The following is a 72,089-nucleotide window of genomic DNA, read 5'->3' as shown; positions in this document are numbered from 1 at the left end:
TCTCTTTGTTGGACGACTGTACCCCTTCTTAACCATATCCTAAAGATCATGAGATCTGAATATGGTCTTTATCTTTATTCGCTAGAAATCAAAGTTTTCTCCATTGAAAACCGGTGCTCGAAGACCAGCACCACTCGATCTAGCCTTATTAGACTTGTTATCGAGTAGCCTAGAAACTTTTAGAATTTTCTTCAGTCGCAACAAGACTCGATTTTCTTCCGCGTTTTTTTTGTTGCCAAACACATCACAGATTCATGCCCAGATCGAGATCGAACCTGGCTCTAAGGCCATGATAGTGTTTGAATTCTGGATTGAGTTGATTCTATGGAATAGTGTATATGAAATCAAAAATGTGCAGAGAGAAAATCAGAAAGTCATGGAAGCATTAAGGTGTGAGAAATCTTCATTGGATTCTACTCGCTTAAGTAAGGAGCTCGGAGAGAATACATGACCGTTAGAGAAGAGTAACAAACTCACTCTCTCTCATCATTACAAAAACAATCACAACCATCCATTCTTAAGTCATCATGTAAGATGTTGACACTTGTCATGAGCTATGACTTAATACAATCTAATCTAAGATGCCATATGGAATATAATCCAATGACTCACATTAAATCCTACAATTTCCATATGAAATAATAAACACAAGAAATACATTTACACATCAACAAGTTTATCTATCAAGCATTATTGTCATTAGGGTTAGTACATGTATATTTATTACTTATGCACATATTAGGGTTTCAACTTCCAGTTTAATGCGTAAGGTTTGATGGTTACGATCTTATAAATCCTACTGATCTTCTACCCACTTTTCTTTAGGTTTAAAAGTTAACGGATTCTTATTTGATTTGTGGCGCTGCTGCGGCCTGTGGATGCAAATTTCTTCCTCCTTGATCTTGGACAAAATTGCACCTACAAAACAATTAACACCTTAGGTCAAGGCCAAGAGCCTCATGCGCCCACGATGAATGTGGGGCGGGGGGGAGGCTTTGGCCGAAGAACCTCTGATGCCAAAGTTAGAATTTAGAGAGAAAAAGTGTTTGAGAATTCTAGAGAATTTTAACCAGAGTTGGAAGTCTATTTTGGAGAAGAAAATGGGGTTTTTATAGGAGAGGGTGGCCGGCCCTTGGATGTTTTTTAGGGTGTAACTTATGGTTTAATGTGTGATTTAATGGATTAATAAGGCAATTAATCCATTAATTGGTTAATCAACACATTTTTGGAATAAGTATTTTGGGGGTTATGTGATTTATGTGGAAAATATAGGATGAGGATGGATGGGAATATCTTTGAATTGGTTACCTATTTTGGGCACTTTTGACTTGGTTGATGGATGATTACCTGCTGCTCGCTCGTAGGAGTTCCGATATTTCTCAAGGGTATTTTTGTCCTCTTTCATCCAAAATCCACGTGTCGCCTTTTGATTATTTTTGGCTCCACAAATGCCCCTACACTTTGTTGGGCTGCTCGTAGGAAATGGCAGCAGGTGTAGAGATATCTTGCTTTATGAAACATAAGACTGCTTCCTTGTTTGATGTAAATTCCCTCTTTAATAGGAGATTAGATCTTTCTAGAAAAAGGAAATAAATTTCTCTCAAATTCTATTTAAGTTCACTTTTAGAGGGGCTTGCTATTATGAAGAACGTTAAGGTGGACTCTGGTGCTAAAGTGGCGCTAAGGCCCACTCCGTCTGCTGCAGAGACTGACTCGCCAGTTGAGAAAGAAGAGACCGCTCGCGTGGGCAACTGTGAGAAATCCGCTAAGCCTACTTCTAGGGAGACTGCTAAGATCCATGTGCTTTTGAAACTTAATCTGCTTGAAGACATGGACGCTTGTGCCAAGTTTGTTGATGGCGGTAGAAAGGTTGTTTGCCCAAGTTCCTTTGCGAAGCATACGACTTAATATAGAAGGATTGCTCTGCTTGCTATGATGCATATATAGCAAGTCTGCCAAGGAGGTGGCGAAGACTATGGCAGCTGAAGCTTATTCCTCAGTCGAAGAGATCAAGAGGTTAGATTATGAGCTTGTTACTTTGAAGAGGTCTAATATTTATTCCTCGCCACAAAATTGTTGACTTGAAGACTAGGTTTGACGCGATCCAAGTTAAGTATGAAAGTGCATAGAAGGAGATTGGATGTTATATACCTCAAATTCAAGATCTTGAGTTTGCAGTTTCTAAGCTTCGTTTCGGTTCTTATGCAAAGGATGAAGAGTTGATTGTTGCTTATAATTTAATGATCCACTTCAATAGAATCGTCGATAGGCTTGAACCCCAAATGTTGGAACTTTAAGGTGTAACGAAGATCAACGAAAGTTTGAAGAAGGAAGTGGATGAGCTTCAACGTTTGCGTGTTGGTCGACTTGAGAAGAATGAGCAGCTGAAGGGTAAGAATGATGGGCTTGAGGTTTCGAGACCTTTTCTATTTCTCTAGAAGACTTGCTTGCTTTTACTTTTGAAGCTTCCATTGGTGAAGTAGTTGGAGAAGTTAGTGCCCAAGCTGGGTCAACCGGGGGAAAAGCGTTGGATGATGCCATTGCTAAGAGCGTCGCGGTTGCTGAAGGTGTGGCGACCGAGTAGTTGTGAGATGTCCAAGCTGTTGTAGTCTTCTAGGTAGCCTTTAGGATTTTATTTGTTTTTTTCTTATAGCTCTTGTTTTACTTGAACTCTTTCGGCTTTTGCGAATTGTTGATAAACATGCTTCCTTCGCTGTTCTTCATCTTCGTTTCTTTTATTCATGCTCTAACCTTTAGACTTGATAGACTAGTGACAGGCATGCTACTTTTTCATAAGCAGACAAACTCGCATAGCTTATGCAGCCATAAGTGTTGGTGTAGAACTTTGCAAAGTTGTTAGCCATAGGGTTGGCAGCCGAATGCCTTACTTATAGAAGTAGACAAGTCCGCATAACCACTAGGTTGTTAACCTTGGCTTTCTCCAATTCTGTAGGTTACGTAGCAAGTATCACAACACTTTAGGACTTGGTGTAGGTTGTTCTGCACTTGGCAGAGGTGAATCATGTTGGCAGTGGATAAAGCTTTGTATATGCGCGCTAGCTTGTTTAACCTTTCACAAGAATGTGCAGTTGTATAAGTCTAGCGCGGTTTTACTGCTCGAAGGGCAAACCGTAGCCAGTCTTTCGGAAACCGTAAGCTACCTTAGTGTACTCGGTAACAGCTTTAGGGTTCCAGGGAAGCCGTCTGTAGGGCGTACTGCGTAATGTGCCCCCTCTGTTTCTAGGGCTTGGTTCCCCACAGATTAAGCCAAGATACCTAAAATCCTTCAGTTAGCTAAGCCTTAGAAAAGACCATTGTGGCTAATTCTAGGAATCCCGGCGCAAGCCATCGTGCATCTAGTTATACTAGGGCAGCCAGGTCATCCACATCTAGATATTTAGAGTGTAAAGTTTATCCTACCGTCTTGGAGAGCTGACTTATGTGGGTGTTGGGGAATTGGTTTGCCCTCTCGCACTGAAGTGCAATTAGTTTACCTTCTCGCACTGGAGAACATGGTTAGTCCCTTGGGGGGCGCAATTCCTGCGATAAGTCCCCAAGTAGGGCGCAGTCTTATTTTGAAGTGCAGGAGTTATCAGTTGTTATAAGCATGCAGTTTAGCCAAGTTGTGATTACTTATGAATTCCTTATTGAAAAAACGAGTGAAACGAACGAGAACTTAGCTGTAAGGTAGGAACTGCATAACAACTGGATAGTCCTCGGCTTGTGAGGTGGCGCCCATCGAGCTTCTTGAGTCTTCGGGCTTTAATGTAGCAGGATGTCACACATGGTCCTTCTTCAGATTGTAGGTGCTCCACTACTTTTTTATCTTTTTATCATTTCATGGTGGCGAGGGTGTAATTACTCTTGCCGCCTATTCTGCTGATCTTGTACGGACCTTCCCAGATGGGATCCATCTTTTTGGAGCCTTCTCTACGGGCATTGATAAAGGCTTTTCTTAGGACTAGATCTCCGGGCTAGAATTGTCGGATCTTAGCCCTTTTCTTGTAACTGGAGAGGAGCTGCTGCTGGTAGGCTGCAATGTGGGTGCTGGTCTGCTTGCGCTTCTCCTCTGCCAGATCTAAGCTTGTGACCATCTCATTACTGTTCTGCTTAATGCTTGGTAGTAGAGTGGTGATAATTAGCTTGATGATAATGGGATTACTTCCGAACCAAATGCTAAAGAGAAAGGCGTCTCATCGATTGCTCGTCTTTAGTGGTGCGATATGCCCATAGCCATCTGGGGAGTTCATCTGGCCATTTTCCCTTCTTGTTGGTGAGGGATTTCTTGAGACAGTCGAGGATCATCTGGTTGGATGCTTCGGCCCACCACTGCCTTGAGGATATCTTGGCATGGACATGTGCTGCTTGATGCTATACTTTTGGAAGAACTACGCCACATCTTAGCCCACGAATTGCCTGCCGTTGTCGATGACGATGGACTAAGGGATACCAAATTGGCAAATGATGTTCCTCCATATGAAGTGCTTTATGTCAGTCTGAGTCATGGTCGTCTTGGGCTCTGCTTCTACCCATTTGGTGAAGTAGTCGGTTGCCATAATCATCATGCCTCTGCCCCCAGTAGTAGGCGGCATAGGTTCTACTAGGTTGACTGTTCATTACATGAACGACTAAGGACTCCTATGTGGGTGTAGCTCGCTGGCAGGAGCTTTTTGTGCTAACTCCTTAGCATCTTGGTGCATGATAGGCCAATAGTAGCCTGTGGCAAGAGTTTTTTGTGCTAAAGATCGACCTTCGGAGTGGTTTCCACAAACGTGTTTGTGGATTAAACTTAGAACTTTCAAGTCGGCGGGATGTGCTAGGCAACGGAGATGTGGTCCAGTGTTGGATCTTTGGATGAGAATACTATGACACTTAGGCTGCTGGCTTCGTCTCTATGCTTAGCTTGTCAAGATATTCCACCAAAATAGAGCGTCTTGAGTTGGTGATCGAGGGCAGAGCCTAGGCCGGCTAGTACGTTTGCATAGGCGTTGTATGCCTGGAGAACTTGAGTGAGAGTGTAAGTCTGAAATGCCTCAAGCTGCTTACGTACTTTCTCTAGGTATTGTGCCATCCTTGAATGTTTTGTCGTGTACTCCCCAGTAGTCTGGCTGGTGATTAGCTGGGAATCAGAATAAATTGCGAGCTTCTTCACCACAAGTCTTTTGCCATTTGGAGGCCTACTAGCAGGGCCTCGTACTTTGCTTCGTTGTTAGATGTTTTAAAACTTAGAGTGATCGCCTGCTCGAACATTGAGCCGTCTGGGGTAACAAGAACCACGGCTACTCACGAGCCTTTGTAGTTGGATATGCCGTCGACATGCAAATGCTAAAAATCTCTATTGAGGGAGCAGGTGCGGCTAAAGTGTGCTCAGCTGCCTTCAGGAAGTCGTTAGGCCACTCTGTTGCATTGTCAAGGCTAAATGTGAAGGCGCGGTAGGGAGTCGTGGAGTTAGGGCCATGTTACATGTAGCAGAAGATGCTCAACTGCCGGTATTGGGCCACTCTAGAGCTGAATAATGGAGCAAGGGACGGCTAGGGCCGTGTAACGCGCAGCAGGAGGTAGTTTTCAACTGCCGGTACATGTTGCTCCTATGTAAAATCATTTAGGGTGACAAAGATAAAACTTGCTTCTGAGTATGTCCTTCTAGTGTTCATCTACCCTTATCGTGTCTTTCGGGCCAAGTTGTTGCGTTTGTAAAAAAACTTTGCATCCGCCAGGGTCTACGCCTTTATCCTCGCGTGTCTGGATTGGCGAAATAGTATGTCATGAGGATGACTGCATGCGTTTGAAAGTAAAACTTGAGCTTCCGGATTGCAACAACTATTGCCAAAGTTAATTTTTGAATTTCTAATAACATCAATGAGAGCTTTTAAACTGTGGAATACAACTGATAGCATCGATGAGAGCTTTTAAACTGTGGAATACAGGTAGTCGGGCCCCCAACTATTCTTGTATGATGGTAGAGCTTATTGCTGCTTCAAATGCGACTGCTCACCCAGTCAGACTTTGAATCTCTTTCAGAGTAGTGGGGGACTTCATATTCAAGATCGCTCGGATTTGCCTTGAATTGGCATCGGCGAATTTCGTCCCAAAGTGCATGCTTTTCTGCCAGAGCTAAAGAGTCTGCCAAAGTTAGATCTTATTTCATTATCAGTTTTCTGAACAATGGGTGATCTGCTGGAAGTCCTTTTTGGAAGGTTGCTCTAGCTACCGAGTTGTTGCATCCGACTATCTTTGCCTTCTCTACTTTGAACCTCCTAACATAGTCGCAAATCGACTCCTTTGGGTTCTTCTTGACGTCGAACAAATGGTCGGACTTCTTTTTGATCGAGTGATAGGATGAATAGTCTTTGGTGAAAACCAAATAAAGTTCGTCAAAATTCCAGATGGATTGTGGCGACAGGGTGTAGAACAAATCTTACACCTCACCTTGTAAAGTAGTGGCGAATATCTTGCACATAAGATCATTGTTGTTTCGATAAAGGATAATTATGCTTAGGTAGTGCTTTAAGTGTCTCTCCAGGTCTTCATCCCCTTTGAAAGATGTGAAATATGGCATGTTGAACTCGCATGGAGGCTCTGCCTACTCGATCTCATCCTGAAGGGTGACCTGCTTATGTTGGTCATGTTCCGTCGTAGTGCCTCGTTGATGACCTCATTGCATTGGAAATTACACAATCGTTTGGTCAATAGTCTCTCTCATTCTTCCTGAATTTGCCTTTGTTGAGGTAGTGGAGCTCTCGGCTGCCCCCAACCATGACTTGCTGGTCTAGGCTGCTTTTCCATGTATTTGGCTCGTCTATACCGCGATTGCGGTACATGTAGCGTGTTCCTAGCAGGTGAGCGAGTTCTTTGCAGGCTGCCAGTTGAACTTAAGTCGTATTGAGTGACTGTTTCTCTCCGTCCATCGTGTTGCCTACTCCGATGTGAGATGGATGATGCTCCTTAAGGGCTTAGCCGTAAATGAACACTTCACTTGGAAAGTTACTCCTGTTGACTATCAAGGTGTGACCCCAACCGTGAATGTATGCTCCTCTGAGCTCTAAGACGGGAGTATACGTTATCTCGGGGGCCCAATCAGGAGTGTACACTGCCTGAATGCTCGGTTCGTGGCTGGTCGAGTGGCTGCTTACCGGGAAGCTGCTGGAGAGGTTCTTTCTCTACCATTGTCCTACTTTGGACACCTCGTCTGGGGCACGTTGCATCTCGGTGCATTGCAAGAGTTGGTTCACCAAGGTCGTCTACTGTGCGAGGGCACTCGTCAACTTTATGACTTGTCGAGACAAGTGTTGTTCTCCATTTGGGTTAGAATAGCTTGGAATGAATGCTTCTTCTTGAGTAGTGGAAGTGTGGTAAACTCCAAGCATGAGATTTGAGTTGGGAGATGTCAAATCTGAAGAAAAATGTGGTGAAAATGCACTCGGTTCGATCGTCGGTCTGAAAATTTGAAACTGGGATGGTTGAACTAATCTTAGATCGATTTGGGCTACTTGGAAGCCACGGGAGCATACTGAGCCGCGGAAGCTGGTTGGGCCATGAGAGTGGGCTGCTCGGCTGGAGCAAGCTGAGCCACAGGAATGGGCTACTCGGCTGGAGCAGGCTGGGCCACGGGAGCAGGCTGTGTCACGAGAGTGGTCTGCTCGGAGGGAGCAGGCTGGGCCACGAGAGTGGGCTGCTCGACGGAAGCAGGATGCTCGGAGTGTGATACACATGGGTGTGAGGCTTAGGCTCGGCTTGGCAACGCGTTGAGTTCGCATTGGGCTTGGAGTGACATGGCTTAGGCCGTGGCCTTGGTACTGTGAGCCTTGAATGGCATGGCTCGGGCCGTGGTAGTGGTGGAATGGACCTCGCCGCGGGTAGTGATGACCGTGATGGCCACCGCGGTGGTTGCCATAGTGGAGCCTTGTAGCAATGGTGCCGCTCCTATGACCACATTTAGCCTCGTGGATCGCTGTGGTCCCATTTCTTGAATATTGGAATTTTCACTAGTAGAATTTTCTAAATTTCTAGCCATTGTATTTCTCTTTTACGTTTTATCAAAGAATCTTTGCAAATAAAAAATTCTAATAATAAGAACGTACCAAAAATCTACAAATGGACAAGAAAATAGAAAAACCTTTTGATGCGGGAGTCTCCTACGAGTGTGTGACTCTTCTCTCAATGAAAGCACAAATTTGTGGATGCAAATTTCTTCCTCCTTGATCTTAGACAAAATTGCACCTACAAACCAATTAACACCTTAGGTCAAGGCCATAAGTGTCACGCGCCCACGATGAATGGGGGGGCTTTGGCTAAAGAACCTCCGATCCCAAAGTTAGAATTTAGAGAGAAAAAGTATTTGAGAATTCTAGAGAATTTTAGCAAGAGTTGGAAGTCCATTTTGGAGAAGAAAATGGGGTTTTTATAGGAGAGGGTAGCCGGCCCTTAGATGTTTTTTAGGGTGTAACTTATGGTTTAATGTGTGATTTAATGGATTAATAAGGCAATTAATCCATTAATTGTTTAATCAACACATTTTTGGAATAAATATTTTGGGGGTTATGTGATTTATGTGGAATATTTTGTAAGTTATGGAATGATTACCTTGTGAAAAATATAGGATGAGGATGGATGAGAATATCTTTGAATTGGTTACTTATTTTGGGCACTTTTTGTGGCGATTTGTATAGATTATAGGGATTATATTTGATTAGCCGTATTTAGGGTTTTATTTGTTTCCCTGTATAGTTTACTTACTTGTATAGCACTCTTTGTAAACCCTATTTATACTCTACTCTCAGAGAGAATAAAATATCATTATTTTACCCATATATTGTTTGACTTGGCATCAGAGAAGTAAAGTTCTAGTGACCGTGCATGCCCACCAAAACCAAACAAACCTCCTACCCGTGCGAACCCTAATCTGAGAAACTCTAAATCTTACCGTTGCTGTGGAAATTTTTTTGTGAAAATTTTCTGCGTTCGTGTCTTGCGGTGTTGATTGTTTCCGCTATTATTTGGTGTGTGTGTTCTACAACCATGGCTGGTGATGATGATGTTAAACCCAACTTCGGTTCGTCTGGTACCAAGGATAAACGACCCTACCGTGATTATGCTGCTCCTATTACACAAGAGAAATTAGATGGCTCCTACTATGTCTCCTGGTCTCGTAACGCCCTTCTTACAATAACTGGACGACGTATGTCGGTGTTTATCAATGGCAAAATACCTGCTCCTAAGGATGGTGATTCTGTGGAATACTCCGAATGGGAAGAGGATAATTGTTTGGTACAAATATGGCTTCTCAACCCTATGACTCGGAGTGTGAGAAGTCTCTTTGAGCGTTGTACTTCAGCATATGATATGGCTCTCCGACAGTCACCCAAAATAGCTCCCGGTTGTTTCAACTTCCGAAGACAGTCCGTGACTACAACCCAAAACGGTGAATCTGTTGCTATGTTTTATGAGAAGCTTCATGTTATCTGGGAGGAGGTTAACAATCTTCGTCCTAATCCACATACCAACCCTAAGGATGTGGCTCTCCGACAGAAGGAAATTGAATCTGAGAAGGTGTATGATTTTCTTGGAGGGCTTGATCCACAGTTTGATGGTGTTCGTAGCCATATCTTGGCTATGACTCCGGTGTTTTCTGTCTTGGAGGCGTATGTATTGGTCGTGGAAGAAAGCACCCGTCAAGTCACTATGCTTGGGGGTGCTGCTGCTTTGAAGATTGGTACAAGCCAGCATCGGACCAATGGTGCTTCCTCAACTGGCGGTGGTGGTCATCAGTCGTCCCTTGTGAGTGCATATTCCGGAGGCTCTTCGAACTCCAAGTTTGCCGTCTCCCACCCTCCTGCAGCAAAGGCTCAACCTGGTTCTCGTGAATGTGCCCATTGTTGAGGTGATCATCTTTTAGAAAAATGTTTCCAGCTTCATGGTGTTCCATATTGGTTTCCTGAGTACAAGGCCTTTAAGTTTGGACCCAAAGCTGCTCATGTCGTGAGTGCAGGCGAGATTGAGTCACTTCGTCCTTCCATGAATTTGAGTGTGACAAATTTCGTACCAGGTAACGGTTCCAATACATGGATAATTGACACTGGTTCTACTGATCATGTGACTTATAATTCTAAGATTTTTGATGAGTTGTCTAGCCAAACTCGTGACCCTTTTATCACATCTGCCAATGGTATGTCGTCTCCAATTACTGGAGAAGGCACAATCACACTTACCCTTACCTTTTCCCTGGCACATGCGTTATTGGTACCCAATATTAATTGTAATTTATTATATGTGGGACGATTACTAGACTCACTAAATGCCTATGCTACTTTCTATTCTACATGGTGTATGTTTCAGGATCTCAAAACTCACGAGACGATTGGACGTGGTAAAAGGATAGGGGGGTTATACTACTTGACTCTATCAATAGACGTGGTTTGTGGTAGTATTGCTAATAAAGTTCAGAGTGGCAGTGACAAGGACAAGCATGAGTTGTGGTTATGGCATTGTCGCTTAGGACACCCTTTTTTGGATATCTTAAACATTTATTTCCTTCATTATGTCATTCATATGATGAGACTTGTTTTAAGTGTGAAACATGTGTATGGGCTAAAAGCCATCGTACTGTTTTTCCCTTAAGTAATAATAAAGCTCTTCAGCCATTTACGTTGGTACATTCCGATGTATGGGGTCCTGCTAAGATTACTTCAAATGGATTTCGTTGGTTTATCACTTTTATTGATGATTGCACACGTTTAACTTGGGTTTTCTTGATGAAGAATAAAAATGATGTGACATTTATTGTACAAGAATTTACTGCCATGGTATCTACTCAGTTCCAGACTACAGTCAAAGTGCTTTGGTGCGATAACGGAGGAGAATATGTGAACACTGCCTTGAGTTGTTTCTTTCGTGAACAGGTATTATTCATCAGACGACTACTCCGTTTACACCCCAACAAAATGGTGTGTCTGAGCGGAAGAATCGCCATTTACTTGAAGTTGCTCGTGCTTTACTCTTGGGAATGTCAGTCCCTAATTATCTTTGGGGACATGCAGTTTTAGCCGCATGTTATTTGATCAATCGGACTCCTAGCCGAGTTCATGATTTCCGCACACCTTTTGCAGTTTTACAAGAATATATCTCACCTATTGCTATCTCCAAGCTTTTTGCCAAGGTGTTTGGATGTGTTGTGTATGTGCATATTTATTCTCATCAACGAAGTAAGCTAGATCCTTATGCTCTTCGATGTGTGTTCATTGGGTATTCAAATACTCAAAAAGGTTACAAGTGTTATCATCCTCCTACTCAAAAGACTTGTGTCTCCATGGATGTCACCTTCCATGAAGAGGTCCCGTATTTTGCCTCATTGTCTCCTATCCCTCCACTTCCCGAGGAAAGGGTTTACGAAGTGTTTAGTGAAGGAGCAACAGAGAGTGCAGGAAATAATGATATTGTGAGGTTGCTCGATCCACTTTGTCACCCTTCATCCACTGAGCAGTTGCCGTGTACTCACCCTTCTTCCACTGAGAAGTTGTCGTGTACTAGTGAAGGAGCAACATGCTTGGACAGTGACATTGTGCATGGAAATGTTGATGAAGATGTGCCGAGTAGTAGTATTCGAACCCCCTCTACCCTACCATTGTCTCAATCGACTTGTGAAGATGAAAGTGATACCACAGAGGTATTGTCTACTAATGTGCCTATATTTACTTATGAGTTGCCCCCACGAGTTAATCGTGGTAAACCTAAAATCCAATATTCTCCTGATATACACACAAAGTCCAAATATCCCATTAGTAATCATTTGTCAACTCATCGCCTTTGTAAGCCACATGAGTCGTATATATGTCAATTATCTACTGTATGTGTACCAACTATGTTGCAGGATGCATTATCTGATCCTAAATGGGGGGAAACTATGGACATTGAGATGCAGGCTTTGAATAAGAATTCCACATGGGATTTGGTGCCTTTACCAAGTGGAAAGAAGATGGTTGGTTGTCGATGGGTGTTTACTTTGAAGCATAAAGCAGATGGTTCAATTGATCGCTACAAAGCCCGATTAGTAGCGAAGGGTTATACACAAACATATGGAGTGGACTACCAAAAGACTTTTGCTCCCGTTGCTAAGCTTAATACGGTTCGTGTCCTTATATCTCTTGGTGCTAATTTAGATTGGCCCTTGTTGCAATTTGATGTTAAAAATGCCTTTTTGCATGGTGATCTCAAAGAAGAAGTGTATATGGATTTACCACCTGGTACTTCCATTGCTTCTCATAAGGGTGTTGTGTGCAAGTTACGCAAAGCTTTATATGGCTTGAAACAATCTCCTAGAGCATGGTTTGGGAGGTTTACTGCATCCATGAGAAAGTTTGGTTACATACAAAGTCACTCGGATCATACCTTATTTTTGAAACGGCAGAAGGGTAAAGTGACGACATTGATCATATATGTTGATGATATGATAGTGACAGGTGATGATCATAAAGAGATTAGCTCTTTACAGCAATATCTTGCTTCTGAATTTGAAATGAAAGAGTTGGGTGAATTGAAGTATTTTCTTAGGATTGAAGTTGCTCGATCCAAGCATGGTATATATCTTTCCCAAAGAAAGTATGTTTGGGACTTGTTGGCTGAAACTGGTACGGTAGACTGTAAGCCTATTAGCACTCCTATGGAACAAAATCATCGATTGGGGTCATATCCTGATCAGGGTCCTACTAATAAGGAGCGTTATCAGCGACTGGTGGGAAGATTAATTTATTTGTCTCATACGCGTCCAGATATAGCCTATCATGTAAGCGTTGTGAGTCAGTTTATGCATCTGCCTAGTGAGGCTCATATGGATGTTGTTGTACGTATTCTCAGGTATCTTAAATCCGCTCCTGGTAAGGGTTTACTATTTTCCAAGAATGGTAATTTGAATATTAAAGGCTACACAGATGCGGTTTGGGATGGTTCAGTTACAGATCGACGCTCTACGTCTGGCTACTTTATTTTTGTTGGTGGCAATCTCGTCACCTGGAAAAGTAAGAAACAGAAGGTTGTTGCTCGATCTAGTGCGGAGGCTGAATTTCGTGGAATGGCGCATGGGGCATGTGAGTTACTTTGGTTGCAAAAGTGATTGAATGGCCTTGGTTTCAAGTCCGAGAAAGCCATGGTGTTACACTGTGACAATAAATCTGCGACTGAAATTGCTCACAATCCTGTGCAACATGACTGTACAAAACATGTGGAGATTGATCGGCATTTTATTAAGGAAAAGTTGGATGCTAGAGTTATTGCTTTTCCTTTTGTATCATCTGAGAAACAGTTAGCTGACGTCCTCACTAAGGCTGTCTCTGTTAGTGTTTTCTCCAATTCGCTCGACAAGTTAGGCATGCGAGATATCTTCGCGCCCACTTGAGGGGGAGTGTAGCGATTTGTATAGATTATAGGGATTATATTTGATTAGCCGTATTTAGGGTTTTATTTGTTTCCCTGTATAGTATACTTACTTGTATAGCACTCTTTGTAAACCCTATTTATACTCTACTCTCAGAGAGAATAAAATATCATTATTTTACCCATATACTGTTTGACTCTTTTGACTTGGTTGAGGGATGATTGCCCGCTGCTCGCGTGTAGGAATCCTGATATGCCTCAAGGGTATTTTTGTCCTCTTTTATCCAAATCCACTTATCGCCTTGTGATTATTTTTGGCTCCACACGGCCGGTGAAATCTAAGAACCTAAACAAACAAAATATACATACCTTAGAAGACCCAGTGAAAAGGAAATTAATGGTGTCAAAACGTAAAAGATACGAACTTGCAAAGGTTAAGACGAAGGCAAAGCTACCTTGAAATCAAATAGGTGGGAAGCCAAAGCTCAGGAAAAGCAGGGCAACCTACAAGTTTGAGAGGCGGGAAAGGCAGTGTAGCAAAAAAGGGAAAAAAGCGCCTTCCGGTCTTGTACCTCACCATCGCTTGAATAAAATAAAATTAGAAATTAGAAATATATAAATAAATAAAACCCTACGGTCGATTGAATTTGATAAAATTAAGTTGCCAAAAAAAGAAAAGAATATGGGGGTTACGGGCTGGATTCTTATCCGGCCCGCGTGATTGTCTTTGATGGCTGATATAATCATATAAAGCAGAAGCTTGAGTAAGGACTGAGAGTTGGGAGCATAAAAAATGGGTGGTGGTGGTGGTGGGAGCAAGAAAACGACAGTATAGTTTGGGCGGTGATATGTTTCTAGGAATCGACGTCTACTTGCGGCTTTGGACCATCTGTAGACATTGAAATTTCGTTAAAATAAATGTTAGCCATCGCATTAAAATTACATTTGTAAACATTGAAATTTTAGTGAAATAAATGTTGACCATTGCATTAAAACTACAACAATCCATCCAAATTCACCTACAACATCCACCAAAATAAATGGATGGTGGTGGTTCATTCCCAAAGCCTATAAATAGGCTCCTCCATCAAAGAATCAAGGAGGGGATTTTTACATACACTTTCTCTACTCCCAAATTGGAAGAGAAGTCACACCACACCAAAGCCTTGAAGCCTCGAAACTTAGAAGCTCTCAAGCAAATCCCGAAGGATCAAGAAAGCCCTCTTCGTTCTTCGTGAAATCCTCCTTCAAGATCAAGCCCCAACGCCCCTTGAAGAACTTCCACCCATTCAAGATCAAGCCCCGACGGCCCTTGAAGAAGGTGTTCATCATTCATCAACTGTTCGTCCAAGATCAAGCCTCGACGGCCCCTGGATCAACAACACTACATCTACACGTTTCAAAGATAGAATCAGAGGCCAAATTCGTAGAAGAGATTGTAACCCCTAAATCATTAATACAAATATTATTTTGTACACGTGTTCTTGTCTCATTCATCGCAGGAATTCCCGTGTTTACAAATTGGCACGCCCGGTGGGATCGTCTCTACCTCTCATCTCTATCTTTGAATCCACAACAAGCACAAATGGCGTCAAGGAAGGCCCAAGTTGTTCTCGCTGCCAATGCAAGAAACAAGAGCGCCATCACGACAGGGGGCGTCACTTCAGGCATCATAACTCGGAGCAAGGCAAAAGCTCTTTCTGCCGCCTCTTCCGCCCCTGCATCAACTCCGCCAAAGGCACAAGAGCACCCGAGGCACAAACCGGTGATCACCCTGGCCTCGCTCAGGGCGCCAAGAGAGGAAAGCCAGAGGAAGTACTCTGAATCCTTACTTTCTGATGCCGACTCAAGCAGCGGCATAGCTATGCAAGTCATGGTGGCTGGAGCGACTTCAATTGAGGAGCAGCTGGCTCAGATGAGTGAAACAATCGCAAAACTCACAAGGACTGTGGAGGACAAAGACCTGCAAATCGCAGCGCTCGTTAACCAACTAGATGCAAAGCCCGATGAGAAAGTCAGGCAAGGGGATAATCTAGTAAAGAGGGAAAACGACGAGGATGAGGAACCTCCAGTGGAGAACGTCGAAGAGACACTGAAGCCGGACCAAGCGGCGACACTCATGGGGTCTCTCTCTATCCAGCAGCTGCAGGAAATGATCGCCAACACCATCAAGGCGCAGTATGAAGGAAGCTCACATGACTCCGTACTATACTCAAAGCCCTACTCCAAGAAGATTGACGCTTTGAAGATGCCAAAGGGTTATCAACCACCAAAGTTTATGCAGTTCGATGGAAAGGGGAACCCGAAGCAACATGTCGCCCACTTCATTGAAACCTGCAACAATGCTGGAACAGAAGGAGACTACCTCGTTAAGCAGTTCGTGCGCTCGCTGAAAAGCAACGCCTTTGACTGGTACACCGACCTCGAGCCCGAGTCTATCAACAGTTGGGATCAGCTAGAAAAGGAATTCCTCAACCGCTTCTACAGCACGCGCCGCACCGTAAGCATGCTGGAGCTGACCAGTACGAAACAGTGGAAGGAGGAACCCGTCGTCGACTACATCAATAGATGGCGTTCATTAAGTCTGGATTGCAAAGATCGGCTTTCTGAAACCTCTGCCATTGAGATGTGTGTTCAAGGCATGCACTGGGGGTTACATTACATTCTCCAAGGCATAAAACCAAGAACGTTTGAGGAGCTGGCAACGCGTTCCCACGACATGGAGCTGAGTATCGCCAATCACGGAAAGAATGAGCCGATCACCCACTTCAAGAAGGATAAGGTGTTCGCCCCGAGTGTGGACAAGACTGGAAAAAAGCCTGCCAAGGAAACTTTTACTGTCAACACTACCCCCATCAAAACTCCATCTGCGCCTATCAAGACCACCTCTGCGCCTATCAAGATTTCCTCCAAGACCAAGGCAAATGAGACAAAGAGAAGTGAGCCTCCTCGCACCCAAGACAAGTATAAAAACACCTTGAGAGAGTTGGAGCAAAAGACGTACCTTTTTCCTGACTCAGACGTGGATGCGATGTTAGATGACTTGCTGGAAAAGAAGGTAATTGAGTTACCAGAGTGCAAGCGCCCTGAAGAAATGAATCGAACGAACGATCCTAGGTACTGCAAGTACCATCGTATCGTAAGCCATCATGTGGGCAAGTGCTTCGTCCTCAAAGAACTCATTATGAAGCTAGCGCAACAAGGGAGAATCGAGCTAGACCTTGAGGACACAGCCGCAACACATACTACTACGGTGGCGTTCGGATCCTTCGATCCCGTGCCTCTCCAAACGACACCCGACCATTCCTATCAATGTGCAAGCTACACGGCGCCATCTACTCAACCATCGCCGGGGGCAAACGAACAAGATGCGTATACTGATGATGATGAAGGATGGACATTGGTGACCTACAAAAAAACAAGGAAACCAAAACCACAAGCCACAAGACCAAAGGTGGAACAAGTGAGAAAAAACCGTCGCCGCAACAGTAGGAAGCCTAAAAGAAACGTAAAAGTCAATAAGCCAACGTATGCTGGGGAACCCATGGAGCAAGAGCCACGCATTCCTGTCTCCTTGCGCGAGTACTTCCCGAATGACTTCTTCCAACAGTGCACTATCGCTGCATGCCATATGGTCGAAGTAGAAACGGAAGAACCTCCAAAAGGCAAAGATATCACCACTGAGGGAGAAAAAACTCTCACGCTCGAAGAAGGTCTGCCAACACATTTTAGCATTGAGGAAGCGCTACGATTACCAAAGAAGATGCGAATAGCATTAGCAGCGGTCTTGGAAAGTCCCAATGAACATGAAGTGCAAGAAAGCAAGAACGAAGGCTTGAAGCTTCGGCCACATGAATGTGCCACATGTTGTGCTATCGAGGATGCAATCCATTTCACCGACGAAGACTTGCTGCTAGGATCCAAGCCTCACAACCGTCCTCTCTTCGTCTCTGGGTATGTAAAGGGGCACAAAGTCAACCGCATGCTCGTGGATGGTGGATCAGCCATAAACATCATGCCAAAGTCAACAATGACTACAATCGGCATCAAGGCAGATGAGCTGTCCCTAAGTCGTCTACTAATCCAAGGTTTTAATCAAGGAGGACAAAGAGCAATGGGCATGATCCGAGTGGAGATGACTATTGGTGAACTCAAGTCGAGCACGATATTCCACGTGATTGATGCAAGAACTTCCTACGGCTTACTCTTAGGAAGGCCTTGGATCCATGCGAATGGAGTAGTACCGTCCACCCTTCACCAATGCTTAAAATTCTACCAAGAAGGAGTGAAGGTGATCTATGGCGACACCAAACCATTCACTAAAGCCGAATCACATTTCGCAGACGCCAAGTTCTACATGGATGAAGACATGGTACCCGAAGCTCTTCCAAAAGAAATCAAATCCACGGGCAAAGCAACGCCTAAAAAGCAGGAGCGACAAGCCATGCCCAAGAAGCAAGAAGAAGAAGTTACGCCGTCTTCAAGCAAGAACGATAATGAGCTGGCTAAACGAGCAACAACAAAGGGGAGTAGGATGCCCTCAAATGGACCAAACATACCCGTCTTCCGATACATCCCGATGTCGAGAAGAAAGAATGGTCAATCTCCGTTCGAAACTGGAGCAAACAAAGCCGATGCACAGAGGCATATGGATAATGTAAAGTTGCTCAAGACGAATGCAGTTTTACCTCTGACACAGCTAGGCGGCACTAAGGTCGCAAGACTACCACAAGGCTTCATAAAAGCTCTACCGAAGGGGGTGGAACCGAGCTTTCTCCCAACCCAGAGGACCGAAGAAGGTTTTGATCCAAACGCCTATAAACTCATGTCGAAAGCTGGCTACGACTTCGCTTCTTCTTCGAATCATGAAAAGAAGGTTTCAAACACCATTAACAATAAAGAACGTGACCTCACCGAGACTCAAAAGAAGTTGAAGAAGCACGGTTACGGAGTTGATAACAACAAAGCTGGACTAGGCTTCACACCAAATGCACCCGTGAAGATTTCAAGCAAAGCGGAAAATGCTAGCACCCAACACATCAGCGTGAGTATTGAACAAGATCATAATGAGCCTAAATCCACCCCTTAGACGTCAGTCTTCGATAGGATGAATCGTTCAAGATCCAGAATGTCAGCACTTAACCGCATTGGTGGTCAAAACCGAACCTCCGTCTTCAAGAGACTTAACATGCCAGCATCCCAAAGCTCTGTTTTTGAAAGGTTGTCAAAACCTAAGAGGCAAAGCAACACGACTAGCTCTCTTCCTCGTCAGTCAGCTTTGGAAAGACTTGAAGACAGCAAGAAGTTTTCCAGAAATAGGAAGACAATGTCAAAGGAAGGAAAACTCGACATGATAGCAGAAAAATGTGATATTCGAAGCTCAATTCCTTCAAGGATGAAGCGCCAAGCAATCTTGGAGGTGGACACAAATGGACCACTGAAAGTAAAAAGGCGCACCATCATCCACACTGGACAATCTTCATGCCGACCAGCCCAAGAGGACGACACCGAAGAGGAATTCCAAGATGTCTTCCACATCACGATCCAAGAAAGCGGAGAAGATGAGATCCCCGAAGAAGATGTCGCTGCTGCGCCACCGCAACTTGAGGATGGGGGGCAATCCACGGTTGATGATCTCAAGGAGCTCAACTTAGGCACAAAAGATGAGCAGAAACCTATCTTCGTGAGTGCGCTGCTAAGTGCAGACGAGGTAGATGAGTATTACCAACTGTTATCAGAGTACAAAGACGTCTTTGCTTGGACTTACAAGGAAATGCCCGGCCTTGACCCTGTCATCGCTGTACATCATCTTGCAGTTGAGCCTGGAACGCGACCGATAAAGCAAACTCAAAGGCGCTATCGATCCGAGCTAATTCCACAAATCGAGGTAGAGATTGATAAGCTAATCGAAGCAGGCTTCATTCGAGAGGTGCAATACCCCAAGTGGATCTCCAACATCGTCATCGTCCTTAAGAAATCTGGACAAATACGTGTTTGTGTAGACTTCCGGGACCTCAATGACGCTTGCCCGAAAGATGACTTTCCCTTGCCGATCATCGAAATCATGGTGGACGCAACCACTGGCCACGAGGCACTGTCATTTATGGACGGCTCTTCTGGATACAATCAAATTCGTATGGCTCTCGAAGATGAGGAACTAACAGCATTCCGCACTCCAAAAGGTATCTACTGCTACAAGGTCATGCCGTTTGGTCTAAAGAACGCTGGAGCCACATATCAGCGAGCAATGCAGAAAATCTTCAATGACATGCTACACAAAAACGTAGAATGTTATGTAGACGACGTGGTGGTCAAAACAAAGAAAAGATCAGATCACTTGAAGGATTTGCGAGTAGTGTTCAAAAGGCTGCGAAAGTACAACCTCAAGATGAACCCGTTGAAGTGTGCGTTTGGCGTCACCTCTGGAAAGTTCCTCGGCTTCATTCTCAAGCACCGTGGCATTGAAGTGGACCAATCAAAAATCAAGGCCATCCAAAACATGCCCGAGCCAAGAAACCTGCACGAGCTGAAAAGTCTACAAGGACGACTAGCCTTCATCAGACGCTTCATCTCCAACCTTGCAGGGCGTTGTCAACCGTTTAGTCGACTCATGAAAAAGGATGTTCCATTCATATGGGACGAAGCGTGCCACAATGCTTTTGAAAGCATAAAAAAATATTTATCAAGTCCACCTGTCCTGGGGGCGCCTGTGCCCGGGAAACCACTCATATTATACATCGCCGCTCAGGAAAGTTCAGTGGGAGCACTCTTGGCCCAGGAAAACGAATTCCAGAAAGAAGGAGCGCTTTACTACCTGAGTCGAACGCTCACCGGCGCCGAGTTGAACTACTCCCCAATAGAGAAAATGTGCCTTGCCTTAGTGTTTGCCATCCAGAAGCTCAGACATTACATGCATGCTTACACCATCCACTTGGTTGCTAAAGCTGACCCGGTTAAATATGTCATGTCCAAGCCAGTCTTGACAGGGCGACTAGCTAAATGGGCGTTGATTCTCAATCAATACGAGATCATTTGCGTCCCAGCTAAAGCCGTCAAGGGACAAACATTAGCAGACTTCCTTGCCGATCATCCAATCCCAGCCGATTGGAAAATCTCAGACGACTTGCCTGACGAGGAGGTATTCTACATTGACATATTTCCGAGATGGACGATGTTTTTCGACGGATCCGCACGAGCAGACGGAGCGGGGGCAGGAGTAGTATTCATGTCACCGCAAAGGCAAATACTACCTTACTCATTCCAACTAAGCGAATTGTGCTCCAACAACGTCGCTGAGTACCAGGCACTAATCATCGGGCTTCAAATGGCGATCAACATGGAAATCACAACCCTTGAGGTATATGGCGACTCTAAGCTCATAATTAGTCAACTCTTGACTGAATATGAGGTGAGGAAAGATGATCTCGTTCCGTACTTCCGATTGGCAACTCAGCTGCTACAAAAGTTCGAGGCCGTAACACTAGAACACGTGCCGAGAAAAGAAAATCAAATGGCAGACGCTCTCGCCAACCTAGCCTCGAGTATGACACTAGGGGAAGACGAAGCTGCAGATGTGCCAATTTGCCAAAGATGGGTCATCCCCCTCGCCACCGAAATGATACTAGATGATACAAATGTCATCTCGGTACTTCCAGTCGATGTTGAAGAATGGAGACAACCATTGATTGACTACTTGGAGTATGGAAAACTTCCAAATGATCCGAGACACCGCTCTGAAATACGTCGACGAGCACCTCGCTTCCTCTACTACAAAGAAACACTCTACCGGCGCTCTTTCGAAGGAGTACTTCTGAGATGCCTAGGTGAGGAAGAAGCCAATCAAGCCATGGAAGAAGCACACTCAGGCGTGTGCGGGGCGCATCAATCTGGACCAAAGCTACATTTCCAGCTCAAGAGAATGGGTTACTACTGGCCAAGTATGGTGAAGGATTGCCTGGAACATGCCAAAAGGTGCCAAGCCTGCCAATTCCACGCCAACTTCATACATCAACCACCTGAACCATTACACCCTACAGCTGCTTCATGGCCATTCGATGCATGGGGATTGGACGTCGTGGGACCAATTACTCCAAAGTCGTCTGCAGGAGAAGCTTACATCCTAGCTGCAACAGATTATTTCTCCAAGTGGGCTGAAGCCATACCCCTAAGGGAAGTAAAAAAGGAAACTGTTGTCCGCTTCATCAAAGAGCATATCATCCACAGGTATGGTGTGCCTCGGTACATTATCACTGACAATGGAAAACAGTTCTCCAACCGACTTGTAGACGAACTCTGTGAGAAATACAAGTTCAAGCAGCACAAGTCTTCCATGTATCATGCTCCGGCCAACGGTCTCGCAGAAGCATTCAACAAAACATTGTGCAACCTCTTAAAGAAGGTGATCGGCCGAACAAAGAGAGACTGGCACGAAAGAATAAGCGAAGCACTTTGGGCATATAGGACAACGCATAGGACTCCTACCCAAGCTACCCCTTATTCTCTCGTATATGGCGTAGAAGCTGTTTTACCGCTAGAAAGTCAAATCCCCTCACTTAGGATGGCTATACAAGAAGGCTTGACTGATGAAGAGAATGCAAAGTTGCGCCTTCAAGAGTTGGAATCACTCGACGAAAGAAGGCTCGAAGCTCAACAACACTTGGAATGCTACCAAGCACGGCTATCCAAGGCATTCAACAAGAAGGTCCGCCCAAGGTCTTTCCAAACCGGAGATCTCGTCCTTGCATTACGAAGGCCTATCATCACGACTCACAAGACAAAAAGCAAGTTCACATCAAAGTGGGATGGACCGTACGTAATACAAGAGGTCTACACAAACGGCGCCTACTTGATCATGGCAGAAGACGGCTTGAAGATCGGTCCCATCAATGGCAGATTCTTGAAGCGTTACTACCCCTAAAAGGCTACGGCACAAGGCTCCTGGCCCGCAAGAGTATAAACTGTGTACGGCAAAATCATCATCAAAATCACCATAAAAAAAAATTAAAAAAAAAAAAAAAAAAAAAAATTCATCGCTCATTTGAACTACGTTATGACTTGATCTCTTCTTTAGAAGAGTACGTAGGCAACTTGAGACTTCAAAATTTCAAGTACAGTCACATCATCATAAAAAACACAAACACTTTGAAGAATAAAAAGCGAATTCAAAATATGAATACTTTATTTCTTTAAATGAATGATTTGGTTACAAAGCCGTATCACAAAGGTGAGCATTACGCCAACGTCACCACAGAGGAAAGTTGTGACCAAAAGGCACTACACAACATAAACTCGTTGCAGTCTTTTGCACAACCCTACAAGGTAAAGGTGACGCACTGGAACAAGCTCCAAGCAGCAGCGACAACGAGCCCATGGCAAGCAGCAAGGTCAATGTGCACGGCAACATCCCCCACCGAGGAAAGTTGTAACCAAAAAGGCACTACACAGCATAAACTCGCTGCAACCTTTTGCACAACCCCACATGGTAAGGGCGACACACTGGAACAGGCTCCAAGCAGCATCGGCAAATAAGGCAGCTATAAGACGGTCCTTCAAAACACGCTGCAGTGGCAGAGGAAACCAAAATGCTACGCAAACTCGCGGCAGAGGCCCGCTGCAGTCCCTTGCACAGCTCCACACGGCAGCGCACCACCGAGGGAAAACTGTGATCAAAAGGCACTACACAGCGAAACCTCGTTGCAGTATCTGGCACATCCACGACCTGCTACCACGACCCTACAAGTTTCGTGAAGATCCTGGCGTCAAGCTCCGCCTTCTCAATATTAGAGATTCCTGACATTATAAGCAAAGAAATCCATCAGTGGAGGCATACACGCATTGTGCATAAAAAAAAAATATATATATATATATATATAATGAAAAAATCAGCTTATATATATATGCATGGGCGCAACCATCAGGTATATATATATAAATCAACTTATATATATGCATGCAGAGTGATGGGACGCAACCATCAGCCAACTTTCATATATATATATATAAAGGTATATATATGTGTACATGTGTGCGTGCGGTGATGGAACAAAGAAAGCCCGTGTGTGTATGTGTGCACGGGGTGATGTGACAAATCAGCAAACCAACTTCCATATATATATATAAAGGTATATATATGTGTACATATATGCAAACTGTGATGGGCTGTGAGAGGACAACCACCTGCAACATACATATATATATGCAAACCGTGATGGGCTGTGTGAGAGGACAACCACCTGCAACATACATATATATATATGCAAACCGTGATGGGCTGTGTGAGAGGACAACCACCTGCAACATATATATATATATATATGCAAACCGTGATGGACAACCAGGTTCCGTATATATATATATATATATATATATATATATATATGAATGCATGCATGCACAACCCAGGAGATCAAAGTCATATCTATGTATATATGTATATATATACATGAATGCATGCACGACCCCAGAACATCAGAGTCGTCCTCAACTTGAAGAAAATAAGCCTTACCGTGTAAAGGCTCCGCAAAGGAAGGCTAGCGACTGCCTTCGTTTCTTCCTTCACCACGGCCTTCAAACCTACACTTGCAGCTACTTTTTTGTCCAGTGCCAAGTTCAACAGACAGCAGAAGTGAAGAACGCAGTGCAGCGAGGAAGCAGTGCACGCAGTTGTGATTGCAGTCAGCAGCAGCGCATGATTGCCGGACAATGGTGCAGTGGCGATGCAAGGCAGTAAGCAATGCAGTGGCTGAGGTTGTGCAATGGTTGTGCAGTGACGGTGCGATCCCATGTATAAGTATACATATGTATATATATATGCAGAAGAGACTCAGAGGAGCAAAAGAAGTGCGGTGATTGTGCAAATAATGGTGACTGTCGCAAACAATGATCCGCGTGAAGAGAGGAGTGCAGAGAAGAATGCAGTACAGTAGCTGTGCAAAACAGTGATCCGCGTGAAGAAAAGAGTGCAGAGACGAATGCAGTACAGTGACTGTGCGAGCAGTGATCCGCATGCGATGCAGTGACTGTGTAAAAAGCAATCCGCATGCAGTGAAGAATGTAATAAGATGACTGTGCAAGTGAAAAGATGGTCCGCATGCGAGAAGAAACGCAGTGCAGTGAGGAAGGCCACCAAAAAAAAAAAAAAAAAAAAAAAAAAAAAAAACCAACCGTGCTATCGTCAAGCCACTCACGAGTGTGTATTACTATTAGCAAGTCAATAATGGAAAAGGAAATGGGTGGTGATGACAAAATGATGCTTCCAGTCACCATCTAAAAGGAAATGGGTGCGCTACTCACCATCTAAAAGGAAGTGGGTGCATAGGGAAGTAATACATCTTAGCCAGATATGCGTTTTATTTGCGTTTCAACACAACATACTGAATAAAATAAGGCTATTCCATTAATATCTCCGAGAAATTACAAAAAAAAAAAAAAAAAAAAAAAAAAAAAAAAAGAGCCTTCACGAATGTCACTTGTGTGAAGCCTCAGTACTTGGAGCCTTGATACTCGATGGAACCCTAAAGGAGGGAGGCACTGAAGATAGCTTATTCAAAGCCTCAATACTTGGTCGAACTCCAGATGACGAAGGCAAAAAGTGCCTCTGGAATACATCCACAAACTTCCGATGGTCACTTTGAATTCGACCTTCGGAGTCCGTCAGCTGATCAAGCTTCCTCTTCATGCTCGTCGAATAATTATTTGCAAGCACATGCAACTCTCTATTCTCACGCTTGAGCTGCCTAATCTCTTGACTAAGAGCTGCCACCTCAGTTGTCAATGATTCAACCTGGCGAGTTCGAGCAAGTAAGCGTTGGCCCATGTTGGAAACAGAGTTCGCACACTGGACACTGAGAGCCTGGGACTCTTGAACAGCTAACTCATCGGACCGTCGTGAAAGTATCCTATTATCTTTAGGAGTGAGGAGGTTTCTAGCTACAACCGTAGCCGTTGTTGCATCCCTCATCACAGAGTCTTCAACTGTAAGAGGGCCATTAGAAGAAAAAAAAGAAGGGCGCCATACATCACCCTGACGCGGTGCACCTGTGTCGCTGCTAAGACTCAAATCTAAGCAAATGTTAAAAGGGGAAGTCATTTTCAAAAAAATACTAAAAGAAAAAGGTTGGATGCAGTAAAGAGTAGCAGAGGTAATTTTTCACGGACAGGCAATCTTCAAATTGTGCGTGTTGAATACAATTGACACCTCTTTAAAATGAGAGGCAGCACAACCATTCGTTCGTAAATCGAAGAAACACCACTCCCCGAATTTCAAAACCCGGATTTTTCTGCGTAAAGTCCGTCGACACTTCTCAGACACAATCTCAGCTTTCGGCTATCACGTGCAACTTTGTCAGATATCACTGATAAAGTTGAAAACGTGTGAGGTCCATTACGCCAACTACCGCACTTCTGCCGACAAGCGTGGGTGACAAGGCCACGCTCACCCTACCACTTGATATTGAGAGCTCACCATATAATTCGACCTCCATCCTATAGCAAGACACACATCTAGCTTGACTCGTCTTCCTTGCCGAAGGCATCTGCAACCAAAACTCAGTTTTCTTCCTCCCTGAAAACACATCCAACCTGACCTTTCTTCCTTGCCGAAGACATTTGCAACCCAAAACTCAGTTTTCTTCCTCCCTGAAAACACATCCAACCTGACCTTTCTTCCTTGCCGAAGACATTTGCAACCCAAAACTCAGTTTTCTTCCTCCCTGAAAACGCATCCAGCCTGACCTTTCTTCCTCGCCAAGGGCATCTGCAACCAAAATTCAGTTTTCTTCCTCCCTGGAAGCGCCTCTTCAACCAAGCCACACCAGAGTAAAGGTATCTCATATCACTGGGGTTGAGAGCAAGAGTATCTCATAGCATGCTTTCTCCCTATCCTTTTCTTTGTCCTCCCTCTTCACTACGAAGACAAGGATAAAGAAAGCAATATGTCGGAACCCCTACTCAAGCTCCTGGTAAGGAACCGATTGCTTGGAACCTTTCCTGATTGCTCACCTAGCCGTGCTCTCGAATACGCATCGTCAACATCTTCTGCTTCCTCTTCGTCTACCACGTCTGCCTGGAAAACAGATGATGCAGGTGAAGATGATGCAGATGAAGATGATGCATCGAAGCATATGGAGACAGGCGCGACGAATGCATATGCTGATCGTCCGCTACTTCTTCAAAAGCAAAAGTATCTCATATCACTGGGGTCGAAAGCAAAGGTATCTCATATCATGCTCTTCCCCCGTCTTCTCATCTGCCCTTGCTCTTGCCTGCGGAACAAGGGGAAAGGAAGCAATCAGTCGGAACCTGAAATTAAATGTCCGACCAGGAACTGATTGCCCGGAACCTTTGCCTGGTTACTTACCTAGCGTTGCTCTCGAGTGCTCATCTTCAACTGCTAATATGTCTCGAATTCCCTCAGCAAATGCTTCAAGAGTGTGGATCTGTTGACATCGGCTCTTTGCACTGAAGCTGCCAAGCATGAGTGAGTCGCTGAGAGGTGGTGCTCCGAGGAACCATTTAAAGGCAAAAGGTTGCACATCGCTTCAGCCATGCAAAAGAAATAAGCAGAGAAGAATGCAACACAACAAGCTGGAACAAATCATGAAGCACGAAGCCCTTCCCTGCATGACCACATAATCCAGACGGAGGAGTTCAAGTAAAGATCCAAGCTAGACACCGTTGCTCCAACCCAAAAGGCTCGAGAAGCTTTAACGACCTTTCGCTGGCACTGTCACCAAAGAGCAAAGTCTCGGTAATCCTTAAAGATCAAGTCACCAACTGGAAGAAGAGCCCATCGATCTTGAAGATCATACTGTTGACCAAACTGCTCAGGGTTCATATGAAAATGCTGCGAACTTCCTTGATCTTTCAAAGCATGCATGTCCTGAAACTGCTCATGGTCATGTTTAAGTTCGAAATCAAGCCTCAACGACCCTGACTCAAGATCAAGTGTCCACCACCCTTGAGTCAAATCCAGTTCAAGATTAAGTCTGAGGAAAGTCCTTTGGAGGAAACCAGAAAACTCCTCCAGCCTAGTTCAAGATCAAAGCTGTGGAAAGTCAACAAGCATAACAAAATACGTGCTGATTCATCCATTATCAAAGCCAAGGATCGTCTACTACGTGAAGCTCCTTGTGGTCCAATTTCATCCAAGATCAAGCCTCAACGGCCCTTGAAGAAATTTCAAACAAAATTCAAGAACAAGCCTTAACGGCACTTGAAGAAACTCCCAGACCAGTTCAAGATCAAGCCTCAACGGCCCTTGGATCGACATCTACATTAAGGGACTTCAAAACGCATCTTCTACGCGTGACAAGCACATGTATACTATGCGCCTTGAAGTGGGGGCATTTGTAGACATTGAAATTTCGTTAAAATAAATGTTAGCCATCGCATTAAAATTACATTTGTAAACATTGAAATTTTAGTGAAATAAATGTTGACCATTGCATTAAAACTACAACAATCCATCCAAATTCACCTACAACATCCACCAAAATAAATGGATGGTGGTGGTTCATTCCCAAAGCCTATAAATAGGCTCCTCCATCAAAGAATCAAGGAGGGGATTTTTACATACACTTTCTCTACTCCCAAATTGGAAGAGAAGTCACACCACACCAAAGCCTTGAAGCCTCGAAACTTAGAAGCTCTCAAGCAAATCCCGAAGGATCAAGAAAGCCCTCTTCGTTCTTCGTGAAATCCTCCTTCAAGATCAAGCCCCAACGCCCCTTGAAGAACTTCCACCCATTCAAGATCAAGCCCCGACGGCCCTTGAAGAAGGTGTTCATCATTCATCAACTGTTCGTCCAAGATCAAGCCTCGACGGCCCCTGGATCAACAACACTACATCTACACGTTTCAAAGATAGAATCAGAGGCCAAATTCGTAGAAGAGATTGTAACCCCTAAATCATTAATACAAATATTATTTTGTACACGTGTTCTTGTCTCATTCATCGCAGGAATTCCCGTGTTTACACCATCAACTACTGCATTTCTTCCGACGAAGCGGATCAACCTTTGGGGTTTGGCTCATATGGTTACCTTTAATTAACTCGCTTTCTTATAAGGAGGTTACTTGCGGTTTAAGAAACTTTGCATTTCTAAGAGCCATCTGCTCGATAAAGAGCCTTCCAAGGTAGGACTGAATTTGCCCCCACAAATAATTCCTTGAATTCACTTGTAATGTTTGATAAAAGAAAATTGATGATTTACATTTTTGCAGCCTAGATAACGAATTGTAATAGTGGTTGTGAATTATAATTAATTAATTGTACTGCAAGTGTGAGGACGGTGTCTGTGACATGCATATAGATGAGAGAAGAAGTAAGGTTGTGTACTACAGGAGGGATCTGACGGATGAGAAAGCCCAATTCGATCAACGTGATCATACAAAGTACATGATCAACGGCAAAGAACTGAAAGACAATGATGCTTCGTGTACTGTTCTGACTAATTTTTCCGGTGTAGAGATTTGGAGAAGTAAACCCTTGGTCCATCCTGATTCTATTACATTATTACGCCCTTGGTCGCCTTTTTGGTAACTATAAATTGTGGAAAATGTGTCAGTGCGAACTAATTAAGCTAAACCAAGTTGACGATCTTGAGCAAATAAATTTATCAAAATATTCACTTTCCATCATTTGATTCCAGTTGGAATGAGTTGTACTTTGGGGGTTTGAAATTGTGTTTAATTTTACCACTACACCTAGATCGAGTCCTCGATCGTCGATATACTCTTTTCTAGGGATCAAGCAACTCATTGTTTCTGGAATAATTTCATTTGGAACTTTTCAGTGAGTGAATGTGAATGGTCTGAAACTGAAGGATTTTGCGTTTGATTTATTAGTCCAATTTGTGGATGCAAATTTCTGCCTTTTTCTCCTTTGACAAAAATGCACCTGCAAAACAATCAACACCTAAAATCAAGGTCAAGAGCCTCACGCGCCCACGATGAATGGGGGGGGGTGGAGGGCTTCGGCCGAATAATCTCAAATGCCAAAGTTAGAATTCGAAAGAAAATGTTTAGAGAATTTTTGGAAGAGAATTGGATTTAGGTTTTGGAGAAAATGAGTGGTTATATAGGAGAATTGGGACCGGCCACATTTGGTTGATTTGTGAGAATGATTGCAAGATATTATGTAAAATAATATCTTTACATAATATCTTGCAATTAGTTTGGCAATTAATTAGGAAATTAATCAATTGATTTTGGAAATTAATCCTAATTTGAAAAGGATGATTGGGAGTTACCTTGTTAAAAGAATACCATTTTGATCATCCTTAACCTCGATTGAGTTGTTATTATCCATTGCATGCGCATGGGAATCCTGGTGTGCCTCAAGGGTAATTTTATCTTCTTAACCCAAAAGTCAATGTGTCACCTCCGTGATTTTCTTGAGTATTTTTGGCTCCACAAATGCCCCTACACCTGTTGGGCTACTCATAGGAAAGGGCAACAAATGTAGAGATCTCCAACTTTGATGCAGATTACCACTTGGACTTGGAACTAGATTCTTCTAGGAAAGGAAAATAAATCGTCTCCAAAGCCTATTTAAGCCTACCTCAAGCGGGAGATTAAATCAACTTCAGAGGGCAATTATTTATCCCTACAAGAAAGAGAGAAAGCTAGAGGATATTTATTCCCCCTCCCCTAGCACTCTTCTTTACTTGCTTGTGCAAAGAAGCATCTTCCATTGATTTCTTTGTCTTCTCCGCGCCACACCAATGTAAGAAAACCTTAATTTTCTTTGTCTTCTTCTTGGGTGGTGTTGCCAGAGGGCAACCGTTGGGATGGTGAGACACGTCGGCTGGCAGGGGCTAGGAGTCGGCTTGGCATAGGCCGAGGAGATGGTGTGGTAGAAGCCAGAGCTTGTGCTGCTCGGTTTGAATAAAGCCAAGGGTTGGCTCGGCATGGGCTGAGGAAGTGGGGTGGTATGGGCCACGGTTTGTGCTGCCACGTTTGGGTTGTTTGCCAAAAATGAGGAAACTGCTTGACTTTGATTGCTCAGCTGCCATAGATGGAGCAATCAAGGATGGAGCTACCAAGATCGGAGTTGTTGAAGATGAAGAAAGGGTGAAGTGGCTGCTGCCCCTTGACCATTTGTTGCTTAACTGGCTTCAAGTATTCGATCTTTTGAGTTGTGTGGCCTTCTCGCACTGGATAGCTTACCCAGATGGGTGTCGGGAAATTAGTTTACCTTCTCGCACTGGAGAGCAGACCCATATGGGTGTCAGAGAATTGGTTTACCCTCTTGCACTGAAAAGCAATTAGTTTAACCTCTCGCATTGGAGAGCAGACCCATATGGGTGTCGGGGAATTGGTTTACCCTATCTCACTGGAAAGCAATTAGTTTATCCTCTCGCACTAAAGAGCAGACCCAAATGGGTGTCGGGAATTGGTTTACCCTCTCGCATTGGAGAGCAGACCCATATGGGTGTCGGGGAATTAGTTTACCCTATCTCACTGGAAAGCAATTAGTTTATCCTCTCGCACTAAAGAGCAGACCCAAATGGGTATCGAGAATTGGTTTACCCTCTCACATTGGAGAGCAATTAGTTTACCCTCTCACATTGGAAAGCTTACCCAGATGGGTGTTGGGGGATTGGTTTACCCTCTCAAACTAGAAAGTATGGAAGTCGTTGTCATGAGTGCAGCTGAGGAAAGCTGGACTATTATATAACTGAAATAATCCTCAGCCTGCGAGGTCTTGTTTGGCGATCTTCTTAAGACTTCGAACTGCTTATGCAACCCGCGTAAAAGTGTAAGTGGGAAGCGCATCGAGCTGCTCCCAGACTTTCTTCAAGTATTGCGCCATTTTAGATGTTTCGTCGTGTGCACTTTTAAGGTTTGGTTGGTGATTAGCTGAGAATCTGAATAGATTGCAAGCTTCTTCACAGCTAAGTATTTCGCTAGCAAAGGTTGCTAATAAAGCCTTATCCTCTGCTCCGCCATTGGATGCTTTGAAGTTTGAAGTGTCATGGGTTTGGTTGACGCGAGCCACAGGGTAAAATCAGCACGGCTGTGAGCCGTGGTGTAAGATCGGCACAGTTCAGAGCCATGGTGATAGATCAAGGGTTGCCGAGATCCGTGGACCAAGTAAACACATCTGTGAGTGTAGAGCTAGGGCTAGCTTGGGCCAAGTTGTACGCAGCCAGAGAAATTGGACCACTAGGTCTGTAATGATCAGCTACTGGTGATGTGCTACTTTAGTATTTGATCGTCTGAAGTGTTGACAACAAAGCCTACCCTCGATTCATGGTAGTTGGGCTAGTGTGTCTTTTTGGTATTCGTTTGCCCCCGGCGCACTGTTAGCTAAGCTGTTGCATTTGTCGGAACAAAAGTAATCTTTGTATTCGACAACCTATGTAAGATAGTTCTATATGCTCGATCTTGTCAATGAAAGGTGACCCGCTTATGTTGGTCATGTCTCGTTGGAGCACCTCGTTAGTAGCTTTGTTGCATTAGAAAACACATAATCGTTCAGTCATGAGCCTCTCTACTTCTTCCTGAATATGCATTTGTTGGGGTAGTGGAGCTTTTGGTTGCCCCCAGTCGTGACCTATTGGTCTAGGCTGCTATTCCCTGTGCTCGGCTCATCTATGTCACGGCTGCGGTGCATGTGGTATGTTCTTGGAATGCGAGCGAATTGCTCGCAGGCTGCCAGTTGAACTTGAGCCAGATTGAGTGACTGCTTCTCTCCGCCCTTCGTGTTTCCTACTCCGATGTAAGGTATAGCATGCTCCTTGTGGACCTAGCCATGAATGAACATTTCGCCTCGAAGGTTTGCTCATTGTTAATTATCAGAGTATAGCCTCAACTACGAATGTATGCTCATCCGTGGGCCTAACCGATAGTGCACACTCCTCCGCGCACTAGGACGATAGTATATGCTACCTTGAAGGCCCAGTCAGGAGTGTACACTGCCAAAACTTTCGATTCATGACTGGTATAATGGATGCTTACCGGGACGGTATTGGAAATGTTCACCGTCTGCCCTTGTCCTACTTCGGGACACCTCGTCTAGGGCATGCTGCAAGAACTAATTCATCAAGGTAGTCTGCTTCACGAGGGCGCTTGTCAACTTTATGACTTGTTGAAACAAGTATTGTTTGCCATTTTGGGGTGGAAGAGCTTGGACGGTATACATCTCCTTGAGTATTGGAAGAATAATGGACTCCAAGCGTAAGATTTGAATTGGGATATCATATTTGCAGATAAATGGGGTGAAAATGCACCTGGTTTAATCGTCCGTATAGAAATATGAATTTGGGACGGTTGAACCAATCTTAGACCAGTTTGGGCTTACTTAGTAAGGGACGATAGTAGGTTGGGCCTCAGATTAGACTGTGGGAGTGGGTCGGGGAGCTGACGTGGATTGCCCAGCATGCAGTGCACGTGGGCGCTGGGCTTAGGCTCTGCTCGGTAGTGCACTGGGCTTTCGCTAGGTTGTTTTTCCTGCCACAATTTCTTGGGATTACACTATTGAGGCAGTGGTTCAGGCAGGCTTTTGCTGGGCCTGGCTCAGCTGCCTTGCAGCATGGGCTACAGATTGGGTTGTGCGCCAAGTGGACGAAGCTTGGGCTTGCGCTGATGGGGTAGTGGCTCGGGCCGGCTCACATTGGGCCTGGCTCGACTGCCTTGCAGCGTAGGTTGCAGACGAGGTTTGGGCCTAAGCTGCTGGAAAGTGGCGTGGGCTTGGGCTGATGGCTGCCTCGCTACCCCTACTCACCGTGTGCTTATTGTCATGGAGCTAGCCCACTCCCTATTGCCACGGTAGTCCCCATGGTTGCCATGGTGTTGGTGCTCCTTGATGGTAAAGTTGCTCATCTTGCCATCGTATTGAGCATTGTGGATTGTCGTGGTGGGGCTACGTCTCGTCCTCCATCATTTGATTCGTATCTTTGAATGTAGGAAGTTTCATTTGTCGTGGTTTTTGAATTTCTAGTCATTGCACTTTTCTTTTACTTTTATTCAAAGAATTTTATAAAAAATTCTAAGAATAAGAACATACGACAAATCTACAAATGAACAAGAAATGAGAAACTTTGAATGCGGGAATCTTCTTCGAGCGTGTGAATCAAACTTTCAATGACAGCACCAATTTGTGGATGCAAATTTCCCTCTTTTTCTCCTTTGACGAAAATTCACCTGCAAAACAATCAACACCTAAGATCAAGGTCAAGAGCCTCACGTGCCCATGATGAAATGGGGGGGGAGGGCTTTGGCAGAAGAATCTTCGATGCCAAAGTTAGAATTTGAGAGAGTGTTTAGAGATTTTTTTTGGAGAGAATTGGACTTAGGTTTTGGAGAAAATGAGTGGGTATATATAGGGGTGTGGCCGGTCCTATTAGGAGAATTGGAACCGGCCGGCCACATTTGGTTGATTTGTGGGATTGATTGCAAGATATTATGTAAAATAATATCTTGCAATTAGTTTGGCAACTAATCAATTAATTAGGAAATTAATCAATTGATTTTGGCAATTAATCCTAATTTGAAAATGATGATTGGAAGTTACCTTGTGGGTGAGGATTTGATGAGGAGTGATGAGAGGGTTTAAAAGAATACCATTTTAATCACCTTTGATCTCGATTGAGTCGTTATTGTCCATTGAATGCATGTGGGAATCCCGGTGTGCCTCGAAGGTAATTTTATCTTCTTAATCCAAAAGTCCATGCGTCGCCTCTGTGATTTTCTTGATTATTTTTTGCTCCACACAATTCTTAATCATTTTTAATAAGGTTCGATGACTGATTCCTTGTCAACATTGTCATTCCCATTTTTAGGCATCCTTTTTAAATTCCAAAATTACCCTATGAAGATAATTTCATTTAAGGCTCAAAACAAGGTGCCCATCACTAAGGTTCTAAAAGGTACTAGGCGGTAGTCGCGGCAGGTAGGGGCCTAGGCGACTTTTTATAATTTTAATTAAATTTATTATATAACATGTAAATAAATACATAATTGTATTGAAGTACATAAAGCACAAAATAGAATGACATATAGATAATAAAGTATTAGAATATGTTGAAAATATGAGGTACAATGATATAATGAGTGTTCATCTAAGTATTTAACAAGTTTCTTAGAATTTATTGAAAACCTAAAATCCCAAGTAAAAGTTATCCATTTTATGTCTAGGTGAGAGTCACGACCTAGATGGGTCTAGGTGGGCTTGCGAAACCCTAGGCAAGCCTATAGGCGCTCTTTCTTAATTTTTAAACGTCTAGGAACGAATCGAAGTGATGGCCAGCAGCCTAACACCTAGGTGGACCTAGACAGTGCTAAGCGGAGATTTTTAGAATAGTGCAGCCACCAATAGAGTGGAAAGCTACACCCAAATAACAACACAAACAGTTCTAGTTCAACTCGCACATGAACTTAGTTTTCATTCCAACCCACATGTAGACGACGACGACGATAACAACAACGCTAGCTTTTAAGGTATATGGTAACCCAATTCACCCATCAACCAAATTCATTCATACTCACATAAACTACATGGTTCACGCTGTTCGTGGCAGGAATTTTCGTCGTGGATGTTCCCTGGCCGACGAGCACACAGCTCCCCGAGAGGTTGGCACCGGTTGATGCTTTCTGTCGAGCTTCTGCTTCACTGATGGGCTTATCGGGCAAAGCTTGTAGGGCAAGGCTTGTCGGGCAAAGATGAAAGAGAAGGACAGAGTTAACGTTGAAAGGTGCCTTCGTGGGGCCTTAGGTGTAGGCCTTGAGGCTCACAATCAAGATTAACTTTTAAATGCTCAGGCGTGCCACTGCCATCTTCAGCATGGCAGATGTAAAGCGGATGTTGAGTTTTAGTTGTATATATATCCGAGAGACTATGTTAGTTATGACAGGTGCCTTTATGGGGCCTTAGGTGTAGGCCTTGAGGCTTCCAGTCAGTAACTAACTTAGTACTCGCACATATAATGTTCGTTTCATTGATTGTATGAGTCTTATAACCATTATACTTCTGATTACCTGAGCCCGAAGAGCAGAATGAATCCAAATATGTGCCTTTGTAGGGCCTTAGATATAGGCCTTGAGGCTTCCCATCAGAACTCCTTCTATACTCATACATTCTATGGTAATCATAATATAATAGAAATAAAACTAAGGGATAGGTCGATTACTTGCGCCCCAAGTAACTTTGGACTTCTTGTTATCAAAGCTTGTCGTGGATGGGTTAAGTCCACATAAGGTTCTTTTTTGTGCCTTGAGACCAAGGACTTTTAAGTGATTAAATCTTATATGCCCGAAGGCTTCGAACTCAGATCTGGTTTGAACTGTGAAGACATATTCAAATCGGATTCAAGCACTGAGAAAGCCCTTTAATAGTCATCTTACTAGAAATAACTTGAATACAACTTGAAGTATACAACATATTGCTAGGCTAATGAATGAAAAGACAAAAACAAAGAGGGTCGGGCAAGGTTTAACCTTGTCGGGCAAGGCTGATCGTCTTGCAACTTCCTATCTTTATGGTTTATCAAAGGGGTTGAGTGTAAGGAGATGAATTTACAGAAAGAAATCGATAATACAGTAGGTCCTTGACAAGGTAGCAGAGCTATTACAAAGGGTTTATCCCGAGAGGGATGAAGGCTTGGGCTGACTACAGCTTCGTTTTTAAGGCAAATCTGGCTTTGAGCAGAGTTTGTGCTTGTATTTGTTTGTTTGATTAAGTGTCCTCAACTCTAATTTCTCTTTCTTCTTTTATAGACACTTTGGCTTGGCCTCATGTAGCAGTAATCTTGCCCGAATGCGGTTTGAAGGATAGTGACTCATCAGCTATTTACTTGTACTGCCACTGTAAAGTACTTTTGGGTTGATTAGCTGGCTGGTCAATACCACTTGGTTTTTGGGTAGGTGAGCATGTGGTGCCAATGGTCTGCACCTAGTCGAGAAAGGTCTCTTCTGTCTTCTGGGCTTGGGCTGGACTTCGAGCTTCTCTCCTCTTTTTGGGCAAACTCCCTTTTGAGCCCAAAGTCTAAGTTTTAACCCAAACAGTGCCCTCTTCAATCAATATTCAGACTGGAACTCCAAGCGCCAATATTGATTGAATATCCGCATGCTTGTATACCTGCTCTTGGAACTTGTGTTTTCTAGACGGGATGTCTATGATCCTGCGTCTCTTGCTCTTCTCACGACCTTTGGGCTATCCTCTGAGGTTTCTATAAATTCAAGCTTGAAATTGCTTTTGTTCAGCCAACGTTCTCCTTCAGCCTTCACTATTAACCCTGAGTACTTCTGCCTTCTTAGTTTTCTTCCCAAAACTGTGAAATGAGTTCCTCAGGATTCAAGTGGGGTTTCCTAAAACTCCCTTTTCGTGAGAAAAAAAGTTTTCAACAGACAACCACTATTTCCAACACCTTTGGTCAAATACCCCGCTATCTCCAACACCCTTGGTCAGAGGTTTTCCTCATGAAGACTTGCCTTCCTGCTCGTCGTCATGATAAATCAGGCTTCACCATCATATATGGTGATGACTCTGCCTGAGGATCCTCTACCAAGCTCATCTTGGCCGCACAACTTGATCACCTGATCGGGTTCTATCCATGAAGACATTGGAAACCCAGTTGAGACGTCATTACAACCAGAAGGGATAGAACGTAGCACATTGGAATTGAATCTGTTGTAAACTTCACCAATTTGTTGAAATGAAATAAACATTATCTTCGCAGCTTTGTGTCTTTCTGTCTTCTTGAATGATTGATGAACATACACTGTACCTTAGCATCCCGAAACCTGCTTTACTTTTCATCCTCTTCAATATAACAATCTCTAACATCCCATAATGTAGGACAATACTTTTTCAAGAATTTAACATTAATGGGATGTTTCTGCCAATTTCCTTTGAGGTCCGCCAAGTAATATCCTCTTTTGCCTAATACTCGACTAATCATGAAAGGACCTTCCCATGTCGGGCTCCATTTTCCAAAACCTCTAAGCTGAGCTCCTAGAGGAATGACCGTCTTCTACACCAAATCTCCTTCCTTGAAAGACTTTGTCTTCACCTTTTTGTTATAAGCTCGGGCAACAGCTTTCTTCCCTTCCTGAATCTGGTTCAAGGCTTCAATTCGGGCTACATCTAGGTCTTCAATTCCTTGACACATGGCTTCGATATACTCTTCACTGTGTAACCCAAACTGATTTTGAATTCTGACAGAACATACATTGATCTTCATGGGAAGCACTGCATCTTGCCCGAAAGTTAAAGCATAAGGAGTTGTCCCTGTTCCTGCCCTCTTGGAAGTTCTGTATGCCCACAAAGTATTCCCCAGCTTTTCATGCCACTTTTCCGGAATATCTATCACCATTATTTTGATAATATTTACCAAAATCTTGTTGCTGGATTCTGCCTAGGCATTTGACTGCGGGTAGTAAGGACTGGACTGGATCATCTTTATTTTGTATTTTCTTGCAAACTCTTCGACTTCTTTTGAAATAAAAGATGGCCCACGATCCGTTACTATGGTTTCGGGCACTCCAAATCTGTACAGAATCTTGGTCTCAATAAAACTTTTAATTGCAGCCGAAGTTATGAATTTCACGGTCGAGGCCTCTACCCATTTGGTAAAGTAATCCGTTGCCACAATGATAAAAGTATGCCCCTTGCTAGAAGCTGGATAAATCTGCCCGATGAAGTCCATTGCCCATCCTCTGAAGGGTCAAGGCTTGACTAATGGATTTAAAGGTACTGAGGGTACATGGTGGAGAGGACCATGCCTCTGACATTCTTCACAGCCTCGGGCATAAAACTTGCATTCTTTTTCCATATCAGGCCAGAAATAACCATATCTCCTAAGCGACCACCTCATTTTAGTTCCAGCCTGATGTGCTCCGCAAATTCCTTCATGTACTTCAACCATTACTCTCATAGATTCTTCTTGGCCTAAGCATTTTAATAATAACCCGTCTGGAGTTTTCCTTAGCAGGTCATTCGCCCACAAAACATACTTAGTTGCTTGCTGTCTATCCTTCTTGCTTGTGGGTGAAGATAGATCCTTTAAATAATAAATGATGGGCAACCTCCAATCTTCTATCTCCATTTCCAGAACCATCACATCCAGACTAAATCCTCTTTCCAGGATAGAAGGAAGGTTTCTTCTTTGAATCTCGACATCCAACCCATATTTTCTTTCATGTATTAACATACCTGAAGCTAATTGCACCATCTCGTTGGCCGCTAGGTTGGATCCTCTTAGAACATGACTAACCGATATCTCAGAATCCCAATAACTCAGCAATTGCGTGGCCGCCAAGTAATATCCGGCCATGGTGATATGTCTGCACTTGAACTCCCCATTTAGCTGGTTTATTACTAACTCTGAATCGCCAAAGACCTCTACCTCCATTGCCCCCAGATCCATCAAGATTTCCAAACCAATTATTAAGGCCTCATACTCTGCCCGATTATTGGTATTCCTTTGGTAATGTAAGAGAAATGAGTAATAATGATATACCCCTTGAGGGTTGATAATTATAATCCCAGTTCCTGAAGCCTTCTGAGTGTGGGAACCATCAAAATATAGCTTCCAATGAGTAATCCATAGACCAGCCACTCTTTTTATCTCTTGCTGGACCCACTCCTCTCTGCCCGAGACACCTTTGCTTGGCGGGATCCAAACACTAGTAACTTCCAGGGTTCCCGGGATATTGATTATCTCATTTGAGACTCTTGATGCTCCGTCAAGAAGTCAACAATTGCTTGACCTTTGACTGCCCTTTGGGGTACATACTGAAAGCTGAATTCCGATAATGCTAGAATCCACTTCCCAATTCTTCCTGTTAGCATTGGCTTTGATAACATGTACTTTATCACGTCCGTCTTGGCGATGATGTGCACATGACAAGGTAACATGTAATGCCTCAGCTTATTGGCAATAAAATACAGGGCTAAGCACAATCTCTCTACTGGGGAATATCTTGTTTCTACCTCGGCCAGAATTCTACTGAGGTAGTACACTGCTTGCTCTTTCCCGCCTTCATTATTTTGAGCTAGCAAACTCCCAATCGATTTATCTGAAGCAGAGATATATAGCTTCAAGGGTTTTCCCCTCTGAGGTGGCACCAACACTGGCGGAGAAATCAAATAAACTTTGATACTGTCGAAGCCTTTTGGTGTGGTGGTCCCCACTCGAAATTCTCCTTATTCTTCAGTTTTAGCAAAGAAGTCAGTGGCTGGATCTTGCTCGCTAAATTGGCAATAAATCTTCTCAAGAAATTAATTTTGCCTAGCAGCTTATGGAGTTGCACCTTGTTGGTGGGTGAAGGCGACTCCATTATTGCCCGCGATTTGTTCTTGTCCACTTCTACACCTCTTTGATGAACCAGGAATCCCAAGAAGTTGCCCGCTCTCACTCCAAACGCGCACTTTTTTGGATTCATCTTCAATTTGTGGACCCTCATTCTTGTCAATGTCTGCCTGAGGTCTATCAGATGCTGCTCTTCTGTCTTGGATTTCACCACGATGTCATCAATATACACCTCCATATTGTGTCCAATCAAATCATGAAAAATGGCATTCATTGCCCTTTGGTAGGTCGCACCAGCATTCTTGAGCCCGAATGGCATGACTAGATATTCATATGCCCCTACATGCCCAGGACACCTAAAAGCTGTTTTATGTATATCTTTCAGAGCCATCTTTATCTGATTATACCCAGCATTTCCATCCATAAAAGATAAGATTTTGTGTTTTGCTACTGCGTCTATGGATAGATCTGCCATGGGCATGGGATACTCATCCTTCGGTGTAGCGCTATTAATATTTCTGTAATCAACACAACATCGTACTGTTTTTGTTATAGCCTTTAAAACAGGTACAATGTTGGCTAACCACTCCACATATTTGGCTAGCCTGATAAATCTGACTTTCACAAGCCTCTCAATCTTTTCTTTGACCTTCTCTTCTATCTCCTTTGACATCTTTCGCGGTGCTTGCTTAACAGGTTTATATCCATCCTTGATGGGCATTCTGTGTTCCACCAAGGTTGCATCTAAACCTGGCATCTTAGTATAATGCCAAGCAAAACAATATTTGAATTCTTGCAAAAGATAGATAATTTTTGCCCGATCATCAATCTCCAATAAACCACTAATTTGTATTGGTCTTGGATCTTCCTCTGTCCCTAGATCAATAACTTCCAGATGATCTTGGACCTCTGGTGGTGGCTTATCAGGTTCTGCACACAAAAATTCGACTAGCTCCGGGCTCTCGGGCAGGTCGTCTAGCCCATCTAGGTCATATATGCACTCGGCCATTTGAATGGCCCTTTCCAATTCTTCTCGACAAGATTCCTCCATGCTTTCATCCTGGCTGGTTAAAGCTCATACCTGCCATTCCTGCTCTTCTCTGTCTAAGAGCTCATTTTCTTGTCTTTTTCATTTCCCATACACCAACAGTCTTTTAATCAGGGATCTGACTGCTATTACCTGATTCTTCATTTTTTGTTCTATCATTGATGGTGTAGGGGTGTTGGGACGATACAAGGTCTATCCCACTCCTCTCTAGTAAGGAGCATTCCTTGTTCTAGAAGCTTTTGGGCCGTCACCTTGGTAAGGCGGCCATTCCCATCTGCTCCTAAACATTTCAAAATTCCTACGTTGGGATTGTAGAAACTTGCTTCAGCAACATTGGCTGTGGGAAGAAAGGGCCGTGACTCGGCCTCTACCTTTTCCCAAAAGCCTGGTCCTTCTGCGCCTGCTTCATGATAAACAGCCACTTGTTAATGTAGAGTGGAGGGTATGGCGAGACTTTGGTGGATCCAATCTCTTCCGAGTAAGGCTCCATAGGTGGAAGTGCAGTCCACCACAAAGAATGCCAACATGATCTGTTTAGACCCCAAATCTACTTCTAAAGGCAATATCCCATGAGTCTTGGTGATAGTGCCTGAAAAGCTAGAAACCGTGAGGTCTGTAGGAATAAGATCCTTTGTGCCTTTCCCCAACTTTTTCATTTGTTTGACTGGTAGTACATTAACAACCGCTCCTCCATCAATTAAAATTCTTTTGAAAGACACTCCTTCCAAATGGGCTGTAACGTATATGGGTTTCAGATGATTGGCAAGCGAAATGCTCGGGCGGCTGAACACCATCTTGTCCGTATAGATCCTTAAAGGACCATCCTTGGGTGCTTCAGATGATTCAGCTTTCCCCGATTCTCCCTCTTCAGCTACCTCCACGCTGACATGAGCCATCATTGGCTCAGTTGTCACATAGTCTCCTTCCATCGTGGCAGGCTGATCAGTTCTGGCACTAAACATGACGGATAGCACGTACGCCATGTTGATATGAAAGTTGCTAGGCTCTGGCAATTCTTCTCTCTTGCTCCCAATCTGGTCCATGAACTCATCTAACCAAGCCATCGCATCTGCTGGAAGCAGTGGTTCTGGTGCCCCCTCTTGCTGATTCACACCTGAATACGGTGTTTGCCTTGGAACTTCCCCGAAATGATCCACTAATGATGGAGAATGTGGTTTTCTTTCAAGTGAAACAATCCTAAAGCAAATAGGCTGCTCTGTCCATGATCATATCTTCTTGAGCTCTCCTCAAGATCCTATATTTCCCAGGGTGTAGGCTTTGTGGCACATGGTTTCCCTCGCCTTCAGCCTTGTTGTTAGCCTTTTCCACCTCCTTCTTACCCCTCCAGCGAAGCTGACTACTCCCCCCAGATGACGTTTTCTCCAACTTTTGATTCTTGGATGCTTCCGACGTCGCAGGGGTTTTTAAGGAATTCATGTAGGCTTTGTGTTGCCTTTGAACCCTTTTGACCATGGAGGCTTTCATTTGTTTAACGGGCTGTCCATTTTTCCCAACCACGTACCATTTTCGCCCGAGGCGGGCAGGATTATCTTTTTTGATAGGGTTTGTTATCCTATCATTTCTCTTGGCTTCTTTTCCCATATGGCCATACTGAGAGTGCTCTACACCCCTCTCTTTCGGCTTCTTGGCATCTTTATCTTCTTCCTCCTCAGACACTTCATGGTTACGAAATATCTCTGATAAAGCCCTTGGTTGGGAATCGCCTTCTAACCGCTGAAAGACACTTCGGGAGGTATCCCTTCCTCCAGTCCGCCGAGCTTTCTCATGTGCCTCTCTTCTCTTTTCTTCTTCATTCCTTCTTATCAGTTCCTGATCTATGAGGGCTCCTATAGGCGGTATTTCGAGCTCACACTCGCATTGGCACTTACTGCACAACACCATCCCTTTGATTATAACAGCTCTTGGATATTCGGGCAAGTTGACCACCCCTTTTATGGGTTTGTCAACCAATCTTCTTTCTTCTTCCTTTGTGACCTTTTTTTTCCCTTCTCAGCCCAGGCCATACTGATCATATTTATTAGGACCTCTGAGAAGGAATCCGTAGGTTTATCCATCACTACTTCCTCTAGCTGGTTGGTTTCAAGTCTATTATCTTTTTCCCCAGATAGATGTAAAGATATAGGAATAGTTGGACTTATAACCAGATTGGCTTCCCGTTTGAAACCTGCAGAAGCGTTCTCCGGTCTTTGTAGCATTTGCAACAAAGCAGTTTGCAAATCTTCTTATTGTTGTGACATATCTCTTTTAATCAAATGTATCCCACCGGGCGTGCCAAAACTATGTTCGTGGTAGGAATTTCCGTCGAGGATGTTCCCTGGCCGACGAGCACACAGCTCCCCGAGAGGTTGGCACCGGTTGATGCTTTCTGTCGAGCTTCTGCTTCACTGATGGGCTTATCGGGCAAAGCTTGTCGGGCAAGGCTTATCGGGCAAAGCTAAAAGAGAAAGACAGAGTTAACGTTGAAATGTGCCTTCGTGGGGCCTTAGGTGTAGGCCTTGAGGCTCACAATCAAGATTAACTTTTAAATGCTCAAGCGTGCCACTGCCATCTTCAGCATGGCAAATGTAAAGCGGATGTTGAGTTTTAGTTGTATATATATCTGAGAGACAATGTTAGTTATGACATGTGCTTGTGTGGGGCCTTAGGTGTGGGCCTTGAGGCTTCCAGTCAGTAACTAACTTAGTACTCGCACATATAATGTTCGTTTCATTGATTGTATGAGTCTTATAACCACTATACTTCTGATTACCTGAGCCCGAAGAGCAGAATGAATCCAAATAGGTGCCTTTGTAGGGCCTTAGATATAAGCCTTGAGGCTTCCCATCAAAACTCCATCTATACTCAAACGTTCTATGGTAATCATAATATAATAGAAATAAAACTAAGGGATAGGTCGATTACTTGCGCCCCAAGTAACTTCGGACTTTTTGTTATCAAAGCTTGTCGTGGATGGGTTAAGTCCACATAAGGTTCTTTTTTGTGCCTTAGGGCCAAGGACTTTTAAGTGATCAAATCTTATATGCCCGAGGGCTTCGAACTCAGATCTGGTTTGAACTGTGAAGACATATTCAAATCGGATTCAAGCACTGAGAAAGCCTTTTAATAGTCATCTTACTTGAAATAACTTGAATACAACTTGAAGTATACAACATATTCCTAGGCTAATGAATGAAAAGACAAAAACAAAGAGGGTCGGGCAAGGTTTAACCTTGTCGGGCAAGGCTGATCGTCTTGCAACTTCCTATCTTTGTGGTTTATCAAATGGGTTGAGAGCTTTAGAAAAGGGGTAAGGAGATGAGTTTACAGAAAGAAATCGATACTACAGTAGGTCCTTGACAAGGTAGCAAAGCTATTACAAAGGGTTTATCCCGAGAGGGATGAAGGCTTGGGCTGACTACAGCTTCGTTTTTAAGGAAAATCTGGCTTTGAGCAGAGTTTGTGCTTGTATTTGTTTGTTTGATTGAGTGTCCTCAACTCTGATTTCTCTTTCTTCTTTTATAGACACTTTGGCTTGGCCTCCTGTAACAGTAATCTTGCCTGAATGCGGTTTGAAGGATAGTGACTCATCAGCTATTTACTTGTACTGCCACTGTAAAGTACTTTTGGGCTGATTAGCTGGCTGGTCTATACCACTTGGTTTTTGGGTAAGTGAGCAAGTGGTGCCAATGGTCTGCACCTAATCGAGAAAGGCCTCTTCTGTCTTCTGGGTTTGGGCTAGACTTCGCGCTTCTCTCCTCTTTTTGGGCCAACTCCCTTTTGAGCCCAAAATCTAAGTTTTAACCCAAACACACGCCTCTTGAAAAATATGAAGGCTAAATCACTCAATTGACTATGTTTCAAAAATACAAACACAACATTCATATGAAAATTTTTATAAAACGAATATCCCAAACCAAGAGACCAAGAGACCAACTAGTGACATACACATTAACTAGTTAGATCAACTGGAAATTAACTGGAAATTCAACTGGAGATGGGAGGGCATCGTAAAAACCTTTGTCTAGAGAAATTCAACTGGAAATTAACTAGTTAGATCAACTTTATATAGGGTTCTTCAAAACCAAGAGACCACCACACCAATATGTAGAAGAGTGTAAAGAAAGCTAGTTATTTGTTCGAAGATGAATTGCAGCAAACCCAGTAGTGTGAGATACCATGCATTCTTCAGAAGGAAACACAAGAACTAGCCATCCACTTGTTCCCCTACTTAACCATCATGACCAACAGTAACTTCAGCAGCAGGCTCATCAGAGTCATCATGATCACAAGAAGCAAGAGGTGGCTTGAGGGCAAGCTTTCCCAGATCAGTCAAAGTTATAAAAATATCAATTATATAAAATACTTAAAAAAGCAAACTAACAACAAATTTAACCTTCATGGAAGAGTGAGCGGTGAACTCGAATTTGGTGGGAAGCCGGAGTTTACAGAACGGACACGCTTTGTAGTATTTCTTGTGAATTGTTTGGTGTATGAGGAAGCCACTCTTGGTGTGAAATTTCTTGTTACACATCTGGCAGTATATTTCTTGAAACATCTTGGCAAACTTCTTTTGCTTTGCTCGGGTGTCAAGAGCAGCTACATGAATGAAGGAATTAAGTACACGATGTCAAGAATTAATGAATGGATATAAAAAGGATGATGAAAAAAGGAATGGCGGCCTAATTGGGTTTCTATGATCATGCGTGCATCTAATCAGAAAATTAGCAAATATAATGCTAGAGGGAATTAACATAGAGATTAGCGAAATCACTATAATTCCTAATAATAATATTTAATAAAATTAACAAGAAATTAGGTCAACCCGATTATTTCATTCTTGTTAAAATTATGATAAAATGCCCTCAGACCCCCTCACGTATATATTTCTCATTTAATCTTGTATTAGAAAATAGTTACCAAAAAAAGAGGAGAAGAAGGAACAGGAAAGAAAGAGTTAGGGTGTCCAATCCAAACACTCTCCTTCCCAAAATGGATCAATCAATCAAGATGGGTTTGAAATATTATTTTCTTGCTCCGTTTTTATAATTAAGATCCCTAAATCTATATATATAATTTATATTTAATTAGCATTTTGATTACAAGATCCGATCATTAATTAGCATATCAACAATTATCCGATGTTGCATCAAAGTTTTATCTCTCTGTTGTCCTTTATTGGTTCTGATAGACAATGATGTGCTAGGGTAGTGTGTTTGAAGGTTCCCTTAGGTTTGAATCCTTGGCTTTGTTACAAGTCCTGAAAACCAAATGAGACATATTTGAATCTTGCTAATTTTCTCTAGAAGCCTCATATCATTGCAACATATTGTATAATGTAGTTTTGCTTTAGTCATTCTTCTAGTTGTAACTTGTAAATTAATGCAAATGCTTGGGGAAGTAAAGTGATCACCAATCGTGAGTCAGCATGTTCATCTGTGTCCAAGGACTCTCACTAGGCATTTAGCTGTAAATACAATCATTTTTCTGTAATGAATTGTGTGTAACTTAGGCCCTCTCACGTATATATTTCTCATTTAATCCATTATTAGAAAATAGTTACCACGTAACAAAGTAGTAGTAGCACTACCACAACGCCCTCAGACCCTCTCATGTATATATTTCTCATTTAATCTAATATTAGAAAATAGTTACCAAAAAAGAGGAGAAGAAGGAACATGAAAGAAAGAGTTAGGGTTTCCAATCCAAACATTCTCCTTCCCAAAATGGATTAAGCAATCAAGATGGGTTTGAAATATTATTTTCTTGCTCCGTTTTTATAATTAAGATCCCTAACTCTATATATATAATTTATATTTAATTAGCATTTTGATTATAAGATCCGATAATTAATTAGCATATCATTAATTATCCGATAATTACTTTTCAATTTGTCTAATCGCACTAAGAAATCAATTGACCTCATCTAATTGCTATGCGATTAATGTATTTTCGCTAAATTCCCTAGATTCATGGCATGCAATTTCCTTTCCTAATATGTTAATTATTAATTATAGTTCTACCTCTTAATTTCTTGCTTAATTTTATCTCTTAATTAACAAGGAAATCATCGGTTGACTAATTTCTTGCTTAATTTTATTAATTATTATTATTATTATTAAGAATTATAGTGATTTCACTAATCTCTATGTTAATTTTATCTCTTTAAAAAGGAGATAAAATTAACATAGAGATTAGCGAAATCACTATAATTCCTAATAATAATAATAATAATTAATAAAATTAAAATTAAGAGATAAAATTAAGCAAGAAATTAAGAGATAGAACTATAATTAATAATTAACATATTAGGAAAGGAAATTGCATGCCATGAATCTAGGGAATTTAGCGAACATACATTAATCGCATAGCAATTAGATGGGGTCAATTGATTTCTTAGTGCGATTAGACAAATTGAAAAGTAATTATCGGATAATTAATGATATGCTAATTAATTATCGGATCTTTTAATCAAAATGCTAATTAAATATAAATTATATATATAGAGTTAGGGATCTTAATTATAAAAACGGAGCAAGAAAATAATATTTCAAACCCATCTTGATGGCTTAATCCATTTTGGGAAGGAGAATGTTTGGATTGGAAACCCTAACTCTTTCTTTCATGTTCCTTCTTCTCCTCTTTTTTGGTAACTATTTTCTAATATTAGATTAAATGAGAAATATATACATGAGAGGGTCTGAGAGCGTTGTGTTAGTGCTACTACTACTTTGTTACGTGGTAACTATTTTCTAATAATGGATTAAATGAGAAATATATACGTGAGAGGGCCTAAGTTACACATAATTCATTACAGAAAAAGGATTGTATTTATAGCTAAATGCCTAGTGAGAGTCCTTGGACACAGATGAACATGCTGACTCACGATTGGTGATCACTTTACTTCCCCAAGCATTTGCATTAATTACAAGTTACAACTAGAAGAATGACTAAAGCAAAACTACATTATACAATATGTTGCAATGATATGAGGCTTCTAGAGGAAATTAGCAAGATTCAAATATGTCTCATTTGGTTTTCAGGACTTGTAAGAAAGCCAAGGATTCAAACCTAAGGGAACCTTCAAACACACTACCCTAGCACATCATTATCTATCAGAACCAATAAAGGACAAGAGAGAGATAAAACTTTGATGCAACATCAAAATCTGCAGTTATGAAACACTGGAGAGGAAAAAGAATGAAGTTATGAAACATTACAAGAACTTTTGTATCAAGTCTTTTACTGAAATGAAAGGGGCCACCTTTTGTAGATTCAACAATTTCTTGTTGACGGTAGCAGCATTTCCATCACCCTCCCCAAACGAACCCTTTATCTGTAAGGAAGACAAATGATTAATTGATATGCAGAGGGAAAACTCATTAGTTACATGCCAAGATTATGTTGTTCAACTGATCCATTCGTTAACAAGTCTTTTAACTCAAGGATGCCCTTCCAAAGATTGAACCCAAACCCACTTTGGCAGGGATATAGGGAAATAGAGTGATAGCACCCATACTTGGTTTTTCCAAAGTGGTTTTAATTGTCTTCCGATGCAGATTTCATTTTCAAAGACTAATCTTTCTTTGACAATCCCTACTGTTCTAAGCATGCAATGATAGAGTCCAAAATTCATAAAGAAACTAATTTTCCACAATAATAAGTTTATATTAACTCCAATCAGATTATAGGAAAACAGATGATATGTACAGGGAAAATTTGCGGACAACTGACAACACCATTAAGAATGATCATGACAACTCCACATTTGTTTTGTTTAAACTACCCTTGAAATCCACTAAACTTTATTTTGGTACTAACAACAAACTACATCACAGATATCCCAAAGATACACTAAACACAAAAACCAGAAAAGACCGAATTAATCCGTCATTGCTCAAAAACCCATCTAATTGATCCGAATTAATCCAAATTACTCCGAAAACAAAACCCATATCCAGAATCCTAACAAAAACTAGGACAAAATTAAAGACCATCTAAGTTACGCAGAATTCAGTTTTTATGGGTATCAACAGAGATAGAAACATACAGGGAAAGAGGTGCTTGGAGAGAGTATGATTAGGCATGTATTGTGCCACCAACAGCCTCTCATTTCCCTCACCAATCTTTTGTGCCTAACCTTCCCAACCGTAGCCGCCTCCGCCTGCATCCAGATACAACACGAACAACTGCATCAGCTCAGAAACTCACAGAGGCATAAAATGCACAAGCTCAGCAGCAATTGCATACCCAAAAAATCGGGGCCTTTCGCAATTCAAAACAATTCTGAAAATCTGAGCTCATTAATCTAAATATCATTTGCGTAATCTATATATAGTTGAATATCAGAGTACGGAACAAACAAGATTAACAAAATAATAAGAATATTATTGAAAAAATGAGAATGTTGGAATGGCTACAAAACCCTAAGAGGCTACATTGTGACTAACATGTTATTCATGCTAAACTGTAAGCTATATTTATAGAGAGCAAAACCTAGAAACCCTAATTCAGATGGGCTAGGCCCATATACTAACTAACAAGCAAAATCCAAATATTAAAATAAACATAAATACTAATATTTTCCAACACTCCCGTCAAACTCATAGCGGTATACGACATGAGTTTGCAAATAAGCAGATGCAAACTGGCTCCGTTAAGTGGACTGGCAGTAAACTTTACTTGACTTGACTTGACTGGCAAACTGATTCTTGATTCTTACTAGCAAACTGATTCTAGTTCAAATTGGCTAATGTTGAGAGTATGGAGAGAACCCGTCACTAAACGAAAGAGATTTCCATATCTCAATTGTACCAACAAACGAACAACGCCAACAACTTGTGTGGGCCTTCAAATAAAAAGCCAATGTTTTTTCTTTTCTACTTTTTTTTTTTCCTCCTAGGACTTTTTCGAATGCTTTCCTTCAATAGCCATATTTTTTTCCTTCCTTCTTTTCCCTTTTTTCTTCCTTCTTCTTCCTTTCCGTGGTTTTTTTTTTTTCCTTATTTTCTCCTTCGTCCCCTTTTTTTATTTGTTGCGGAATCTTCTCCTCTGCAAGCAAAACTTTTTTTTTCCCTCTTTCATTTTTCTTTTCCTTGCAAAGAATCAATACCAACTAACAAATCTAAAATGAACGACGACAAAGGCAGACAAATTGATACCAACAAGAACGGATTGAACCCTAAGGATCGAACCCACTCTGATACCAAGTTGAATATCAAAGTGCGGAACAAACAAGATTAACAAAATAATAAGAATATTATTGAACAAATGAGAATGTCGGAACGGCTACAAAATCCTAAAAGGTTACATTGTGACTAACATGTTATTCATGCTAAACTATAAGCTATATTTATAGAGAGAAAAACCTAGAAACCCTAATTCGGATGGGCTAGGCCCATATACTAAGTAACAAGCAAAACTCAAATACTAAAATAAACATAAATACTAATATTTTCCAACAATATGTGTGTGTAAATCAATGGACGGAGAGAGTGAGGAGATGAGTGAGAGTAGTACCTGATGATAATTGAGAGAGGGTGAGACGTCAGAGGTTGTGACGGTTGGGGCGACGGAGCAACGGAAGAGGAGGATTCAGATTCAAACGAAAATAAGGGCGGCTCTAAGGTAGCGGCGGCGGCGGGTAGGGGGGAGATTCTGTTAACTGGTATTCTATTACAAAACAGATAGTGGGGAATAATTGGCACCTCTAACAAACTCTGACGGGCTAAAAAATTGGTAGGGAGAGAGAGAGAGACCGGAGAGAACAAAACGAGAGAAGTGGACGGAGTCCGTCCGAGCTAGAGGGAGAAAGACAAAGGGTAGAGAGAGAAAGACCATTTCGACGCTTCAGTGTTGAGAAAAAAAAATCAAAGAGCACGGAAATTAATTAAATAATAAGAAATTTGGAAAACTAGCCAAAATTTGAATCATGAATAGAATTTTAACCAATCTTTATAATTTATTATAATTCTAATCAAAATTTGACATGAAAATACTACAACGCCCTTTCTTAACTAAAATTATTGCAAAACTATATCTTCTTTTTTGTTCAGTTTCCCTAAAAATACCTTCACGCCTTAATAACAACCTCTCTAAGTAGCACATATTCAGGGAAAGGCCCGGTGGCCTCATCCGGTTTCGATGCAAAGCTATGATTTTCTTCCTTCTTCTCAATGGCGAGTACCCATTTGAAAATTTCAAGCTCAAATTTTGGTTTCTGGAGGATGACCTATTTGTGCTTACAGGTTTTAAAGCCGTTGGAGTGAGAGAAGCTGCAGAGCAGTGTAAGAGTAACCCCATCGAAGCAGTTTGGAGCTTCTAATGTCAAATGCCTACGAGTGAAGGTATTTTTCTAAGGGAAAAAACTGCATAGTTTTGCAATTATTTTAGTTAAAAAGGGTATTTTAGTAGTTTTATGCCAAATTTTCGTTCGAATGATAATAAATTATGAAGGTTGGTTAAAATTCTATTCATAATTCAAATTTTGGTTAGTTTTCAAAATTTGAATCATGAATAGAAGGAAGAAAGGGAAAAACAATTCCTTCCCATTTTCTGCAGCTTCTACGTGAACTGCATCACTCCCTAATTGGGCAAACTCGAATCTTTCCACCATTATTTTTCATCTCTTTTGTTAAATGCAAGTGGCCCTCTACCACAGTGGTGGAGAGGAGTGTTGCCCTTGCATCACAGCATGGGCTCGAACAGTTCCTCTGATGCTGATTATTCTAGAATCACAAAATGGGTCGGTCAACTAATATGAAATGTACTTATTCTGTCTTGGATGACATGATGTCTTGGTGTAGTAAGAAACAATGGATGGTAACACTATAAACTACAAAAACATAATTTACAGCAATTATGGCACCTGAACAAAGTGCATGGTCGATGAGGTTGAATGATTATGCAGTGATAAATTTAATCAGTGGTCCGTTTAGCTATAGTTCATAAAAGGACTTAACAGTTAAGACGTCAAGTTGTAAAACTACGATAGCAACTCAAAACAACGAATAGAGCAAATGAAGAGAGAGGCACTCGCAAGGGGGAGTGTTCAGTCACCACCGGTCCACCACCTCTGTTTTTCTCAATTGATCAATAGACTTCTTTACCCTGTCATCTCCTTCTATAATTCTTCTCATGCTTATTTGAGTGACCGCCGCTCCTCTCAACCAATGACAGAAAACATAGAAGTATAAAAACAGACATGATTTTCTCTATATGTACTAGTGTAGTTATAGAAAGCTCGATTAGCATTGGTTTACATGTATTCAACACATGGCGACAAATTTCAAGGATGGAGATTATGCTAACGAATTTATAGTTGTCTAGTATGTTTTTAGCTTTCCATCTTTTTCTATTCCTGTTTTCTGTAGGTGTGTTGTATGCTGTTTGCAACATGATTATTGTTGTTGTGCATTTCTTTTTCGTAATTTTTTTTATTGTTGAGTTTAGCGCAAGTCATTTTGATGAAAGGAGAGAGGACTAAAACGATACCTCCAACGAAGACATGGAGAGGTGATGGAGATGGAGATAGAGATGTTACTGGAATAGGAGAAATTAGAATGATTATAAACTTTTAGTAATAATTCTGAATATTTAAAATTCTTTTTTTTTTAAATTTTGATAAATCAAAAGAGATTTTACTAAAGGGGTGATCTGGGCTAAGTCACAAAATAGTATATACAACCAACCAATATAAAAGTAAAATCAAATTTCAATTAGTGGAGTTGTATGTCTACAACAACAAAATAAGAAAGAAAGAAAAAAAGCACATAGTCCTAAAAAGCTTCCAGTGGTCCCTTCGACAACATCCGATAAAATTGAAACAATATATAAAAAGCTTCCAGTGATAGAGTAAGCAAAACAATCCTTTTACAACTGCAAAGTTGGCACAATCCATATTGGAGGTTTTCGGTTGTTCTTTACAAAGGCCATAACATCTTTGGTGTACGGCTTAGAAGTCTCTTGTATACACACCAAAATCATGCGGTCCACAAGGCCCGACATCAAAGCTCATACGATCAGCATCGTGATTGTAGTATATACAATTCGCTTGACATCCTGGAAACTTTGAAGCCAACACACATACTGAAGACTTGTCACCCAAAAAGAGTGCCGCATCAAGTAAGGTGTCCATCGCAATCCACTTACACTTAGCGTAATCCAATTCAAAAAATTTTAATTCCGTCATCTCGCGTGTTCCATCTTCAAAATCCCAAATAAATCTTTGAACCATCAACAATTTTTCCTCATTTGAATTCACGAGATATGTCTTGAAGCAAGGATCCTCTGGTTTCTTGGCTCATGCAATTAAGCTTACTTGTGTAGGACCGACGGGTAAGATGAAACGACAAGAGTGTTCTTCGGTTATCAAGGTAAAAATTATCTTGGAAGCAAACAACGTCTTCTAACATTTTCCATCGCCTATCAACGTAAGTCCATCTTGTGTCTTTGAGTTTAATGAATGCCAACTGCAATAGGTCCTCGTAGATGACAAGAACAATGCAATCCTCTGCAAATAATATTGGATCCGCCGAGATTGTAGCCTTGTAGACTCCATAGTTACATATTGAGGGGTACATCAACAATTCATCCTCACCTTGCGGAGTGAGCGGAGGGAGGCGAATGATTGAATTGTCTTTCATTCGCCTCCCTTTATGCCTCGGTAGTGGATTTGTTAGGGTTATGGTTTGACTTTGGTCCACCGCTATTAACCATCCCTTTGAAGAACCACAAAACCGCTTGTTCGACAACTTGAGTTGCAAATCAAACACCTTGTTATTCATTGCGTCCCACAACCTCCACGTCCCCTTTTTGCCAGTAGCTATCAAGAGCAACGGAGGACAGAAAATTGACACAAGAGCACGTTGCTTTTTATTAGCCTTTGCTGCATGTTTCCACGACTTACAAACGCAGCCGAAGTGCAAATAGTCTGAAGGTGACACTAATGTCTCCAAAACTACATCCAAAAGTCTGGTAGGCAACTGTGTAACAGTGCTAATTGTATGAACTCTCGCACCTGCATGTATATACATATATACATAAAATTATTTGAAGGAAATAGGATTACACAAACAAATAGGAAACCCGAACCGATTAGGATTAGGAAACTGGGGACTCGACTAGGATTACGAAACATTTATATATTCGAATATTGTTGTAATCTAATCTAAACAGCAAATTTGAAAGGAAAAAAAAAGCCAATTTGTAGAGGGAGAACGTTAACCCTTGATGATCTCTTACCCACTTTTCTTTAGGTTCAGAAGTCAACGGAATCTGAATTGATTTGTGGTGCCGTTACGGCCGGTGGATCAGGGAGCCAGGGATGATCGGATTAATGGCAGGTTGAAAGGGATGACGGCGTACGTGTTGTTGTAGCTCACGTATTACTATCAGTGCAGAGAGACTCACTTATAACCGGTTTATTGTTACTATGGTATCCGGTCTAATAATATACAAGATAATAAGTACATTTTTACCCAGATACATTGTATAATTGGATAGAGACGCCATCTGATGATGAACTCGTTGCATTTAAATTACTTTCTTATTACTAGAGGGGAGAAATCATATTCATCACGCACGTGAGGCTAATGTGGCCTCTTACCCTTCTTATACTGAACCCCACTTATATTTACAAACAGTGCTTTCGGTGTGGCACGCTCTAATCAACTTGTACCTTAAACTTTTGTGTACTTAAAAACTGTTTCTTAATTTTCAATATTCAACGAAAGGAGGCAGATCTCTACCCTCCCACTTCCCGTGCTCTTCTGTTTTGTGTGATTACGGTTAAACTACGTCAACATTTTATATTTTTTTTATAGAGATAATAAGACAAAAAGAAATAGTAATATAAAATGTTGACGTGGCTTAACCGTGACCATACAAACAAGAGGGCACGAGAAGTGGGAGGGCAGAGAATCTGCCTCCTCAACCAAAAATGCCAACACTCTATCTCAACGCAAATTGAATAAACCACAATTTCAATTTTATTCTATACAATTAAATTAGGGACACTTTGGATGCAGTCCTTAGCTATCAATATTCTTTGATTGAAACCTTGTTAGTTTTTAGTTTTTGATTGAGGTCCTTGACATTAATGTAATAATGTAAGTTACTATATTTTTAAAATTAAAAATTAAAAATTGAAATTTGTAATTGTTTATATTAATGAGATTTTAAATAAAACCCATAATTTATGGGATTAAAAATAATAAAATATAAATTATACTCTCTATTATATTGTGTGTGTGTGTGTACATATATGTATGGGTACATTAACCAAAATTAACAAAAAAAGTTATTGTACCAAAACATGGATACATTCTCAAATCAACGAAAAAGAATGTACCCATATAAGTTTAAACATGGATTAAAAAATTTGAAAGGATTTTATATTAAAAAAAGGGTACATTTTACATATAACAAATTTTTGATATATTTGAGAATGGGTACATTTAAGATTAAAAAATTGAGAATCTTTTTATATATAAAAAAAAACTAATAGGTACAAACTTAATTTAATTTAATTTTTTTATTATTTTGGAAATGTTTGAATTGAAAATTAATTAGAAGTTTAATAGAGGTGTGAGTATTAAACCCTAAATTAATTACTAATTTTTATATTAAAAAATTATATAATAAACATGTAAATTCATTATCATATTAATGCTAGGGACTTGAATCAAAATTTGAGAACTAATAAGGTCTTAGTCAATGAACAGTAAGAACTAGGGACCGGATACTAATTTTTCCATTAAATTATGCACCAAAGGTGAGTTCGATTTCACCCTTCCCTAGTATCGCTCATATAGTTTTTTTATGAACAAACAACATGATCTAAATTATGGGGAGTGGGTTTAGCCTTACAATGACATAGCAATAATATGGTTCAAATTCATTTTTGGCGAAAATCAAACCTAAGACATTTTACTTAAAGTAAATTGTATTAATGGTTCCTCAACTTTAATGAAATTGAAGCAATGATCTCTGAACTAAAAATCCATTACCATTGGTCCCTTAACTCATCAAAATGTGTAGCTATGGTCATTTTCGTCAAATTCGTTAGACTTTTGTCAAAATAAGTTATGTTGAAGGACCATTGCTACAATTGAGGTCCCTCAACTCATTAAAACGTGTAGTTATGGTTCTTTTTGTTAACTTCGTCAGAATTTTATCAAAATGAGTTATGTTGGAAGGACCATTGCTACAATTGGGTTAAAGTTGAGGGATCATTGCTCCAATTGGGGTTAAAGTTGAGGGACCATTTCTGTAATTGGATTAAAATTGAAGAACCAATGTTAATGGATTTTTAGTTGATTGACCATTGTTGCACATTTTGATGAGTTAAGGAACCAATGATAATTGATTTTTAGTTAAAAGACTATTGCTTCAATTGAGTTAAAGTTAAAGAACCATTGCTATAATTTACTTTTATACGTACAAGTAAAATTGATCACTAAACCGTAGTACTATAAGAGTTAGGCCCAAAGAAAAAGTACCATAAAGTCGAATTTATGTTGTTGGGTCCACTGTGAAGTATTTGAGGCCCGGGTTCTTAACCGACCCGCTAGATCGGCTTTGATGGCTGAAGCCTGTAGAGAAGTCGCAGAAGCTTGAGCAACCGAGAGATAGAATAAAATTTAAAAAAAAAAAAAATGGGGGGTGGTAGTAGAGGGAGCAAGAAAATACTGGTGGGTTTGGTGCTGGTCATGTTTCTAGGAATCGCCGTCTACTTGCGGCTCTGGACTATCGACTACTCCATTTCTTCCGATGAATCCGAGCTCCTCAGGTTTGCTGTTTGCTTCCCATCTCATATTTTTCTACTGCAAATCTCAAATTTGTTCTCAGGGGTTCATAGTTTTGCGGATTCCATGAATGATTGAATGATTGAATGAATGAATGAATTCCCATTAGATATAACCGCAATTAAATTAAGCCCAAGTTTTTAGATTTTACTTTCCATTAGTGAGTGATGAGAAATTCCAACTTTGTGTTTTGGCTCAAATGGTTCATACTCGGAATTATTGTTCTATGATCTCACATGTACACTTTAATTTTCAGAGCTTCATATGGCACGAATGTTAATAATGTTTCCATGAAATGAACTGGGTTTATTTCTATTTCTATGGGATTTTGGGGTTTAGTTGTATGTGGGAGTTTACTTGTTATTTCTGTTTCTAATTTTGTTTTAGAGAGTTTGTCACTCAATTTTATATGCTTTTTCTATTGAAATCTTGTAGGCGGCAGTTTGACCTTGCAAATAGGGAAGCAATGGATGAATCTGCTGAGTGGAGGCTGAAATACGATGAAGAAGCCGAAAAGGCTACCAAGTGTATGAATCAACTCAAACAGGTTCGCGTCATATTCTTCCTTTCTTTAAATTTATTTGCATAACTCTTTCAACAATTAGAGTTTTCATTTGTGTGTTTAATGCTGGTATTGATTGTAAGTTGTCATTGTTATACACTAATCTGATTGGAGTTAATATAAGCTCATTGTTGTGGGAAATTAGTTTTCGTATTATTTTTGGAGAGTGTGATTGCATGCTTAGAATAGTAAGGATCGTCAAAGCAAGATTAGTCTTTGAAAATGATCTCTGCATCGAAAGATAATTAAAACCACTTTGGAAAAACTAAACTATGGGCGCTATCACTCTATTTCGCTATATTCCTGTCAAAGTGGGTTTGGGTTCAATCTTTGGAAGGGCATCCTTGAGTTAAATGACTTTTTTTTAAAATGATCAGTCTAACGACATAATCTATGGATGTAATTTAGAAGTTTCTGTGCCTGTCATGAATCATGATCATCCCTCTGCAGATCAATTAATTGTTCGTCTTCCTTTCAGATAGAGGGATCATTTGGGGAGGGTGATGGAAATGCCACTACTGTCAACCAGAAATTGTTGAATCTACAAAAGGTGACCCCTTTCTTTTCAGTAAAAGACTTGTACAAAAGTTCTTGTAATGTCTCATAACTTCATTCTTTTTCCACTCAAACGTGTATCTTCTTTCAATGCCATCCACTTTTATGCACCCTTTAGTAAACCACATTAAGGAGCTCATTAGAAACCAAGCTGAGGATGGCTTGCTCGTATTATTAAATACCGTTTGTTAGAAATCAAATATGCTCTGAACCCAAATAATGTGTATAAACTGCGGATTTTGACGTTACATCAAAGTTTTATCTCTCTCTTTTCCCTTATCAGTTCAGATGGACAATGATGTGCTAGTGTAGTGTGTTTGAAAGTTCCCTTAGGTTTGAATCCTTCCTTTTCTTACAAGTCCTGAAAATATTTCCCAGGAAAATATGGCCTTAGTCGAACGGATGGAAGCCTTGAAAGAGGAGCTTGAGGCCGAGAAGCTGAAGTGCAGCGTTCAATAGGTTATTATATCATCAAGGGTCAAAAGATTCAGAATAATCAAAGTCACAGCATTTTTTCATTTTGTCCAATTCATATACTCTCGATCTCAACACACCATAAGAACACCAGTTGGAAAGTTTTTAGCTTCAGTGGTTACTTAAACCATCAAAGTCAAACGCATATTTTTGGACGAGATGCACATGCCCCCTTACAGCTTTTAATCCATGCTGCTTTCCGGGAAACTGAGGTATTTGGGTAATGCCTGCGTTTCTTCTACTAAATATACAATGATATTTCCTGTTTGCACCTTACTTATCTTCATGCTCAGGAACCATTGTAAATTGTTCAGCCTTGAATGTACCATTTTCTTTTCCTTGTAAAATTCCTTCTTGTTATAGATCCCATGGTTTTTCAGAGCCTGTAATTCATTTGATTGAGAGCGTGAAATATCAGATGTCCGATTGTCTTTGTTCGTATGGCTTTATTTCAAATTTCTGTTATTGTTATATACTAATAGTAATTTTCCCATTTTTTTTGTTGGTAAAGAGAATAAAAACTGGATAAAGAGTTTGTGTGGAGCAACTCTAAGAAATGAACAGGCATTACATGATTACCATGCTGACCTATCTAGTCAAAGCATTCACACAACAGTAAGTAGCCACTAAATACAATTACTACTTAAGATAATCGTACCCCTCCCGCAATCTTTCCGTACAGGAAGAGAACTAGTTTTGATCTCCGGGGGTTGTGGAGCCGTCGGGTTCTGAAGGGTTAGTTCTCCGGTCTGTCAACTATGAAGAATTGTAGTAAGCAAGTGTAGAGAGAGAAAGTTAACAAACAGGAGAGAGATATTGAATATTCTTTTCTTCTCATTAATAAAACTCACTCTGATAATTACACTTCAATGTGATATATATTGTCTATGCCAGAGAACAACAATTCTAACTAACTGTATACAACACCAATTACAATATAACACATGTCACATATCCAACCATTATATCAACACATCTATCATCCTAACATCCCCCCCTCAATCCCATGATTGCAGCAGCCAAGCATGAGATTGGAACAAAAACTATTGAACTGTGGAGAACACAAGCCTTTAGTCAAGATATCAGCATATTGATCAGTAGAAGAAACAAACTGCAATAAAATATAACCTTGTTGCACCCGTTTAGGAACAAAGTGACAATCAATTTCAATATGCATAGCTTTAGAGTGGAGAACCGGATTAGTTGTAAGTGCCATTACAGAAATGTTGTCATAATGCAGCAAAGGTGTATCAGGACATGAAACATGTAAATCTCTGAGTAATTGTTGAATCTACACAACCTCAGCTGTGGTAGTAGCCATGGCCCTATACTCTGCCTCAGTAGAGGACCTACTAACTGTATGCTGCTTCTTAGAACTCCAAGAGATAGGATTGGAAACCAGAAATATGACAAATCCCGTAGTTGACCTCCTGTCATTGGGATCACCAGCCCAATCCGCATCCGTGTAGACTTTTAAAGACATAGGACCAGATCGAAAACACAATCCTAAGTGCATGGATCCTTTAAGATACCTCAAAATTCTCTTTACAGCTACAAAGTGTTGGTCAAGGAGAGAATGCATAAATTGACAAACCTGATTAACAGAGAATGCTATATTAGGTCATGTGAACGTTAAGTATTGCAAAGCACCAACAAGACTTCGATAATAACTGGGATCTGAGAAAGGAGGGCTGCCATGATTTAAAAGCTTTTGATTTGAATGACAGGGAGTATGACAAGGTTTACAATAAACCATATTTGCTTTCTGTAGAATCTTCTTGATATACTTGGTTTGATGAACTAATAGCCTTTGAGACTGATACTCAATCTGCAGACCAAGAAAGAAATGCAACAGGCCTAAATCCTTCATATCAAACTCCTGAGTAAGTTGAGTAATCACAGATTGCACCAGACTATCATTGCTACCTGTGAGGATAATGTCATCCACATAAAGCAGAAGTATAATCACATCATTGCCAATATGTTGGACAAAAAGAGATGAATCGGCATAAGAAGACTTGAATCCCAAAGAAAGCAAGAACTTGAAAAACCATTCATTCCAAGCTCTAGGTGCTTGTTTAAGGCCATATAAAGACCGTTCCAGTTTACACACATACTCAGGATGTACAGGATCCAGAAAACTTTGTGGTTGAGCCATATAAACTTCTTCATCAAGAAAACCATGAAGAAATGCATTCTTCACATCCAATTGTTTTAGTTTCCAGCCATTTGTAGTAGCCAAGGACAAAACCAATCGTACAGTTATAGGCTTAACCACTGGACTGAAGGTTTCATAATAGTCGAGCCCAGCTTCTTGTGAAAACCCCTTAGCAACTAACCTAGCTTTATACCGAGCTACAGAACCATCAACATTCTTTTTGATTTTGTAAATCCACTTGCAGCCTACAAGGTTCTTGTTTGGAGGAAGAGGAACCAGTTTCCAGGTTTGTTGTTGAACCAAAGCTTGCATTTCTTCCTTCATAGCAACCTGCCATTCCACAAACTTGGAAGCTGCGGAAAAAGTTTGAGGTTCTGTGCTAGAGAGCTCACCACTAACTGTAGCTGAAAAAACTTTCTTTTTCACAATACCAGATTTCGATCTGGTTTGCATAGGATGACCATTAAGTGTGGACACTGGTATTGACCGCAATGTATCAACTTGAGATGTAGAAGTGTTAGGATGTAATTCTGTATAACTGAGAGACTATACAACAGATCCAAAAGGAGATCATTGAGTAGCTGATTCGGGAGAAAGAGATTCTTGAGAAGATAGAAGATCACTCGTGTTATTTGTTGATGCGGAACTGGACTGAGTAACAGTAGGTGTTGAATCTCTATAACCCATTGATGGGGACAGTTGAGGTAAAGGTATAGGTATAACCAAAGGATGTTCAAAGGTGTTAAGATGTACAACAACACTAGGAGCAGGAGATGATGCATGACTGGAAGAAGAATGTAATAATTTTGTACTCGGAAAACTATGTTCATCAAACAGAACATGTCGAGACACAAGAAGTTTATGAGTGCTGAGAGAAAAGCAAATATAACCCTTGTACTGGGAAGCATACCCAACAAATATACATTATGTATTTTTTGGATCCAACTTATGGCTCCTATAAGGTTTCATGGAAGGATATCAAGCACACCCAAAGACTCGCAAATGGTCAAGGATAGGTGGAGACTTAAACAAACATTCAAAAGGAGATTTCATGTGAAGAATAGGTGTAGGCATCGTATTGATTAGATAGGCAGTAGTGGCACAAGCATGAAACCAAAAATAGGAAGGCATGGATGCTTTTTGAAGTAAAGTAATGGCAGTTTCCAACAAATGGCTATTTTTCCTCTCAGCCAACCCGTTTTGTTCTGGGGTATAAGGACAAGACATTTGATGAACAATACCCTGATCCCTAAGAAATGCTTTGAAAGCTAAACCCACATATTCACCTCCACCATCACTTTGATGTGTTTTAATAGTTGTATGAAATTGAGTTTTAACAAATGCAACAAACTGAGCAAAAATAGATAGAACTGCAGCTTTATTGATAATAAGGAAAACCCATGTATATCTCGTACATTCAACCATAAGGGACACATAATACTTAAACCCTTCCAAAGATACAATGGGAGCAGGACCCCATACATCAGCATGTATTACTTCAAAAGGAAGAACAGATTTTGAAGCGACACTAGGGAAAGGTAATTTGGAAAAACTTGCCTTGCAAGCAAGAGATACATGTGGTTGAATCTTTATTACAAGGAATAGAAATGGAGGAATTCCTAAATGGTGCAGTAGTAATAGCATTCGAAGGATGCCCTAACCTACAATGCCAAAGTTCAAAGGACACCTTTTGACTCAAAAAAAGCAACTAGAGTAGGCACTGGTGATTTGGAAGACTTGAAAACTAGAATTGGGTAGACGGCATTGTTACTCAGTCCATGATATAACACTTTCCCGGTGACCTTGTCCTGTATACAAATAGAGAACTCATCAACAATACAGCGACATGTGTTGTCTTTACACAATTCGTATATAGAAAGCAAATCTTGAGACAATTTTGGAACATGTAATACAGAATTAAGCTGAAATGTATGCGATTTGGTGGGAAAAGCAGTGTTGCCAATATGAGTAATACTTAAACTTTCACCACCAGCACCAATGACAGTCTCAGTGGATGGATAAGGAACTGCAGCTTGAAGATTAGCAATATCTGAAGTCATATGGTTGGTTGCACCAGAGTCAACCAGCCAAAAATCCTGATTAGGTGCACTTGGACACAAATTGGCACGGCTTGCATAGCAACCGGATGAGATGAGTGATATTGAGGAGGTTGTTGCACTGGTGATCCAGATGAATAATAACCAGATGGAACTCCAACAGAGGAAGATGGATGTACAGGAATCTGTTGAATGGATGGATGTATAGGAAACTGTTGAAAGGAAGATCCAACCATTGGAAACTGTGGTGAAGGGATTGAAAATTGTTGTGAAGAAAAAACATTCCTGTCAAAACAAGTAGCTGCAGTTTGCCCTTTTCTATGACAGATTTGACACCCATTCTAAAAATGGTTGAGAGCCAAATGACCTTTCTTGTCACAAATTTGACAAATCTTAGAAGGATTGTAGGTTGAACCCGAGGAAGATTGAACAAGAAAGAAACTCTGAGAATTATTGGCACCATACAGAGGCTGTGATGCTGACTGAGAGTTCGAGTAAAACTGTTTGCCCTTGCCTTTAGACTTGAAATTATTATGACCTTTGAAGTTATTGAATGAACCAGAGGCATATTGAGAAGGGAAAGCACATGGTGGATTATTAGGCATAGTCATCTGAACAAGTACTGAATGTGTAAAGCCAAGCATTGACAAAGTTGAAAATCCTGACAGAGACATTAGAGAATGAGGCAAAGAAGTCCCAATGTGCATTCCAGCATGTCCCGAAGACTGACCTTGATCATATGTAGCCTGAGCACCCTGAGCATACATAGCAGACATTAAAGGAAGTTGCTTGTGAACTTCATCCAGTGTAAATTATTCAGCCTTCAATTGAGATCTGAGTTCTTTCAAGGACACCAAACTTTCCCTGCCACGAATTACAGCTTTGATGGTGTTGTATTCAGATGGTAAACCCCGTAAAGCCACAATAACAATGTCTTCATTAGAAATAGTCACTCCAACAGCAGCCAATTGATCTCTAGAATCTTTGATCCACTAAAGATATTGGTCAATTGACTCAGGTCATTTCTTAATATTCTGCAAGTCAATTTTCATCTGCACAATGCTAGTACGAGTGACACTAGCAAATCGTTCACGAAGATTATCCCACATTTCCTTGGAACTCTGGCTGCCAATGATGCAGGACAAGGCATAAGTGGATAAAGTAGAAGCAATAAGAGTCATGAGAGCCTTATCATGAATCTTCCATATTTTGTACGCATCAGAGATAGCCGGAGTAGTGTCAACAAGACCACCCACAAAATTATTATCCTTAAATTTCTTAGGACACGAAATTGAGCCATCAACAAAACCAATAATACCATTTCCTTCCAGGAGAAGATCCATTTGAAAATTCTAGGTAACATAGTTAGAGTCATCTAATTTCATTGTCACAGTGTTGCCTACACTCGGAATTAACGAGGAAATTGGCGATTGAGTAAGAGCCAACTGATTAGGGTTCACCATTGTGTATAGCCAAGATTACTTCACTACAAAGAACATTTCGAAATAGCCAAAAACAGCACTAGGATTCAAGAACCACAACAGCAGGCACAATATTGCAGAAAGAACACACCAATGCGAACGAAGCACAACTACGAAATCAAATCAGAAAGTAGAAAAGCACAATTAACGGATGCAAGAGAGAAGAAGAAACACCTTGCAAGCGACAACAACGAATCGCAGAAGTAACAATCGACTTCTACCACGACTGTACACCAAAAGCCCTAAACCTTAGAGTTTGAGTACCGACTTTGATCAAACACCACCAACTTCAATAAAAAACACCACCGATGTCAATCAAAACACCACCAACAATGCATCTCGGAGTGACAAAAGAAGCAAGAAGATAAGCGGAAGCGACCAGGTCGTCAATCAATGGCGATGGCCATGATCAGCGATGATACCATGTTAACTATGAAGAATTGTAGTAAGCAAGTGTAGAGAGAGAAAGTTAACAAACATGAGAGAGATATTGAATATTCTTTTCTTCTCATTAATAAAACTCACTTTGATAATTACACTTCAATGTGATATATATAGTCTATGCCAGAGAACAACAATTCTAACTAACTCTATACAACAACCAATTACAATATAACACATGTCACAGATCCTACCATTCTATCAACACATTTATCATCCTAACACGGTCATGGAGAAATCTTGTTGTTGTCTGCACAAACACTTCATTGTCCTCCTGTTGACTTTCTGGGGCAGGAGCAGTAGTAGAATTCTGTCATGTATAAAAGCAAAGAGAAACAAGAATTTAATTGCATTGCAGATTAGCATGCACATAATTAAGTAAGATTTAAACAATGAACTAATCGAAATTAGCTAATAAGTGATCTTGCTGGACAGTCTGCTCCTGGTGTCCATCATCTTAATCAGCTCATCAAACTGAAAAACAGAGATTAAACCGAGTATTAAGGATGCTCGAAGCGGTAATTATCTGACTAATACCGATTTACGAAGAAGGTTAAATATAGATTAGGGATTTAAGGGGTTTAAGATGCATTGCATACTCTTACCTGTTTTACTATTTTTCAACAAGTCCTTGCACACCGAGGTAGCCTTCTTTCTTCCTCAGCTTCCTTATTAGACATAGTGCTCCAACCCTCAAGCTCTCAAACCCTTATCTCTCTTTGGGACAAATTGTTCAAGTAAACAGCAAGGGTTGATACCTATATATAGCAATGGTCAAGGTGCTCAAAGAGCATGTTAGTCGTGGTTTCTTAAACCTTACGCCGCCGTTACCAATTGTCTTGATTATTGCTCTAAGCCGCCATTCGCAAAAAAGGAGAAGATATATCCCATTATATTGCCTGCCATTTCTTCTCTCTTACACTTATAACACTATTCTCGTGTTAATCACACGCACAAATGGAGATATAGGCTAACATAAGACTTATTCCTTAAACAACTCAATGTACGATGTTCTTATTCATCAACCGCTGTCCATGAAATTTTTTCATTGGACAACTTATCGTATGGTGTCGAAATCTAATATATATGTTTGGGCTTAATTTACTTCTGTTAAGAATAATTGAGGAGATGGAAGCATAATTATTTGGTCACTTACCTAAAAAATGCTTACATAAACAATGGAAAATTGGTTTCAACATGGAATTCATGAATTGTGATTACTTTATCCCCTTGAAGAAAAAGCTACTGATTGTATTTTGCCAATCGACTTGTCTTTCTTTCACACCTATTGCATTTCAACCCACAATTCCTTGAGCAAAGACCAACCCTTTTGCCATTTTTCAACACTAATCATAGATGTTTTAACGGATTACATGATTATCCGCATCAAAACTCTTCCTAAAGTAGTTCTAAAGAAACTTTCATGCAAAGGAGATATCCATTATATGTGAGAACAAGCAGAGGAAAGGACAAAAGTGGGTATATGCGAGTTACGGATAAGTTATTTTAGTTCTAGAGTTTAGCTTTAGCGCTTATGATAATAACACTAGCAACTATGAGAGCAGTAACTATGGCACTTGAAGAAAGTAACAGGAATGGTTATATATCCTTTCATCTACTATTTCTCACAAATAACGTATATCCTTGTTGTATGAACGTTTCTTTAGAACTACTTTAATGAGAGTTTGATGCAGATAATTATGTATTCAGTTAAATCAATTAAAGCATTTATCATAGTATTCAAAAATGACAAGTTATTTTTTTTCATGGAATTGAGGGTTGAAATGTAATAGGTGTGAAAGAAGACAAGTCGATTGGCAAAATACAATTATTCGCTTTTGTTTCAAAAGGATAATGTAATCATAGCTCATGAATTCCATGTTAAAACCAATTTCCATTGTTTATGAAAGCATTTTTTAGGTTAATAGAGTACATTAATCCCATACATATATATTTGATTTCTACACCGTGAGAATTAAGTTGTGCAATGAAAAAAATGGTTGACAAATAATAAAGACATACGTTAAGTCCAAAAAATATAATTGTAACCGGCAACAAAGTGGATTTTTCTAAGATGTATATCGTTTTTTTTTTTTTTTTTCGGTAAGTGCTTGACTCTTATGCTAGCCTATATCTCCATTTTTGGGTGTGATTAACACAAGATTAGGATTTGAAAATGGAAGAGAGAAGAAACGGCAGACCAAATAACGGTATATATCTTTGCCCTTTTTGAGAATGGCGGCATCGAACAATAGTAAAGAGAGTTGATAACGGCCATTGAAGAATTATGAAACCATGACTAACTTATAAGCCCACAAAAGAGCAGACCGAGAGTCCCTCAAATACTTCAAAAGCACTAGAAAGATCTTGATAATTCACACTAAGGATGGCATATTCCTTTTCCGTTTGACCGTGGCAAAGAAATAAATGTCCAGCGTGCATCTTTCTCAGATTGACGTTTTAAGACATTTTGGATCATTTGGAGGTCAAGATGGCATATTTTGAGGAACATTCCTTCGGAGGATTTGTAGGGGACGTCTCTAGCTTTCAAAAGAGACCTTTTAGGACCAAATCAGAGTTGATTTGGTCGGTTAAAAGTCTGATTTTCAGATAAATCCGAATTTTAGTTCAAATAGGAAACTTTTTATTTTTTGTTTTATTATTTTATTATGTTTTCTAGTTTTATTCTAAGACCTTTTAGGGTTTTAATTCGGGAGTAGTATAAATAAATATATTTAGCCATTATGAATTGAAAGAAAGAGAGGGGGAGAACACACGCACTACTTTGGAAGATTCAATTTTATTTTCAAGGTATTTTCTATTCATGTTTTTAATAATATTTTGTTTGATGATTGTTAGTAACTAATTTCCATTTGTTAGGGCGAGCCACAAGCCTTAGCAATATGTCTCAATTTACTTATGATATTAAGCATGCAAGTTTTGAATTATTAATCATTGTTTTAAACTGTCCAAGTGTCTTAGTGATTTGCGACCCTTGGGATATTTAAAAAAGTAATTTGATGCTATTTTGGTCGAAAGGTTCCCTGAAATTGGTGCTGGCTTCTTGTGGTTAATAATTGTAATTTCACTTAGTATGAACACCATGTCTTAAGGATTGCATGATTTTTCAAAGGGTTTTCATAAAACATAATGAGTCCTTCATGTTCATATTTGATCCGAGTGTCCGGACGGGTTGCATGTTACATATATGTTCTATGTTGGAGGTTCCATGTAGGATATATATTAGGAAAACGTAACCTTCAAAATATGCATGGGTAATTCATAAATAATTGGAAGAACTACGTAGGATTGTTAAGGTGACGGTTGAACCATAGGGCTTTTACAAATTGATTTTCTTTAAATTGGTTTTTAGTTGATTTATTTAATTATTTTTAGTTTAAATTCGTTTTTATTATTTTAAATTCTAAAATTAATATTTTCCAAACTTTGTTTTAAATAATTAATTAAGAGTTGGTTTTAAACACAAATTATTCATTCAATCCATATGGAAAACGATGTTGCTTGAGCTACTATATATGACAACGTTGTATTATTGCAAGTATTTTTAAGTGTTTTTATCCCTACTTTTACAGGCGGTAAAAATTCCTATCAGCCACAATTACCAATTGAGAGGAAAGCAGAATAATTTGGTCCTTAACCTAAAAAATACTTTCATAAACCATGGAAATTCGGCTTCAACATGTAATTTATGAATTAGATTACGTTATCAATCGAAACAAAAGCTAATGATTGTATTTTGCCAACTTGTCTTCTATCACACCTGTTGCATTTCAACCCTTAATTCCATGAGAAAACGTGAATAAAAACACTACACTTAATCCAGTTTCCAACACCAATCATATAAGCTTTAACTAATAACATGATTATCCGCAAAACTTTTATATAAATATTTGGGTAGTGTTAAAGAGACTAAATTTGCAAACTAAATGACGTGTCACCAATAAGAATGAGCATGTTTATCAATGTTTAAGTAATAAAACAATCATCAACTTTCATATCCTTTAGTTTGTAAAATTTTGTCTATAAATTTAGGAAAATGATCCTCTCCGGATCCCTTCCTCCTAATCCAGCAAGTTTGGGGATCCCGGCCATTGAAATTTGATCAAACGGTTACGAACAGGGTTCCTCTCAATTGGTTTGCAATTTGGTTTAAAAAATTTGGTCTCCCTAGCATTACCCTAAATTTAATCTCCCTAACATTACCATAAATATTTCTAAGGAACCTTTCATGCAACCTAGATATAAACCTTCTCTTCCTTTCTCAGACATCAAAAGATGAGGAAAAGAAGCGGGAAGGAAGAAAAGAGGTGTATCCCATTGCATGCGAGTTATTTTCGTTCATCATGGAATGCACCAGGGCATCTCGATCTTGCCTGCAGATTTTCTAATGTTGCTTTCAGTGCTTATATAGAGCCCTAGGAAGTTTTAAAGCAAGTTTAAGGTAAACGGATCACATAGACAACATTTGTATCTCCCAGGCACTTGCTAGGCAATGAGTGAAAGAATTGTATGTTTTATGGACTTTTACAAACCATACAATAGTCAAACGCATTGCAAGAAACCAACAATGCCGAAAAATGATTTCATAGTAAAAAAAAAAAAAATATCCAAAATTTGTACACATCTCCATGTTAAATGCTATTATCATCTCAATAATACTCTGCCAAAATATTTCTATGTACAAAATAAGGGCAATCCAACAATTAACCTGTAGAAGCACAATCATCGCTCTTTGGTTTGAATAAAAAGGCCTAAAAGCTTTCTGGTTTTTGGCAGAGATGTCTCCACACCAAAGAGGCCAAAAGTTGAGAACATAAAAGGTTCTAATCCCTGATGAATATTCTTCCTTATCAGTGTTTCACCGTGAAGCAAGTGACCAGAAGTTTAATCAAATGATGGTGACACAGCAAACCAGCTGATGCCATAGCTGTGGCAGTCTCAAACCTTTTGCAATGATTGAAACCACATTTGTTAAGATCACTGGCAATGAGAATGGTAATTCCAGCAGAAGCTCACGCAGTAGCAAATGTAAGAGCAGATGTGATCGGTACTAAAAGAAACACCCGTATATCAGTAAGTTTGTGAATGGACTGATTTAGGTCTGGAATGATGGGACTCAATGCACTCTGATGCAACAAATACACTTTTCTACTTCCAAACATTTACACAGGTACATATACACAAAGCATTTCGGGAACAAATGAATGAAAAACTGATATATATCTATCCTAGAAATGAAGACAGCATCTCAAATGGCAAAAAAAGACACTCATTTTTATGTGCATAAAAATGAGTCCCTGGATAAGTGTCCTTTTTTGCATGCATGAGTTATAGTGATGCATTTGAAGTGTGCGATTTCTCTAAATTTGTTGACCCACCACATGTTTTATTCAAAATTTGGGTGTCAGAGGGCGGCAGGTAGGGATCGGCAAACCAGTCTCTGGTGTTGATGCACAAACTGAGGCTGTGAAACTTGTTTAAGATTGTAGTTATGATCCCTTAACTTTAAGTCAATTGTAGCTTTAGTTCTTCAACTAAAATTCCATTAGATATAGTCCTTCAACTTAATAAAATGTGGAGCATAAGTCCTTATGTTCTAACACTGTCAAATTCTCCGTTTGAGGTGCTTACATGGCTCGCAGATGGGGCCCACAAGTATAGTAATAGAGAATAGTTTTTGAAAACCCTTGACAAAAAAAATATAATTGAAAACCTTAAAAACATAGTTCTTTGTACAATAGCAAGACTGTCGCAATTACCACCGATTGATTCCATCTCTCTCAATTTTGCTTTGCCCAGCTCCTCCCAAACCCTCTGAAAATAAACCCCATTAGTTTGCCCTGCTGCATATGGTTCTCAAAATCCAGAACAAACCCAAATTGGTGGTGAATGGAGTAGCACTACCCGTAATCTTGAGGTTCCCATCTACCCGAATAATGAAGATTGAAGGTGGTTTAGTGGGGTAGGTTTGCAGTGTGTGATGACTTTGGTGTGCAGCTACAAGAGATATGGAGATCCTGGAATGGGGAGATGAAAGATGGGAGGGGGCAATCATGTTTTATTTTTATTTTTTGTTTCTTTTGTAGAATATTTATAATAAAAATCTAACTTATATACCTAATTTTTTATTCCTTTCAGCACCCATTTAACATAATGTGGGTCCCATTGTACTACCACACAAGCACATTAACAATAAACATAACGGAAAAACCACTGCTCCATAGTTTGACAAGTTGAAGGACTATATCTAATGGATTTTTAATTGAGGGATCAAAGCTACAATTGAGTTAAAGCTAAGGAATTATAGCTATAATTTACTCTCCAAAATTATATCAAGTGATCCAGAAAGGTGAAGAATATCAAGTGATCCAAAATTATACCAAGAGGTTCCATCATTTAAACTTCCCGTACCTCTTTTCCTCTTTCCTTGACCACTTGCAGATCGGTTGTTTTGTTGGCTTTGCTAGTACTCACTAAAGAAACACCATTTTGCAGCTCCAATATCACTTGGCCTTGCTCCTCTATCATTTCAGCAGGGGCCTCTGCAACATTATCCGTAGCACGATCCTTTCTAAATATATGTGTAAATCTATCATACAGTGAAAAAAGTTTGCTTCTCCATCCCTCATCATCTTTATTTTCTCATATTATATCAACATAGCAATATTAAACTTTAGCATATGTCAAAAATATCTCTAGAATAATATAACTAATTGGTAAATAATATAGGATATGAACATGCATATAAGTTTGCCATGCTTCATCAGTGTCAACTTCAATGCACTTTTTGACATCATTCTATGCAAATCTACTTGTGTGCATCACGTCAAGGACTAAACTATATGTTTTTTCTCTATTTCTTCAACTTTGACTCAATATGTGAACTTATGTTTATATTAACATTAGGATATAAAACATCGACAGCTTTTGCAACTTCACTCAAAATACCTTGTTTAAAAGCATAGGTTGTGTAACACCGGTGCTTCCTAGTAACAAAATCCTCAAGAACGGATATCAATGCTTCTTCCTCAAATACTTCCCATTTACGCCTCTTTCCTTTCGACTCTTGAACAGCATTCAGATTATTATCACTACCTATACCTAAACAACAAATATTTGAAAGTACTAAAGCACAATAATACGAATCAATTTGCATAAGGTCCCATCAATACAAACGAATTACATTCAATGATTTGTAATCCAATCATTTTGCATAATATTCAATCACTAAAATAAATTACATTCAATATTTTGCAATCCAATCATTTTGCATAATATCAAGCATATGCATAAAAATAGGATAACTAAAATAAAAAGTTATCATTAACACATATATCTAGTTCGGTTATTGGTTCCTAATTGCTCTCCACTCATTACACATTTCCTGAGCCATGACATTCCTCTTTGCAGTCCATTGGTTAGATGCTCCAACATTACTAATTTATTCACCTTCTTCCGTATTTTGGCCATCTTTTATTATTGGTAAATTTTCCATTGGATCTATAGACATATGTTGCCTAATAAGATTGTGTAGTATACAACAAATTGTGGTTATTCGACCATGTGTTCTTATAGGATAGAAATATAGACTCCTTAGTATCGCCCACCTTCTCTTTATCAAGCCAAAACAGCGTTCAATTACATTCCTCACCTTGGAATGCTTCATGTTAAAATATACTTCCTTATTGGAAGGTGTTCATCCCTTCCATTTAGATAAATTATAAGGTATTCCTCTATATGATGCAAGGAATCCTTCACCATTTGTGTAACCACCATCTACAAAGTAATAAATTAAAAATAACCTAATATTGAAATACCTACTTATACACACCTGCTCCTCCAAAGCCACCAAACCATCCTTTTTAACCG

General features: G+C 40.6%; 3 protein-coding genes across 4 annotated transcripts; 1 reads left to right on the top strand and 2 right to left on the bottom strand.

Annotated features, from left to right (window-relative positions):
• Positions 1-44,545: 44,545 nt before the first annotated feature.
• On the bottom strand, positions 44,546-49,104 carry LOC103433235 (uncharacterized). 2 transcript variants are annotated; one of them, XR_003772649.2, is made up of 5 exons: positions 48,916-49,104; positions 48,716-48,829; positions 47,930-48,001; positions 45,062-45,264; positions 44,546-44,971 (listed from the first exon to the last, which is right to left on the bottom strand). XR_003772649.2 is itself a non-coding variant. In XM_029101083.2 (4 exons), exons 1-4 carry the CDS (start codon positions 48,982-48,984, stop codon positions 45,255-45,257), a joined length of 309 nt encoding a protein of 102 aa, XP_028956916.2. In that variant the 5' UTR covers positions 48,985-49,104; the 3' UTR covers positions 44,546-45,254. The 2 variants fall into 2 exon arrangements, 1 of the variants encoding a protein (XP_028956916.2); XM_029101083.2 differs by having other exon boundaries at positions 44,546-45,264; positions 47,886-48,001.
• A 3,809-nt stretch (positions 49,105-52,913) lies between these two features.
• On the bottom strand, positions 52,914-53,699 carry LOC114824498 (uncharacterized). The gene has a single exon (XM_029101646.1). The coding sequence runs from the start codon at positions 53,697-53,699 to the stop codon at positions 52,914-52,916; it is 786 nt and encodes a 261-aa protein (XP_028957479.1).
• Positions 53,700-56,208: 2,509 nt separating this feature from the next.
• LOC103433232 (uncharacterized) lies at positions 56,209-58,499 on the top strand. The gene is made up of 4 exons (XM_008371468.4): positions 56,209-56,455; positions 56,907-57,018; positions 57,512-57,583; positions 57,967-58,499. The coding sequence occupies exons 1-4, from the start codon at positions 56,322-56,324 to the stop codon at positions 58,045-58,047; spliced, it is 399 nt and encodes a 132-aa protein (XP_008369690.2). The 5' UTR covers positions 56,209-56,321; the 3' UTR covers positions 58,048-58,499.
• The last annotated feature ends 13,590 nt before the right edge of the window (positions 58,500-72,089 follow it).

Source organism: Malus domestica, chromosome 04 (genome assembly GCF_042453785.1).
Source record: "Malus domestica chromosome 04, GDT2T_hap1".
Taxonomy (NCBI): Eukaryota; Viridiplantae; Streptophyta; class Magnoliopsida; order Rosales; family Rosaceae; genus Malus; species Malus domestica.
This window is presented reverse-complemented; position numbering and strand designations above follow the sequence as displayed.

What these genes read in the sequence shown, in the direction of transcription:
- LOC103433235 (XM_029101083.2), bottom strand. Translation starts at nt 48,984, where the DNA reads ATGATATTTAGATTAATGAGCTCAGATTTTCAGAATTGTTTTGAATTG. An exon ending in GAAAGGCCCCGATTTTTTGG is followed by an intron (nt 48,830 to 48,915) that starts GTATGCAATTGC and finishes ATCTGGATGCAG; the next exon opens with GCGGAGGCGGCTACGGTTGG. An exon ending in CTCCAAGCACCTCTTTCCCT is followed by an intron (nt 48,002 to 48,715) that starts GTATGTTTCTAT and finishes TCTTCCTTACAG; the next exon opens with ATAAAGGGTTCGTTTGGGGA.
- LOC114824498 (XM_029101646.1), bottom strand. Translation starts at nt 53,699, where the DNA reads ATGTATATACATGCAGGTGCGAGAGTTCATACAATTAGCACTGTTACA.
- LOC103433232 (XM_008371468.4), top strand. Translation starts at nt 56,322, where the DNA reads ATGGGGGGTGGTAGTAGAGGGAGCAAGAAAATACTGGTGGGTTTGGTG. An exon ending in GTATGAATCAACTCAAACAG is followed by an intron (nt 57,019 to 57,511) that starts GTTCGCGTCATA and finishes TCTTCCTTTCAG; the next exon opens with ATAGAGGGATCATTTGGGGA. An exon ending in AATTGTTGAATCTACAAAAG is followed by an intron (nt 57,584 to 57,966) that starts GTGACCCCTTTC and finishes AATATTTCCCAG; the next exon opens with GAAAATATGGCCTTAGTCGA.